This window comes from Chenopodium quinoa, unplaced genomic scaffold (assembly GCF_001683475.1).
Source record: "Chenopodium quinoa cultivar QQ74 unplaced genomic scaffold, ASM168347v1, whole genome shotgun sequence".
Taxonomy (NCBI): Eukaryota; Viridiplantae; Streptophyta; class Magnoliopsida; order Caryophyllales; family Amaranthaceae; genus Chenopodium; species Chenopodium quinoa.
This window is the reverse complement of record NW_018744311.1, coordinates 2,123,785-2,184,331: the sequence shown is the minus strand read 5'-3', so window position 1 is coordinate 2,184,331 and position 60,547 is coordinate 2,123,785. Positions and strand designations below refer to the sequence as shown.

Sequence of the window (60,547 nt, the reverse complement as noted above, 5' to 3'; positions counted from 1 at the left end):
GTGGAGGTGTTGCATGTGCTCGCCGTGGTGGTCTTCGTGGTGAGCTTGAAGGAAAAGGAGACGCGGTAGCTTTGGGAGAATGAAGAAAGGGAAGGAGGAGATGAGAAAGGGCGAAGGAGGAGATGAGAAGAGGAGAGAGAAAGAGTAGGAAAGAACCGGTGCCCTTTTAGTTTTTGGCACCGGTTTGGTCTGAACCGGTGCCTTTTATATTTGTGTAAAATGGCGCCCAAATTTGGGCCGGTTTAGGGCACCGATTTGGCCTGAACCGGTGCCTTTATGGGGGTGCCTTATTGTATTTTTCTACTAGTGTATATAGTTTTATAAAACATTTATATTAAAATCATCAGTAGAATTAATTCTTTAAATGTGATCAACATTATTTCTTTCACATTCTCACTAACTTAAATACAAATTATATAACGTTAATTGGTTAAAGACTCTAAATATTCCATAACTTGCATATTTAAGCATCAAAATGAGGTGATTTAATTTCTTAAAAAACACCTCAAGAAATATAATCTATAAGAAATAACTCGTGCATTGAACATGCCAAAAAACTTGATGAAAATCAGTAGCCAAACAAAGGAGTACCCAACATTAGAATACATAACCCGTAAGGCAAAACGATTAAAAAATATAAAAAAAATTAGTAACAATCCTATGAGATGAAAAAACTGGGAAAATTGAGTTTCACATCCCATCCTCTATCCACCAAGTTGCCATTGCCTTGGCAGAACTTGGTATACAAATTTAAAAAAAAAAAAAAAAAAAAAAATTAAAACGGAATAAAGCTTCACACATAGTCAACCAGCGGATATGGATCTCAATTGAAAACTTCCAGTTTCTGCTTCTATGTGAACAAGGTGTAGGGTCAAATATACGCTGCATTATCGGTGTAATTGAACCCTGCCTCAAAATGCAATCAAATTAACCTGCTATACTTGTACATTAATTTCTGAAAAGGGTCTATACATAATACATTAGCAATCTTAGCACAAAGAACAGGATTCTGTAAGTTATATCAGTAGGGGGGCGGGGGCAGTATTTCATATCCACTGAACTTGCTTCATCAGCTTCACTAATGCAAACAGCCCACAATTCCTTTTGAAATGTTGAATTATGCATTGAAACAATAATGGTACAACACTAAATTTCTACTCAGCAGAGGATTGTCTCAATTTCCCGTTGTCTTAGAATAGCAAAGGAAAAATAAAGAAAAGGCCGCTCAGACAGATTAAAGCTGAAAAACCCAAGGTTCCATAGACCCAACAGCGAGCACAAGAATCTGGAGGAGCAAAGTATGAAAGAAATGAAATCTGGCAATACCAGCCTTTATCGATGATGGGTAATGGCATGGAAAGAGATAATTGAAAGGCAGTCAAAATCTGAAGCTGGGATCGCAATCCATGGCCCATGAGAACTTTGCCAGCAAAGACTTATTAAAGATCTGTAAGAAACCAGTGAAACAGAGAAGATACAGAGAAGTAAAGGTCAGATACATAATATTTGAATTAAAGGGATTAGATGTTAAAAACATTACACAACCACGACAGAACGAGGATATTAGACTAATATTACCCCTAATCTTAGGATAAACTCAACTACCCATTTCCTGTAGTCCACATCCACACAACCTAGTGTATTCATTAATTTTCCAAATTGCTAGTCACCTGAGGGTGGTTTTTCAGAGCAATGACTCAATCTTAAAGATGACTATTTGAATAAAAATTCCATTCAAGAATGGACTTAAATTAATTAAAAATGACAGTACAAGTGGCTGTGGATATATGATTTAGAGTAAGAAGTGGATTATATATCATAGTTTTTTGAATAACAACATTACTGAGGGGACTTTTGTTACTTTCCAAAATATCATTTAGGATCCAAGGTGTTCAGGTTAATTAACATTATAAAATTAATTTATTAAGCTATAGCACTAAGATGGGAAAGTTTTGCAAGAGAAACAACTTTACTTTCTCAATGGGGACTTCATTTCTTTTGCACCATGCAACTGTGATCCGAGGATCAAGATAGTTTATCTTTGATGTGCCCAGAGCGATTTCTTTGAGATCTTCTTTACTTTTCATATCGCGCTCATATTTGTCAATTTTTGTCTTCACTGAGAGAATCTTTTTCTCAATCCTACAAAAACATCATCATAGATCAGCCAAAAATGCTCAAAAGTAACTTAGAAAAGATTTTACAATAAGCAATCAGCACAAGGCGTCAAGACAATTACGCTTCGGGGGTCAAATTTCTCTTTTGCTTTCCATTACTGTCCTTCAATGGAGGTTTTCCTTTCTTTGCCCGAGTCAAATCCATCTCCAGTTCAGTCAACTCAGCCTAGTGTCAGTTTTGAAACCATGTAATTAAGTAATATGCACTCACCAATATAACGGGCAAAAGAGAAACATCAGTTATACTCCAAAAACTCATGAAATTGGAATACACAAAAGGACTGCTCCTCTTCTTAGTAGGTGTCTGTGAGGCATCATATACCCATATCAAAAGCTTCACAAATTGCGTAAACAGAGAATCATACCTTTGCTTCATCTATTTTTGCTTGAAGTCTATCCATCTGTGTAGAATGAGACTTTGATACTGCACGTTGATGATTACAAATGATTGCAACCTGCAAGAGAAATAACACTCTGCATGAAACCTAGTACATGGACCTCATAGCAAAGTTTTCAAGAAACGCTGAAGACTCAACTTACCTCCTTGTTTGCATGCTGATAACTGGCTATTTTTTCTGGCACCTCTCCACTTCCAACCCCTTTAGCAAGCTAATATACACAAACAAAAATTCATCAAATGATATAAATTAACTCATTGCAAACTAACATTAATTTTATTCTGTTTCGAAAGGGGGATCGGGATCTACTTCATGTACATCTCCATTTAAAGTATTGCATCGGAGTTTGAAAAGGCCATAAAAAGCCTTGAAATCAAAAATGCAACACTGATCATACAACTACATGAGCACAAGGAATCACCATTAAGTTGTTGTTTTGACTCCTATTTCATTGTTCAAAGATGATTAAAAAAAACTGTTGAGAAATCACATGCAGGTTCAAAATTTTCCTCTTTTTCATACTGGATATGGATTATGTAACAGCGTGAACATAGCCACTCTTTCTAAGCTATAGACTAAAGAGACAGTCACGGAATCCATACCATGTCATCCAAAGTGACAGATGCATTAAACGTACGGAATACTTTAGCAGTGAGACCAGGCATTAGTTCTTTCAGATGAGCATTCAACTTGCTAGTGTCCAACTTGTCAAAGAGATCATCACCGTCACGCTTCCCTGATAAAAAGAGTTAATATTGTAAAACAAGACTTGCCAAAAAAAAACACCAACATAGTCGCACATGAACTACTGTTTGATACCTTGTCTGAAAATCTTAACTGCTTCATACACATCCTTGTCAGCAGCAAATTGTTTGTAGTACTTGATCGAATCTTTACCAAGAAAATCAAACTGGACAGCATAAATAATATTAAGGTCGTGATAAATCAAAGCTGCAAAATTTTAGAAATCCACAAACATTGCCTGAACCTCACCCCAACCCTCTTATCATTGTTGAATAAAGCCAGAAAGGAGTGAAAATCAACTTACCTCCAATATACACCCTTCTTTTGGTATTACGTTTTCCACTTTCAATGTACAACAACCAACTGTATCTGCTTCATCATCATCCTGGAACATGGCAAGAGGTATCACAGTATAAAAACGTGTTAATAAACAAGTAACCTGATTCCCAAAGTGTCATCCACACTTCCCTCGTCTTCAGGTATAAACCAGAGACCACAAAGCTAATCAAAAACTCTAAAATACAGTAAAGATTGGTTAATATCAATGTGTTTGGATAGAAGGATGTAGAAGGAAGGGAAGGAGGGAGAGGGAAGAGAGAGCAAGGGGGCAATTTTCCATTATCTGGTAACAATTCAGTGGGTTGAGGAAACATTGGGAAAACAAGCAATGGAAACGAACAGGAATCTTGAACTTATATACTGCTTATGTGACTGCAGTGACTATCAAACAGATTTCAAAATGAAAAGGACAATAGGATGCACATTTGTTTTTCTTACAATCCCTTGGGAGTAATGGAGTCCTAATTTTCTGCTAATGAATCTATTTTTACTAAGTTATGAGTACATTCACCAGCAGCCCATGTCTGGAAACTCTAGACACTCCACATCAACCTGCTAGTTCACAATTAAACTCATGAAAATGCTGTTTTCATAGCTCAAAATATTGAAGATAAAAAATTGTTTCTTTCAAATCATATCATGGGGCTTTTATGTGGACCTAAATGTTCCTATTATGAAGAGATTCTGTTTATTGAAGGTAAAAAAAAGGTTGCCCATTAAATTTTCCTACTTTCCTTTTCAATCCATACAAAAATAGTTTGCCTGTTTCTATATTTGGCAAGGGCCCAGTATTATTTTAGTACTTCACTCCTCTACCCGTGGCCAACCAATTTTCTCTCTTCACATATACTTTGAATATAATACTACCCAATTATCTCCTATCACATCTACTTTTTTATTCAAATAATAATAGATAACCAAACACCAAAACACCTCCTATGATTACATGCTTTGATATGTGGGCAAACTAAATCGGAATTTGGAGTAATATCACCATTTATACATGCAAAAACATACCAAAGGTTTCACTAGTATACGACATACTCTATTTAGTCTTATCTGAACATATACTACTATTTGTTGCGGGCAAATAAATAACCACAATAAGCATCTTCAAAATTATCCTTCCAGCGGTTCAAGTTTTAGCCAAACCATCAAGAAACACATTTAAAATTTTCAATTAAACAATAAAGATTCATCCAATGCTTTAAGGCTTCCACCCCACAGCATTAACGTACAGAGGGAAAACCCATGCCAAAACAACTTCAATGAACCAACTTATAGTTAGTAAAACTCTGAAACAGGCACTTAGCTTCATCTACGGAACATATTAAGTATAATTAGTAAGTAAACCCTACCTTTTCATTACCCGCCCTCAAAGCAAGTCTATCAATGAGATAGGTAGCAACTGCTATCTGTTTCCTGGTCATATCGTTGCTCCTAAAATTCTTTTTATATGTTGTTCGAATACCTTCAATGTAGTCCTGCACTTGATAAAAGCAAACATTAAAACAAACCATCAACAGATCAATACCAACAGTAAACATCAGGGTGAAAGTCGAGCAACCTTCAACTTCCTTGCTTTCTCATATTTTTCCTTGTCACTTTGCCCCTTCAACGTACTGCTAGCTGCCAAGAACACATACTTGAACTCTTTTGGGTTTATGGGATCATTCCAATAAGCTAACCATGTAACTGTGTTGTCATGCCGTACTTCTTTCCAACTGCCAACAAAGATGTAACATCTTGAATGCATTTTTACAGAGAAAGACAAGAATTCTTCAAACAATGTGTGAACAGAAGGAAGTACTATCTTATTTTGTGAAAGATAAATAAATGAATGAACCACCACCTCTGACCAGGGATGGGACATTCTGGAATCGGAGCGTCTTTTCCTATATTTATTGTAATGTCACTTGGATGAATACGTTTTTTGAGTTTCCCCATCTGTGCCATGACAAATAAAAATAATGCTTAAAGATGTTGCCAAGTAAGCTCATTAAGCCTAAGACACAAGATGAAAATATGAAAACCTTGGGATGCTCTCCACGGCCCCTAAACAACCCAGGAGGCTCAACTCTAAAGTTTCCCACCTGTAACAAAATTTCAACAATGGTTCAGATTTAAATTAACAGACTACAATACACGAATGTGATTAGTATCATTGCTTCACACAAAAAGAAATAGGGAAACTGACTGGTTTGCCCATTATTTTATCTAAATAAGAGTTAATCACCCTCAGAAGGTTGTCAATCTTTCTATCAAAATAAAATAACACTTCTCAACGAGTAGAGAGAGCACACATGCTAGTGCAGCAACAGTATGCGTCTTACACAAAAAAGAAGCATTATTACATAGAAACTATGTTTAAATCATCAACAGCTTGGTAATGATAGTACGGTAGTACCGATGTATTTACTATAATGATATTGATTGGCCTTATAATCAGTAACACCAAAACAGCAACATATTTGGCATTTGAAATATATTAGGAACTTGACACTCAATGGGGCCCTCCTTCTTCCTACCCAAAAGTACCTCACATGTGCCATACTAGTGAGAAGCCCATTTTATAGAAAATTTTTTGTAACAAAAAAATACTAAATACCAAGAGAAAGGATAACAAAACACATACAGATAAGAATGAAGGCAGTATCACAATATGCTATTACATAATCATTCAATTAGTGAATGTAACCATGTTTGCAAGGCCTGCTCTAATTAAATTAATAACCAAGTAATCAAAAACCAAAAAAAAATGTCACTATGGAACCAGCAATAAGTAGGATACAGTCCAAAGTCTGAAACTCAACCATTCTGTGACGCACTTGATAATGGAAGAAGCAGGGTGCCACAAGTGGAAGGATTGCCTTAATATGATACACAATGAAATTTTGCTTCAAGTATGAACATTATACACATAAATAGATCAACCTCATATGCAATTACATTCACAAACAAGAGATTATACACATGGTGATCAACCTCATATGAAATCACATTCAACAAACAAGATCAAGTTCCTGCAATCCTTCATAAAAAACAGACCTCAAGTTGCTACAAGTATGAACATCCTCACTATATGATACAATTAACAAGGTAAAAAAAAAATGCACACAGTAACACAGCCACTGTAATTGCAGGTTGAAAGGATAGAAAACCTTTTCTTTGACACCATCAACAATAGCCCACATATACTTCTCTTCTAGTTTCAATTTCTCTTCTTTTAATGCCTTCTTCTCCTGCAATAATGGTGGTTATAGTCAGATTCTTGAGCAAAAGCATCAAACAAATCACATAATTCATTTCACCAAAATCATCAAGGATCAAAAGACAAATCATAAAAAGATACAGAGCAACAAATATGGACAACAGGGTCACCTATGGTATAACCCAGTGGCAGAATGAATGACAACGATACACATATCAATGTGACACCCCAAAAAAAAATAGTTGTCTTAACCCCTTTAACCAGATATTTGTACTCCCTACATCCCAAAACAAACCTGCAAATAGCTTTACACAGGGAAATTCTAACAGCTAAATGCCCACAACAGATTTTGACAACAAACTCCAGCAGCAACAGCAGTTCCCAAGTAAAAGCAAGAAAAAAATCATTTTTTTATCATGTACAGCAAACAGCTATACTTATCAGCAGGTACAATTGCACTAAAAAGTTAAGCAATAATCATCATAGAACTCATGATACACAAATGTAAACAAGCAAATTCATCCCTACAAGATTCTATCTAATCACCATCTTAGGTTATAAAAATATTTTATCAAATTAAATCAATATTCTAACTGACACACTTACATCAGTGGTCATTTGTTTCTTTTTCTCCTTCTCACTTAAATGCCATTCATGTATCGGCCTAAAATCACACTTGCTAAGGTCCTGAATCACATGGTTCTTCCCAAGAAGTTTTTTCCAATCAGTAAAGAAGTTTTCATTAAATTTTTCCTTCTGTACATAATCTGTCTCAAGCATCACAGCGTACATAGTAGCAACCTGTGAACAGAAATAAATAAAACGAGGCATACAAGTAAGTAAACCAGCATAAAAGGGAAAAAAAAGGAGGGGGGGGGATGAGAAGCTAATAAATGTTTAGAGAGACAGTAAAAAATCAAGAAACTACAAGCACGTGAGTAAACTACCTCCTCCTGCTCAGGTGTGAGGTCAACTGGTTTACCATTGTACAGCATCTTAACCCCATGAGGCTGGTATGGAGGAGGAAATATAACACCACTGTGAACCAGGGTGGTCCATTTCTGCCCATCACCTGAATTAGGTAGCTCTTTTGAAGACTTCGAGTAACTTGATTTCTTCATAATTTTCTTTGATTTCTTATTGACTTTCTTCAACTTGGAAGAATTAACTTTAGTGACCTTTTTAGCTGGCACGGATTTACTACCTGATGCAGATTTATTCAACCGTTGACCTATTGGAATGTGGTCATCATCATCCTTGACCCTTGCTTTTAGAGGTATTTGCTTAGCTTTACCTGAGGTAGATGCATCTGAAAGCTTTGCCTTTTTTATAGAAGATTGACCAGCAGAGGAATCTGCTGAAGGCCTTTTAATTGAACTAACAGGTCCTTTCTTAATTTGAGTTTCCCTATTAATAGATCCATTTTGTTGTAGCTTAGAAGACAATGGTTTGTCTTCATCAGAATCATCATGCTTGATAGCAGATGTCCCATTGTTGCCTTTCATCTGTAACTTAGCTGACAAAGGTTTTTCATCCTCTGAATCATCTGATGGTTTCATACTCCCGGCCTTTAACTTTTGAGTCTGTGATGTTCCAGCAGTAGCCCTTCCCTTATCTATCCTAGCAAAAAGAGGCTTATCATCCTCAGAATCACTACTACAAGACTTGCCTTCAGCCATGTTGGAAATTCCTTTCTTTGAACCAACAGAGCATCTTGTACTAAGTGGCTTGTCATCATCAGAATCATCAGAGTCATCAGCTAATGGCTTAGCAAGCTTTTCCTCTTTAACTACAGCTGGAGCACGCTTCTCTTCTTTAACTGCAACTGGAGAACGCTTCTCAACTTTAACTGGAATATCCTTCTTTGGCTGGTGATTTGCTGAAGAAGCTCCATTTGTGGAAGGTAATTTGCTATTTGTTGTCCTAGATGGTGGGGGAGATGGAGAAGGTCTATTCGATGAAGGCTGTGGAGATGGAGAAGGTCGAGTTGAAGGAGGAGACGGAGAAGGTCGGTTTGAAGGAGGAGATGGAGAAGGTCTATTCGATGAAGGTTGTGGAGATGGAGAAGGTCGAGTTGATGAAGGTGGAGAGGGAGAAGGTCTAGTTGATAAAGGCGGTGACTTTAGGTTTCTCGAGGATGGAGGTGGAGATTTTTGAGTTCCAAGAGTCGGCTTTGAAGAAGACGGCTTCGAAGATGAAACCGTCTTCCCCTTCAAAGCACTAGAACCTCGATCATTCAAGGTTCTAGCATCAGAACCCAACTTCCCCGACGGCTTATCATTTCTCACTGACAATGAAGAATTCTTTAATTCCGAGCTTATTGGGGTTGTTTTTCTTCTAGTAAAAACTAATGGGGTATCCTCATCATCACTATCCTCACAGGCCGCAGCCGGATTGGCGGGCGCATGGTTAAAAGATCCATTTTCATAGTTCCGTCCTAACATTAAAGGGTTCTAATCAAAAACCTGCAACACATTAGCAACCAAACTTGATTCAATTATCAAATTAGGCTAAAAAACACATGTATACTCACCTCATTTACAAACAATAAAACAAAAATCAACGTAAATTGCACACAGCCAAGCCGTGTAGTTCAATCCTAACATTAAAGGGCTGTGCAATACATTAGCAACCGAATTCGATTCAATTATCTCACAAAATAACATAATTTTAGGAACATACAATTCAATAACGAAATTAGGGTCAGAATTAGTTGAGATTTTGGAACCCTACACTTAAAATAAAACAAAATTAGAGCAAAGATGAACCCTAGATTGTGAAATTGAAATGATGAATACTACAAGAAAGAACAACAAGTTACCTCAGAAGCTGCTTTAATGGAGGAAAGAGGTATTGGAAGGAGAAGGTGAAGTGCGATGTTGAGTGCGCTTCAATGGAGGAGGAGAGAGAAGGAAGAACTAGGCAGGGCTATATTCATCCGTTTGTTTTTTTTTTTTTTTTTTTTTTTTTTTTTTTTTTTTGGTTTCGTTGTTGACAGAGAAATTTAATGGGTTGGAGCCCCATTAATAAAAGCCCCAGTTATAATGGGTAAGATCCGTCCAAAAATATATGGGCCGGGTCTTATTACTCTTATACGATCGTGAGATCGTCCAATTATGGATAGTTTAATGGGACGAGTCGAGCTTTATAAGTACTACCTCCGTTAATTACGTATGTGTAACAAAAGGGTATTAGTTGTGAAACGTAAAATATTTCTTTGTTGCACATAATAATTAACGGAGGTAGTATTTTAATGAAAAAATAAAACAATTGATATGTAGTACAAGTATTAATTAACTAGATAAATGATCGTGCATCGATAATAATTTTTTCTTAAATAATTAATTTGTGATACATAGTATAATATAAAAATAAAACCACTCATGTAGAATAAACCAATGTAATGTGTGCTAAAAAAAATGTAACCATATATGAAAATTAAAATGATAAGGTCAAAATTATTTTAAAAAAAATTGAGAAAAATTGTTGGTAATTATATTACATTACTCCGTACATAATGTTGTTCTGTTTTAATATTGAGGAAGCCCCGGTTAATAGGGAGTAATTGAATAGATTACCCTTTAATTTCCACACACCAAAGGAAGTATGTAAAATTTCTAAGAGAAATTTTTATTTTAAGTAAAAAGGAGACATAAAAAGGGGCAATATTAAGACTCAAGTTATTCCATTCCCGTCGTTCAATCAAACCTAAAATCGACTTGTTTTTTTTTTCCGATCTATTATTAAGTATAATGGATGCTTTCAAAGTCCTAAGGTTTTTTGGGTTTTTTTTTTTTTGGATGAAATAGGAGAAATGACGACTTTTAAAGGCTTATATCCCTTATTTCTATTAGTCTTCTCTGTAATTTTTTTTCCTCCATAGTTGAATAGGCCAGCAGCCGTTTCTCGGCCCAACAATCCAATCTCAGACTCAGGCTCATCTCTGATAAGGTCTACACCAGTACACCACACTTAACCAGAGGGAGCCTCAATTGGAGAAGATGATTTGATTTTCAGCCTATTTCTTAGTTTCTTACTGATTAATGGTTAAAAAGCAGCAGCCTAAACATAGAGTATTTAAACAAGACAAAAAAATGTGGAAACCAGCATAAAAACTACTTGTATTTATAATTACACTTCACACAACCTCACCCTCACATTATATTTCCAAGTCCTAACACCAAAAAAAATAAACCCCTTAACTAACATTAATATGAACATACATTGAAATGCATCTGGATTGCAAGCAAAAGAATATACATTAGAAATTTTCAAAATCTGACTATGGGGAAAAACACAACAGGATTTTGTTATTGAACTCCCAAATCAAACTGTACCAACAGCATTCGGTTCAGTCTAATAATACACTGGAATTTACAATTCTGTAAACTAATCGAAAGAAGAAATTAGCTTTGCACCTTTCAGGCCCTAAAAATTAATGCCTAATTAAATGCAAAATTTTCTTTAAATTATCACAAGGTAGATTTCTTGCAGCACTAGCAGGCTGGTGCTGAACCCAAGCATCGGCCACTGAATGTACAATCTACCAGGAGACCTATTGATGATGTAGAGCTGGTCTTTTCTCAACAAGTTCATAATGGATAACAAAATTCTCCTGCAGAAGAATACCATAATGAGATTGAGTCTAGTAAATTTCATAAAAGCGTGAGTATATAGAAATTTACATACCTTAATAGACGTATCCCATGTATTGGGATCAAAGGCAACATAAGAACCTCTTTCATATGCATTGGTCTTAACAAGAGGCTCCATGTTGGGAACTCTCATAAACCAAAGTCGGAGGTCTTTGTGGTAGAACCAACCTCTGTTATAGCTGCCAGAAAAGAAAGAAAAACACTCAGATTTATGACGCCAAGAGGTAGTGGATATTTCCACAAGTTGAGCAAATGGTGACGCCCTAACACTGGTTTCTGAAATGATTTAAGTGAAGATGGACATTTAAGCACATTGAGGGGTAAGGACAAGCCAAGTGGATCAAGACATAAAACAAATTATAAAATAAATAAATAAACCTACTATACATGGGTTCAATCCCTGTTCTTTGCAGAGTGAAATGGCTCCTGACAAAAATCCCTACTAGCCAAGAAAAACATAGAACCAATCTACCACAGAAGACAGGTAGTTGGTTCCATTGTGTCATAAAGATGTCAACCAGGAACCGTTGTCAAATGATTTATGGCTATTTTTTTAGCACATCTTTGAATGTCAAAGTACAAATCATCCTATACTACCATCGCAATTTGGTTACATGGAAGCTCATGCAGAAGCACCCAGTGACATCAGAAAATCATTTAAATCCCACTCTCACTCCTCTCAAGTAACCAAGTGGATTCCATATATAAATAATTTTGTTTTTGTTATAAACCCTCATACTATGCTAGGCATCTCTATTGATTACAGAGTGACCCTCTTCATATGTTAATAGAAAATACATATAGATAGATCATATCATTTACAGAGTGGCCCTCTTCATATTTTATAGAAAATACATATAGAAAGATCATATCATTTACAGAGTGGCCCTCTTCATATTTTAATAGAAAATACATAAAGATAGATCATATAATTCAAATATTGAAGTGTTGTGAAACTACATACTAATATAACAAATCAAACTTAGCGTATAAAAAAATTAGCGTTTATGCTTTGTGTCATAGTTCACGAGTCTCATAGCCATAACACTAAAAAAATCACTTAAAAGAGAATGTATAATATTGGCTCATGCACAGCACTGGAATATATATATATATATATATATATATATATATATATATATATATATATATATATATATATATATATATATATATAATGAAGGGATTTTCTATTTTACTTCAAAATGTCATTAATAGGATTACAACCATTAGGCACAGGAGAAACTCATGGCCTCATGGGTAGAGAAGAAGAGAAAGAGAGCCAGATCAAAAATGAAATAATGAACTAAATCACATGTATAAAGAACAATTAAGATAAGGACATACAGTTCATTGGCTGCATATATCTGAGCTTCATCTCTTGGCATGCTGCAAATGGAAAACAATTTTATCAATAACAACACAAAAATTGAGATAGATGATAGAATTAGGACCTCCTTGAAGATTTACCTGTAAAAGATGTAGAACAGTGTTGGCAGCTGAAATTTTGCAAAATAAGCTTGCTGCAGCAAAACAACTATTAGAAGAGCATAAATAAGAAAACCTAACAACAAAAAGGAACAAGAGGTTTCAAGCAGCTCACACTTAGTGGGGGAGGTTGTTTTTCATGATAACATTCAGGTATCATGAACTCGGGTTCACCCTTGGCTGGTTCATCAGACCACGGGGAGGCAAAAGTTTTGTGAAGATTTTCTGATGAATTCAAATTCAATCCTAATGTCGTTAGATCAATTCCAAGGGCAAGAGATGTCAGATCAGGATCGCTCATTCTTATCACACTCAATAAGCCAAGTAATCCATATGGATCTGGAGCAGGTTGCGGAGATTGTATCGGCTTTATGCCCTGATCTCTAAAAGTCTGATTGAGAGATGGCAACTGTTGAAGGCGAAATTGTGTCTGGTTATGTTGTTGATACTGCTGCATAAACTGCTGCTCGTAAGAATTCATATTAGAAATTCCACCCGGAGTGTTCATGGACCTTAGGCTGATGCCAGGGGGCATGCTACTCTGTACCATAACAAAATTGCGATATTAGAAGATATCAAAAAGGATAATCTTTCTTTTATAATGACTACCTATCCCCACTTCCCCCCTTCCCCTACATTGCTTTATAACAAAGTTACACTCAGCAAGGGAACATTTACAGCAAGTTTAGTCAAATAACTTTTATACTAATTGGTCCAGAATGTGTATTTAGCATCTCTTAAATCAATATTAAATATCTGTTGAAACCTAAAGTATTTATTCAATATGGAAAATTGGTCTTATTAATCTGAAGCTCATATTTCTGGCAATGTTAGCTATGGGGAAGGGAAGAAAGTTAATCTAGATATAGTAAGCATATCTCTACCACCCTTGACATTTCTTCACCTTAACTGCTACATTGCCTATGCAAAAATTTACAAAGGCAACATGGAGACTAAAATTTAGGTCCTCTCCATTAATCTAATCAGCAGAAACAGAACTGCCCACAGAGCACATAACCCAATTACTAGTGATAAGCTGCCTCATATACAATGCTGGCACAACTTTTTAACTGGTAAAAGAGCTTGATTCACCACAAACTCAAAAGATCCATTCGGCAAGGGAACATTTACAGCAAGTTTAGTCAAATAACTTTTATACTAATTGGTCCAGAATGTGTATTTAGCATCTCTTAAATCAATATTAAATATCTATTGAAACCTAAAGTATTTATTCAATATGGAAAATTGATCATATTAATCTGAAGCTCATATTTCTGGCAATGTTAGCTATGGGGAAGGGAAGAAAGTTAATATAGATATAGTAAGCATATCACTACCACCCTTGACATTTCTTCACCTTAACTGCTACATTGCCTATGCAAAAATTTACAAAGGCAACATGGAGACTAAAATTTAGGTCCTCTCCATATATCTAATCAGCAGAAACAGAACTGCCCACAGAGTACATAACCCAATTACTAGTGATAAGCTGCCTCATATACAATGCTGGCACAACTTTTTAACTGGTAAAAGAGCTTGATTCACCACAAACTCAAAAGATCCATTCGGCCTCGTATTAAACCCGTAAGTTTTCTGAAATATAAAGGGAATTTCAGATGCAAAAATTTTCTTACAACAGAAACAAGGGAAAACTACTGACCGAAAGTGAATGTTGCTGTTGCTGCTGCTGCTGTGAACGGTGTGATGAGTACATTCCTCCTAAGTTGAAGCCGGGTGACCTTCCCATCTAGACATAAATCTTTGAAATAAGAGAACACATACATCTCCCAAGAAACCCAGCTGAAGTAATAAAGACAACACCTAAAATGCAAATTAATATCTCGATAATGAACAAGTGCTCACAGAGAAGTGTTGAGATTGCATCGGTACACCATTTTCATGAATCTGTTCCTTTTGCTGGAATTCCATCCCATAATCAGCATTTCCACCTGCAAAGGAATCAGATTTCATTACAATTGAAAAAATATCCCTTAAAACTACAAAAATCTTACAACCAACATTCCAAGCTGCACAAGAATCAAATTTCCATTCAATTAAAGAAAATTCTTTTATACTACAAAAACGAGTGATAAATGAGAAAATAAGTATTAAAAAAAGTAATATACCAAGTAAAAACAGTCATCAGTCTCTGATATGTAGCTAAATGCTACCCAACAGCCTCCAAAAAAAAATAAGGGCCCTAAGCAGAGAAAAGTCAGAAAACTAATGTTCTATGTTCTGTACTGGCAAGTGGCAGCCAATGAACCCCCATACATGCCAGAAAATTCAAACAGTGTTGTAGAGTAAATGCATCTACAGTCATTATTGAAACTAGCTTATGATATACTTCCTCTGTTTCTTTTTAGTTGACACGTTTCTTTAATCACGTTTGTCAATGCACAACTTCAACTATTCACATCTTTAATAACCAATAAGCAAAAATTATGAAAATTTGATATTTTGAAAATATATATCATGACGAATCTTACAAGATCCCACATGACTATATTTTTCATTATGTATAAATCACAAAACACGGTCAAAAGGGAGTGTGTGAATAATGTTAAGTCAAAACGTGTCAACTAAAAAAACGGATTTAAAACTGGGACAAAGGGATTAATTTTCAAGAGATTTAACCTCAGCATAAAAATCAACATCCCTTCACAACCACAGTCAATATTAGGATAAACCATATCCGCCAAAGCAGTTAATTAGCCCGAGGAGACAATTTGGGGTTGAAATCAAGGAGCAGGGAAAACCTTTGAAACCTGGTAATGCAGGAAAATCCTCATTTTGGATGCTAAATTCCTGGTTTTGCTGAACAATGGGACTAACTCCGAGGCCTTGTTTTCGCATAGAACCTGGCATAATTACCAATTATCTCAAACTGCAGGAATAAATGCCAAAGAATCTTTTTAATTACAAACAAAAAAAGTCATAACTATACCTATTTGTCCTTGTGGACCTCCAGCAGAGTTAGGGCGACTACCTAACTGAGGAAAGTCATTTAAAGTAAAAGGGGCATCATTGGAGTTCTCATCACCTAACATTCCCATGGAGCTTAAATTATTCACTGCTTGGACATGGTTCTGCGAAAGAGGGCCCCCAGCAGAAGGATAAGAGTTTCCAAACATAGAAAGCATCTGCGGAGAAGCTGAAACCAAATAGTCATCAGCATAGCAAAAGTTGGACCATAGCTTCCTCAAAATAAAAGGTCCATATGCAACACTTGAGGCATTAATCATGTCACATTAACAAACCCTTTTCCCGGCATAGAGCTATAGAAGGTAGTACATTCTTAGCAAGAGCTAAGTACAGTTAGAAATTGTATTTAGTTAAAAACAGCACTGGGTAAAAATGATTGGAAGGAAAAAAAGAAATGTCTCAGACTTAGAAAGTAGAACTGAACCAGTTAAAATACCTATAGGAAAGTAAAATTTTCTATGTAAATAGCTTCAACCAGTCAATCAGGAAAACAGAGAAACTAACAAATATACCATAGATTGTACTAATTTACAAGTGTCAGGTTAAAAAATAATACAAGTAATAATCTTGAGAGTTGGTTGCAACAAGGATATATCGATCAAATTAAAGGGAAAGAATTGAGAGAGTAGTATGGTGGGTTGGTAATTACTCTTCCTCTACACAGTATTACATGTGAATATCTCTCCTACATATATTCTTATTCCCTAAGAATATTCTGTATTCTTCCTAGGCAGATTTCTGTAATGACCCCAGTACAAGGAGCAACACTAGGGGACAAAACTAATTAAAGAAGCACAAGGGATTGTGGCAACATAGGACTGAATTCTGATCTCTTGATTAATTTTCGTAGAGGACAAACAATATTAATTTTCATAGTTTTGCTTGGTTATAAAAGGGAGGTAGCATAGCAGTAGAAAGGCATGTAATTTGTAATGTGGAATGAGAGAGAATGGTAACCTCAAGTTACAAAGAGAGAGTGATAACCTAGGGTTATCAAGAGAGTAATAGCCTAAAGCTATTATCCTATCACTTTTGTATCCAAGTTTCTGCCATTATCAATCAATGACTCAAGCTTTTATTTTTTATATCCAAATTTCTATTCTATAACATTTCTTAGTCTTGAGCTTAGATTTTGCTACAGGCCTCTGTATAAAAGCTAGGAATGCAGCCTTGCTTCCATTTTGTAAAAGTGTAAATAAAGAAAATATATAAAAGAAACCTCAAGCCTGGAAGATTCTTTCCAGAAGTAAATCAAATTTTACATCAATTTAACTTCTTTAAAAAGCTCTATTGATTTGAGTGGCGAAAGTCAAAACATTGGTAACCTATTCCAGATCTTGATAAAGAGAGAGATTAAGGAATGAGGGCAAAGTCCTTGAAAACTTGACAGAATACACACACACTTTGTATATAGTAATGAAAAATTGCCTCAATTTTTTTTCTTTTTCTATTATCATTTTTTGCCTATATTTGACCTTTGAGCTTGCTGACGCATAATCTTGCTCATAAATATTTACTATATCTTTCAGGAAAATATGATGAAAAAAACACATTGAGACCAACCAAACAACATATCTTTGTTATATATTAAACTAAACTAATGGTCATATTTCGAGTATGATTAGTGCAAAAATCAAAACATTACAACAACCGCCTAACCGGTCATAGAAAATAAGCGGTAAGAGATGAGATGGGTGTATATCTCGAAAAAACATGCAAAAGAAGCACAACTAAATTGCTTTAAAAACGCTAAGAGGCATCAGGATGCTCCGTTGAGGAGATGACAAAAGATCATTTTTGGGGAATGAAGAGGAAAAAAACCAAGAAGAAATGAAGGAAGGTTGTTAGGAAAGTAAGATGAGCCTTACCATTAAAAGCAATTTGGGCTCTTAGGCAGCCTCTGTTTGGAACAATTAGAGAGTGGGAAGAGGACAGCTGATTGCTGTGTGAGACATTGAGGGAGATCATAGTAGCACTAGAAAGGGAGGTCTTGTCACCAAAACAATACCTAGCTCTTCATAATTCCTACACTACCACTTTACTTACTTCATTTGCAACCACTGTCCCAAAACTCCCAATCCAGCTCTCCTTTTCTTTCTCAGCTTATCTAACAAGAGAACAGCATTTTAAGGCTGAGTTACCAAGCCCCAGAGTATGGCCCATCCAAAATTACACAATGTCTGGGATTATCCTGCCTCAAGACACTCCCAAATAAGAGTTCAATACTTAGTCCCAAGACCTAACATATAAGCGAATCTATCAAGAGCAATAAGATCTACATCAACTCTCATGAAACTATGCTTACATAGATTAAAGCACGTAAATCAACTCAAAGATTTGCTACCAAGTAAACACATTTCAATAATTCTCACCAACACTAAAAAGGAACAAAATAATACCAACAGACAGTGGCAACTACATGGAAACCAGGACACTCTTCAGCAACCATCTAAGTCAAGACGCCACTACCTAGATAAACAAAAAAAGGGGGGGCTAAAGGTCATTTTGCCTCTCATCCTCTGCCCATGAGACACAGTCCAAGCACCGATGGTAAAGAGAAATGAGACAAAGAAAGACAACCTCTGATTAGCCTCCTTCATCTATTCCCAAAATCCTACTTATCACTACATTTTCTATAATTGGATAATGGTAATATTCATATACGTTCAGGTGTCTAACTAGTCAGACCCTTAAATAAAATTTAAAAGAGGTCATATGAGACTCTATTGTAATTTAAAATAAGGGTTTTCCGTCATAAAATCTGGTTTCTTTCATCAAACAAATAAAATAAATTAAGGGTTTTCCGTCACAATAATCAACTATCAAATATGAATTTTCAATTTTCTTAAGCTTATTGACAATGATATGCTAGAAATACACGCAAGGGGGGGGGGGGTGAGGGGTGAATATATTCAATACATACTTTAAAAATGGACTTAAGTTAAAGTGTGGCCAGTGATAAGCTGTATTAATACAACAGCAGTAGTCACCTCCCTTAGACAAATAGAAGCCCTAACTAAATGATCCTACTTTGTTCTCATGAATTGACAGCTTGATTTGTAGATATAGTTTTTTCATTGTATATTTAACAATGGATTTTGATCAAATCAATTAAAAAATTAATATCCATAAATAGTAACAGATGATTAAGCAGGTTTGTTGCAATTTCTATCTCCCTTCACAAACTCCAACTGATTTGTGGTCCATATACAAGATGTGTCCTAATGCAAAATGAAGGATTGGAGATGGATTTATGCTTGAGATCATCTCATTGCATGCCAAGATGGGTTTGACCACAGGCTTTCTCTATCCAAGAATCTCCAAGTCGATAATTATAAGGGTTGTTAAATTCCAATTTGAAAACAACACCAAGCCTACTCATCCTCCAAACTCCAATCATCATTATCCAAAAAATTATTTTCTGAGAACGGTCTCAAATTAAACATTATCCACAAAAACTCTTTAATCCTAATGTACTAGAATGCAGCAATAATTCTGTTACCCAAGTCTTTTTCATAATATGTTAAAACATATAACCAGACTTTGATTGAACCGTCTTTTTTGGAACTAAGGTCAGTGAATTTAGCATGTACTAAAAAAAATTTGTTTCAAATTCAGAATTACTCTTAAAAATCCATCAACAATCCTTTCTTCCTCACGATGTTGTGTAAGGATAATTTGGATTTGAACCTTGAAACTCAACTGCCCAAGGTTTCAACACAGAAATAATACTAAAAATGATAAAAGATGATGAGTTAGATGTGATACCCTGTTGGAGTACACCTCCAGTTAATCTATTTGGTCCTTGCACACCTAAGCTCCCAGATCCACTGTTTGCAGACAAATTCAAGCGAGAAGCAAGGCCAGGCACTGATAGCCCTCCACCTGAACCTATACTTCTCCCAATGTTTCCACTGCCTACCATACTTCCCACTGAGCCAGTAACCCGGGGACCGGCATTTCCCAACACAGGGGAGACTCCTAGGCCTGGAACAGCATTACGATTACCAATTGCAGCAGAGGTGGGGAGGATCCCAGGAATAGAGCCACCAACTCCATTTGTATTACTGCTATATCCAGGGCTTCCAACAACATTCATACCTCCTCTATTTGTGACTCCTGAATATCCACCATGTGAGCTCCCATGAGACATCTACAAATGAAAAGGAATTTTTACCGCAATAGGAAATAAAATATGAGGCACAAATTAAATGGCCATTATGCATTAAACTTGCAAACAAGCATAACCTGTTAACAACAACAAACCTGAGACAGAGCAACTGGGATGTTATTTGATGCAAATCTACCCCCTGGAACATTCCCTGTTGGTTGTTGAACCCCGCCAGAAGCGACACTATTCATGGATGAATTTCGGGATGAAAGTGTACCCGACATATTCGGAACATTAAAGCCACCGTGCATACTGTCAGACTTCTAAGTAGTTCCTGTATAAGGATGTCATTGCTACCGGCTTAGCAGTTCAATACATAAAATGTAATACGAGTATATTTAAGTCATTCTACTTACCAGTGTGTTTATCAACAAGGACCTAAAACCAGACGAAAGCGAAAAGATGCTGGAACACCAAAATCTATAGATTACTGCATTCAAAATATCATCGTAAATTATTATAGCAAATATGCATATGAAACAAACAATCAAAATCATAGTCATTGACTATGTAACCATGAAATTGATAGTGAATACATTTTACAAGCAATGGTGAATTGGTGATTATAATAAAGATATCAAATTTACATGCCCATTGAACAATCATTAAACCCTAACTGATTTCTCCTTCATAAATCCAACAAAATCAAAATTTCAAAATCTCCCCACTAACCTATCTATCATCTAGAACACGATACAGGAAAACCCTAATTTAAAAATTACTTCGCTGCATCAACAACGCAAAAATTGAAAACCCTAATCCACCATAAGTCAGCTTAATTTGAATAAATTGGTTCACAATTTCTCATCAATCAACCTCCGAAATCAACCAAAACCCAATTAATTACCAAATCGCAAACATTAAAAAATCAAACCCACAAATTAATTGAACGAAAAAAACAACAAACTGGAAAATCAAATTGAGATTTTAGAGCTTAACATGAACATTTAACTAACCTTGCGAGAACCAACGAGATCGAGAAGAGATAAAGAGAAGGTAGTAGACAGAGGTTTAGTGTGTGATTTTTGCAGTGATCGTAACAATTTCTGGGAATTGACTTTTTGACCACTTTAAAAATGAAAAAACATACGAAGAGAGTACATCATAATAGTTGCACTTTCTTTTCCCTTTTTGATAAACCTATACTTGGAATTAAATACGAGTACTTAGGCATGTTCTCTTTCACGAAATTTTTAGTTCACTTCAATTTTAGATTTTCTTTTCTCATAAAATATTCACTTTTATTCAGTTCGTCTCCAATCAGCTCAACTCAACTTAGTTCAGTAAATTAGAACCGGCTCTAACTGCTGGTACTTAGTAATTTCGTACTCCATATAACACAGAGTAAAGTGTTGCAATTAAAATTAACGATGCAATTAAAATTAACGATGGGAGTATTAACTTACATTAGATTAGCTGCTAATTAAATTTGTTGCAGTAAGGTACACTTTGAAACTAGAATAAGATTTTGTTTTGATGATGAGCCGATGTGACATGAGTTGAGCATTTTTCAATGGGTTAAATGAGATTTGATAGTTAGGTGGGGCATTTGAGGAGGAGGGAGGAAGGTAGAGATGGCAAAACCCGACTCAACTCGGTCAAAATCATATATCATATCGCAGATTTTGACTTGTATGAACTCAGTAATTGAGTATTTGAGTGAGCATGACTCAAATTAAAATAAACAAGACTCGACTTCATTTGGCTTGACCCGTATACTCCAATTGACACCTCTAAGGAAGGGGTAAGTGGATTCTAAAAATCGAAGCATATTCGAGAAATATTATTATTATTCAAGCTAGATTTGTTGAATTAAGAAAAAATTGAGGTTGGTTTGGATCCAAGCCATAGAACGGAATTAGCTAGTGCAGGTCTACATGTGGCTTTTATTTAAACATAATTTCATACGGAGTAATTTTATATGACCATTTTTCAGCTAATTAACGTGAGAGAGATTTTAAGTATTATTAATACTACCTCCGTTAACAGTTATTTGCAATATTTGCCATTTTCGATTGCTATCTATTATGTGCAACATTTTTCTTTTCTTTCCACTTTTAGTAACTTTTTGCCAATTAAATGACCATATTACCCTTACTTAAACAACTTAGACATCTAATTAAATCACTAACTTGATTTAACTCTTTACCTAATGAATCTGATTATTGTAATCATTTTCACCAAAAATCATTTTCATCAAAATCATTCATCTGTCTCACCATTCATCTCCATCAGAATAAATTCATCTCCATCACCCTTCTTCAATTTCATCAAAATCATTCATCTCCCTCATCATTCAACTTCATCAAAATCACCCATCTTCTCTTGCAATTTGGGTTCGTGTGGTCGTGGGTTCAAATTCGTGGAATTGCGTTCGCCTAGTTCGTGGGTCTGAATTCGTGGGGGTGGTTTTTAGGGGTTTCAGTTCTAATTCGTGGGGGTGGTTTGAGTTTCGTGGGGACGGGTTTCAGATCTGGTTTGTAGGGGTGGCGTGAGTTTCGTGGGGGTGGTTTTAGATCTGGTTTCATGTTGGTGGCTCAATTGGGAGTAAATTCAATTCGTGGTGGTTTCGAATTAATTGAATTTCGTGGTGGTTTCTTGGGTCGTGGTGGTTTTGTCTGCTTGGTGGTGGTTATGGGTGTGTTCGTGGAGGTTTTCTGGGTTTTTATGTGTTCGTGGTGGTTTGCTGGGTTTGTGGATGGTTTGTTGGGTTTGTGGTTGGGTTTTGGTGATTCTGGCTGGTTCGTGGTTGAGTTTCGGCGGTTTGGGTTCTGAGTGTCGGCGGTTCTGGTGGTTGTCGGTGATGGTCTGGTGGTTGTCGGTGATGGTTCTGGGTTTATGTGGTTATTATGGGTTTTTGTTTATTTTTTTTAGGTAGGATTAATAGTAATCAAGTGCCCTTAGTTTTTAATTATCATCCATTAAAAGTTTTGCCTAGGAGTCCGTGCTACCCCTTTATTGCAAATAACTGTTAAAGGAGATAGTATTATTTTTTTAAAACAATAGTACATGTATAATCATAACAAATTAGTTGAATTGTTGTTATTTTATTGTCTTAGCTTATTATGTCGAAGCATATGTGACTCTAGCAATAGGATGAGTTGCGTGTTTATTTAACGTGAGAGAGATTTGCCGACTTGGTAATGCATGTTCTTTGTCAAACACAAATATGTTCCTTCTCAAACACTTATATGTTCCTTTTCAAACATCTATATGTTCTTTCCGTTTTTTTTTTTTTTTTTAAATAACTAGGTGCATGGTGCACTATGGTACACAAACCAAGCATTATGTTTAATTACCCGCTAATATTCAATCCATTAGAAATAAAAAAATACCAAGATACAAATATAAGTATCGAGTAAAGATAGAGTTTTTTTTTTCCTTTTCAATTTGTCATGTTAGTGGTCATTTATATATTATTTCCATGCAACTGATGCAAGTAACAACAATAGCTTTTTATATTTTTCACAAATTGTCTTTCTTTGGATTCTACATCACCAATAACAACATATATGGTACAAATACTGTTAATGATCATTGTCTTTTCTAAGCCTTTTAAATGACAAATGGAATGATCCCCGAAAATCATCACATAAGAACAATATATGTATTGTTCATGATATCCCTGGAGAAATCTGTTTGCTTTATCAACTCCCTTTGCTTTTGTTTTTTGAATTATATGTGAGAAATGCATCATTTATTGTTTGTTAATATACGTAAGGATTACATAACAATCTTTGCCGGTAAGTTAACCTTGATGAAAATCGTGAACCAACAACAATATGCTCTTATCATGTAATAAAGCCGTAACTCAATTCACAGTTACTTAATTCACAATAAAGGATGCAACTAAATTTATTTTGTTGCCTGATCACACCGAAGACATCATGGTAAAGCTAACAATAATAAATTAGAAGTCAAATTCATTTTTTATCTACCTTATTGATATCACATGAGCAAGCATTTAAAACTTATTTAAGTGTTTTGTGACAGCAAACGTATGTAATAAACCGACAATGTCACAGAGACATAGAAAACTATAGCACGCAAGACACAACACAACCTGTCAAACACCAACAATGTGTTAGAAAACTAACTAACATCACCCTTAAGGAACAAGTGAGTTGGAATTTTTAGATTTAGCAAAAAATAGCTGTTAGATTGAGAACTCAAATCAGTCACAAACAACGTTGGAAAAATAACTGATTCTGAAACTCACACGACACAGATCCGTAAAAATCGCAACCCCACCATTTAATTCAAACTAGTAAGAAATAAATTCTAAGATACTTTAGAAGGTAAAGGACTTCCTAAGTGAAAATTTCCAAAAGAGGACTAATTTGAGGCTATGAAAGATGGTTAAGTTAAGCCAAACCTACCACAATAAGCAACATCAAATCTCAACCAATAGCCTTGACCAGATTTACCAAATCCACAAACAGACAAAACACAAAAAAGACGCGCACACAAGGGTAATTTCGTCAATTCCATACTCTCCCAATTAAAATTACATTAATACCCCCTCAGTAACAAAATTAATTTATCCTTTTCCTGTCCAAAAAAACAATTTAATTTATTTTTAATAAAATATTCATTGTCTTTATTTGCCTAACTTCTTTTTTAATCCCAGGCGATGAGGTTGAGACTTCGAGAAAAGCAGACATCAAAAAAAAAAAAAAAAAGGAAAAAAAAAGTGGAGTAAAAACAAACACTCATAAGAGAAGAAGAAGAGGAGAGAGAAAATTGATAGCGAAGAGAGAGAAAGCTTGAGATTGTTTGGCTATGGTGGTAGAAGCGCGTTAATATTTTCTACTGAGTCAACTCGTTTGTTTATCGATTCAATCGCCGATTTTCCGACCACCGGAGATTACTTTCCGGCGAAGTTTTAATCGGTGATTTTAGGGTTGAATTTCAATTTCGTCTTCTTCAAGAGAAAGTTAAAGGGGATGATGAACGGAAACGGATATGGTGGAGTTGAAGAAGAGTACATTAAGATACATCATAAGCATGAACCTGCTGATAATCAATGTAGCTCTGTTTTAATCAAGCACATTAAAGCTCCTGTTCACTTGGTAATTATTTTTTAATTTTTGTTTTGATGATTTTTCTTTGTTGTTTTTGATTGTTTGTTTTGGTTTTTCTTTGATTATATTTGGTTTGATGGATCCAGATTATATCATGATTTTGATTCTTGATTTTGGGGGTGTTTGAATTTGATGTTTTGGGTGTGTTTATTTAGTTTGATCCATTTGTTGTTGTAGAATTTAGTAAATATGGGGTTTATTTAATTGGTAATACGTATTTTGTAGTTTGATTAATGAAGCATTAATTTTCTTGGGAATTGAGCATATAATCTTGGGATCAATTTTTGGTAAAAAAAAAAAAAAAAAAAGAATATTAAAATCTGGGATATTATTTGTTCATAGTTGTGGAATAAATCATATCGCAGATTAAAAGGAAATGTGGTTGAATTTCATAAATAACTGGCTGTGTTATAAAGAAGTTTCTACTTTTGGACTGATTAGTTAGCAATTGTTTCAACTATTTTTGATACCTTTGAAATGGGAGGAAAGAGTAGAAATTATTGCCCTTCTGATTATGGATAATGGTTATGAAGTTGGGATTATGTAGTTAGAATTTGAAGTCATATCGAAGATTGATCATGTTGCTCATATGGATGCGATTAGTGTTTGTCGAATTCTGTTAGAAGTTGTGTATGATTATCTGTGTGTGTTCTTCTATTAATGTAGTGTTTGCATGTCAGGTTTGGTCTTTAGTGAGGAGATTTGATCAACCCCAGAAGTATAAGCCATTTATCAGCAGATGCGTGGTGCAGGGAAATCTTGAGATTGGAAGTGTAAGGGAGGTCGATGTTAAATCAGGGCTGCCAGCGACTACGAGCACTGAGAGGTTGGAGGTTCTGGATGACAATGAGCATGTTCTTAGTATCAGGATTGTTGGCGGAGATCATAGGCTAAAGGTATGACACTTCCACTTTATGATCCCTTGCATTATTATGTGTATTTGTAGCTCTGTGCGTATTTGGGGAAATGGTGTATCGGTTTGGGTTTCAGAAACACCTTTAATCATTTAATTCTTTGTTAATTATTCTGAAATATTCAAAGTCGATCCTGTTCTATATGATGATGAATGAATGTCTTGGAGTGATTTAGTTTCAGTGCAGGACTACATTTTTTTTTCCCGTGTGTGTGTGTGTGGGGGGGGGGGGGGGGGGGTGGTGGTTCTATACTCTGAGTTGGTTATATCGCATATTTGATTAACTGATGGTATCCAACATCTTGTTATGGTCTATGGCATATGTTCATTTTAACTATCGGTGGAGAAAAAGGGAAGAGGATGCTGAATACAGATATTGATTGTTGTTATCATGGTAGGTCATGACATTTTTACCTGCAAGTCCTTTGCATTTTTTTTTTTTATTTAGTATTGTTGGTCGTTTTGTTCACCTGCAAGATCTCTGCATTTGTTATTATTGAAGGTAATTTTGTTTCCTTAATGGCCTTTGTACTATGTTTTAATTGTAGGTCATTTTGTTCGCTTGCAGAGCCTCTGCATTTGTTATTATTTTTGGTCAATTTGTTTCCTGCAAGTCCTTTGTATTATGTTATTATTGTTGGTAATTTTGTTACCTGCAAGGCCTTTGAATTCAATTCAGAGGGATGTTTGGTTGTTGGAGAACATTTAACATAATTAGGTCCTCATCCATAACCTTCCCTTGTGTTATCTCTTCTAGTATTCTACCCAGGGGTTGTATCAAGGTTCTTTTTTCATGTTATTGTATCTTCGATGTATGATTATTTTTTTGGTTGGCGATATATGCTCATAAAATTGTTCTTAAAATGAAATAGTTTGGAGTTTATTTTATTTTGGACGCCTGCCTTTTTGGCATATACAGTGTAGGACAAAAAACTAAGACTGCCTGGTGAGTAGCATTGGAATTAGGGTTTACTAGGTATTTACTGTGTAGTCATATGTTAGGAATCTTTGGTTGAATACTTGGTGGCAACTTCCCCAATTCATAAGATTATTGCAGAAAAGAAAAGAGTTTATTGGGAATCTTTATCCTACCTTCTTCTGTTGCCTTTACTTTTATGTATCCTTTTGTATGTAGTGAGTTTTACCTTGTCTAAGTCACGTTTCTCTTGTTCAGAACTACTCTTCTGTGGTGTCTCTACATCCGGAGATCATTGAGGGAAGGCCTGGGACAATGGTGATCGAGTCATTTGTGGTTGATGTACCTGAAGGCAACACCAAGGATGAAACATGCTTTTTTGTTGAAGCTTTGATCAAGTGCAATCTTAAGTCTCTTGCTGATGTCTCTGAACGTTTGGCTGTACAAGACAGAACTGAGCCTATTGATAGGATGTGATTAGAAGCCTGATGTGATGGGAGGATATATTTTCTCTCCATGAATGAAGCTACCAAGGTGTTCGGATTGCAGAGGCCTTGGGGTTGACTGGTTCTTCCATCTGCTAGATATGACTGCTGTCTGTAGTTCCTGTTTACGAACTTCCGCCTTTAGGCAGTCCAAGAATCACAACTTTTAGAAGTGTGTTATAAACGTTCATGGAAGAGGAAAAGAATTGGAAACCTGTGTCGTTCTCAAGTCTTTACAGTCTCATTCTGTGCGTCCATGCTTTATAGTTGTATATAAACATGTGATTAAACGGGTGATTGTAGATCTTTTGTCATCGTATTATAGCTTCTGTGGAGAGAATTATAGAGGTGTTCTGATAGGTAGTCAATTAATGACATTAGGGTATAGGGAGGCTTGTAAGTAGTGTTTCTCAGTTCACCATAAATTTATCGTCATTTGTGAATTACTGTCATTGTTGTCATAAACTTATGGTCATTTTTTTTTTCTCTTTTAATCTTTTGTTAGCTAGTGATCTGAGGATAACTCTCCTAAGAACATCTTGTAGTTAGTCTCACCATGCTTTCGGTACCTTAGCGTTAGCGGTGGCCGCCTTCGATTAGCTAAGTTCTCACCCATCACCTTCACCCCTCACCCCTTCTTCCCTTAAAGAAAGTGTACAGGTTATTGAAATTCATTGTCAAAGTTGTAGAATTTCCGAGAAGCTTCTAGATGGAACTGTTCTAGCACATCGTGAGGTGGGTGTCCCTTTTAACAGAGTATAAAGTGTTACGGGCCCCCATATTTAGTTCTACTAGTCTTTTCCTACTTGTGATTGCAGTTTTTTTCTTCTTATTTTAATATTCTTCCATTATTATTTGGTATTATTATTACTCGGTTTATTATCACTAAAGCCATGTACTATTTAGTAAGGTAAGAAGAATAGCTCTATTGAGTCGAAACCTTATATGGGTCAGCTTGGTTTAAGTTAGCGCCTTAGCCGTCTAAATAAAAGCGACGGTTGATATTTATTTATTTAATTAATTATTTTTATAGGTGAATGATGCAGAGGAGCAGGTTGTTATGTTCAGATAATGGAGAGGCATCCACTTTTAATTATTATTATAAGTTTAAGTACTCTGTTCCTAGACAAATCTACCTATCTATATCTATCTTAGGCTTAGGCAATTATTTACAATTTTACCCATTCAACTACATTTGGAAATTGGAATAGCTCAATTGTTTAATTGAATTTCCAAAGGATCTTTTTTGGGGGAAAGATTTAAAGAAATCATTTATTTCATTTTCTTAATTACATCAAAAATGATGATTTAGAATTGTTTACGCAATGTTTTTCCTTTAGCGTACGATTATTGGTAGAAAATTAAATGTTATACGTATAAGAGGGTAGGGATGTAATTCGTACTAGTGGATATGTCAAATGACTTTCTTATCCTAATAGTTTGGTCCCCAAGCCTTTTTTAAAATAGTAATTGACGTAATTTCAGCATTATTTTTGAGATATTTTTGTGTACTTTAATAACAAAGGGGAATTTTAAATCGCTATTCGTTGAAACACTTGAAAGAGAAGTGATTTGACAAAATTATAATCATTTGTCCTACGTTAACAAAGCAATCCGCTGCTTGGTTAGCTTCTCTAAACTCGTATTTGTTGAAGAATGTACAATATTTAATGTTCTCTGTACTCGCTTCTATCCATTACGGTGGAATGAAAAAAAAAAACTGAAATAATAATACTCGTATTAATAATACATCAGTTCATATAACAAAATAGACTCTTTCTTATTCAATTTATAAAAGTATCAAATTTGAAATACGAAGAATGTGTCGTATATAATTGGGAATGTCTGGATGTATGAGAATATTTGCTGACCCGGCTATATGGACAATTTCTGCTAATCAATCTACCAAGATATAGAAAAAAATAATAAGTTACACAGAATTTCCCCTAGATACTAAGTTTTTTTTTGCAAGCCCCACGATTTTCGCTGAGAGCCTAGAAGTTCTCTGTAAAAGTAGTCTGCAAAGATGATCGGCGTGGCAAATCCATTGGACAATACAACAAAGACAACCATTAGCAAAGGAATCGTTGTAGCTGCCTTAGTGTATCAAGGTTGTATGTTAGTGTACAATATACAATGATGGCCCGAGCAGTCAGCCCTCCGATCTGCTTGTTCCTCAACAGGCAGCAGCTCCACAGTATAATTCTTCAATAACACAGAATAGGGGAATTTGATTTTTAGACCAAGACAAGCTCTCCTTCTTGTTGTTCTTGCTGCTCCACCAGCTGGCTTTCCTCTCGATATGGAAGAAGAATACGTTTTATGTCTTCGGAACTAAGTGTCTCGTACTCCAATAGAGCATTAGCTAGAGCATGCAATGCCTTCTCATGCTGGAAAAATGTCAGCACAGTTAAGAATAAATCTAGTCTAGATTAAAAGGAGAAAGAAGCTAAGTTACTTGGACACGAGTACTTGTGCAGGTGAAGGTATGGGTCACACACTTGAAGTGGAGAGTCCAAGTAGAATAATCTTGAGCACTTGTGCCAGACCCAGTAAAGGTATGGGTCACATACTCAAAGCATAATACATTATTTTTTTGGTTTAAGATTTATATAATTATACTACGTATTTAAATTAATGCCCTAGCCGATTTTGAAAAATCATATAGAGACATTTAAGAATTTCATCTTCTTCATTTGTGCTTTCCCTTGGCATATACATCATTGTCTCAATGGTTGGGTGAATTGATCAACACTATAGTTATGATGTTGGAATTTGCATTTACCATCATCATTGTTTAAAAAGGGTGAATAACATTGACCGATGGAGACATTTAGACTATTTATTTGATCTTCTACATTGGTAAAAAAAATTATTGTATCGAGAATCTACTTCATTTTATTCCCGAAACTCTTGGAAGTTCATTCATACCATGTCTCAACTTCGCTAGCCCGAAAATCAACTAAATTCTACTTAAAAAAAAAATGTTATAATTGGTTAATCGTACAACTAAAATTCTAATCAATTGTATCTTGCAAAATTGTGGTGTGGCGTCCCAATATAAGTTGAATCAAAAGTAAAAAGAAAATTAGTATAATAGCAATCCAACCTCAATTGCAACATCTTTAGCCGACTTCTTTGCTACATCAAGCTTTTTCTCAACTTCATGAGTAGACTTCTTCTTAGGCGACTTATTCTTAACATCATCCACACACTCTTTCTTGATCTGCTTCTTCCCAACATCATCAAACACCTTTCTAATATCATCAATAGACTTCCTTTAGGGCGGATTCTTCCCAACATCGTCAACGGTAGGTTTTTTCTTAGGTGGCATGTTTACGTGGGAATTGTACCATATTATTAAGGAGTCATACGCTATTTATATGTAATTTAGGTCATGTAATATTTGTTATACATAAAAAGTACATGACTCCCTAATAATATAATACAATTCCCACATAAACATGCCACCAGGAAGAAGCCTACCGATGATGATGTTGGAAAGAAACCGCCCTTGGAAAAGTGTTAGATGATGTTGGGAAGAAGCCGCTAAAAAAAGTCTTTATGGATGATGTTAGGAAGAAGTCGCCCAAGAAAAAGTCTACTGAGAAAGTTGAGAAGAAGCCTAATGTAGCAAAGAAGTCTACTAAAGATGTTGCAATAGAAATTGTATGCTATTATTCTAAATTTCTTTTTACTTTAGATTTAAACTATATTGGGATGCCGCAACACAATTTTACATGATACAATTAATTAGAATTGGAATCTTAATGATACGATTAAGATTATAACATTTTTTTCAATGTTGACCATAATTGATTTTCGGGCTAACGAAGTTGAAGATAGAATGGATGAACTTAAAGAGTTCTAGGAATGGAATGGAGAAAATTCTCGATACAATAAATTTTTAACAAATGTAGAAGATCAAGGAAATAGTTAAAATGTCTCTACCGATCAATGTAATTTACACATTTTAAACAATAATCATCGAAAATGGAACATCATGACTATAATGTTGATCAATTTCACCCGACCATTGAGACAATGATGAATGTGCCAAATAGTAGGAAAGCACAACCGAAGAAGATGAAATTCATAAGTTTCTCCGGATGATTTTTCAAAACCGGTTAGGGTATATATATATATATATATATCTTAAACACAAAAATAACGTATTGTCTTTTTATTAATGAAATCTCAAGCACTGTCACTAGTAGGGAGATAGCTAATTGATAAGGATTTTTTTTTAACTAACCTTCTTTAGCAAGGACTTCACGCGATCATATGCGTCTCTAAGGAGTTTGACAACCTATTGCACAATAACCAGTAGAGTATTGGTCATCACGCCAACAACTTAACTACATAGTAGTATTTGGAATTCTTAAACTGACCTCTGCATCAATACGGGACTGCATATCAGAACCTGGCCTTTCTTTGATATGAACAGGACCAATTGCATCACTCATCCCACAGCTTGTTACCTTGCAAATCAAACAATGGGCTAGCATTTATTATATGCGATGAATACTCTGTATTAACTAATTTGTTGGGTATAAAATTAAATTAAAGACCAGTACTTCCTTTCTAACAAGATGGCTAAACAAAAGTTTTACCAAGCCATACCATATATTGAGCAAGCTCTGTGGCCGTGTTAAGGTCACTACTGGCTCCAGTTGTAATGTAATCTTGACCAAATATAAGCTCCTCTGCTACCCTACCTCCCATACAAACATCAAGTCGGGCCAATAGTTGCCTTTTGCTAACTGAGGTCTCGTCATTTGAAGGCAGTTGTGTGACCATCCCTAAAGCAGATCCACGTGGTATAATTGTAGCTTTATGGATGGGATGAGCGCCCTCCGTGTTCAAAGCTACAATTGCATGGCCACTCTCGTGGTACGCAGTAAGCTGCAGACAGGGCAAGTAGATAATAGCTTGTTTATTCATTTCTTTTGTGCTACATATGCATCCATTAGAATTACTGTAATCCTATGTTCTTTATTCTGCTATTCATCTTTGTGAACTGAAAATTTTTGTTCCCTTGTAGATAATTTAGTGATTCAAGTACAATTGGAGCAGTGAGGCCCCAATTTTTTTTTTTTTTTTTTTGTGTGTGTGTGTGTGTGTGGGGGGGGGGGGGTCCTTCTGCCCTTGTTTAGTTGTTTTGCATGTGTATTTTGTAGTCTACTGTAATTAATTGACACTATGCACAGAACTTTGCTAAAAGCATCACTCTATTCCCCCTATACAAAAGGTGCAACTACTCGCAAAATTGTAAGTGTAAGATGATTTTGTAGATGACCATACCCAGTGAGGCGGTAGAAGGATCTATCTTCTAAAAAAAAATATGCCAATTACATCCCTATTAACTTAACTAATTAACTCCTATAAGTGTCTTCAAGATATACTATCTTTCTAGTCTGACCATTTTGGTACAAGTTTCTCATAAGCTATGTACTCACCTTTTTGGAATCCTCAGTTATGAACATAGTTTTTCGCTCTGTACCCATTAATATTCTGTCCTTTGCAAACTCCAACTGAGAAGATGTCAATTTTTCAGCACCTTCCACTGCAGCCTTGATGGCGGCTATGTTGACCAAATTAGCCAGATCTGGAGAAGAGTTACCACAAGGTAATGTAGAAAAGTCACAGGAAACATTTGTCTTATTGACTCAGACATCCAAAACTTGGAAATGTGTGGAATTATTTAGTGTGATGGAAAACAGACATAAAGTTACCTGCCCCATTGAATCCTGGGGTACCCCGAGCAATTGCTTTGACATCGACATCATCTGCAACTGGTTTATCCTGTAAATAAAGCTCTAGAATATCTTGGCGACCCTGTACATCTGGACTGGGAACAACAATCTAAAAATAATGGCATGTTAGTGAACTGTATTGGTTCTGATTTATGAGGAACATTTATTCTTAAACCTTGTTTAATATTTTAGCAAACATTTCAATCACAAGACGGAAAACTACTATTTGATCTTTTAAATAAGGGCTTATGTTTTCACGAAATGAGATTTATTTTCTGATAAGATGGGCCATGACTTCTGTCAGAACAAGTATCCAGACTTTTTTCAGTTTTTTGACAGTTGGCTGTGAATTTAGCCATTCGGATACCCCAAGTTGTCTAGCTTGGGACAACATTGATAAGTATTCTTTACAATTCAGACCATATGGACTAATATTGGGGGTACCTGAATCTAGTACAAGTGTGCTGTCCAAGGTTAGCTAAGTTGGATATTTTAGAGCATCAATACCCAGCTCAAACCTACAATGGACTCAAGATTTAAATAAAACAAAAATGAGAATAAACCAAAGTCCAGGTCTAAATGCCAGAAATCAAGGAACTCCAGATGATCTATTTGGTTTAAGGAATGCCACCTGCTTGCTCTAAAGAACAGCCAACACCTTTCTAGAATCTAGACTAATTCCTCTTAGATGACCTTAAGGTAAATTTCAGTTGTTTTAACAAGATGATGGAGCTTACATGTCTATCAAATCTGCCGGGTCTGGTCAAAGCTGGATCCAGAATATCAGGCAAGTTTGTTGCAGCCATCAATATAATGCCCTGCATCAAATATCAAATTAAGAATTACTGCATATTGCATAATTTATATTGCACTATTAATGTGAACTGTTAGTATGTACCTCATTCTGTTCAAAGCCATCCATTTCAACAAGCAGTTGATGCAAGGTCTTTTTGGTATGTCCTTCCCATTGTTTTCTAGTTGATCCAATGGCATCAATTTCATCAATGAAAATTATGCAAGGAGCCTGTAGAAACAGTAATGTATTTAAGTTTACTTTGACAATATGTGAATCCCAGGATGAATCTTGAGAATAAGCATCAAATGCCCAAAATCCTCATTAGCTGAACTCCCCCCAAAAGAAATTCTTTCATGTTTGGCTAGAGTGAAATTCTAAATTCAAAGGGAAGCCTCCGTCAACCTAAGACATTGGGTTTGAAGATATAATACTAATGAGGCTACTGATAGTGATCAATCAACATAAACCAACTTTGAGGGCTATAATAATGATCCTAAACAAGCAAGATATCTACCTTAATATACCCTCAGTACAAGGATCATAATATTCACTCAGTAAAACGAAAAAAACAAAAAATTGTGGCCTCATAGCAATAAAGGTTAAGAATTTATGAAGGACAGCTACTAAAACGCAAAAGATCAACAGACAGAAAAGCATAGTGATAGTGTAAATCATTAAAGTTAAACCTTTTTCTTAGCTGCTTGGAATAAAGACCTCACTCGTCGAGCACCAACACCAACAAACCTGCAGTAACAAATTATTATTTAACTTGAGAACATGGATGATTATTTCCCAGAATCAACCCACCATCCATCCAGTGTGTAGCAAAAGGCACACACAAAATGAAAGAAGACAATTTCAGGAGAGCACACTAAGACTTAAGGAAAAAAAAAATCCAATTTAAAACTTGCTTTTATGAGCAGTTACATCGCAGTACAAGTTTGTGACTCCAGAACAAAACATAGTATACAATAGGAATATTTACACAGATCATTTGACTTGTAAAAAATTTACTAATTTACTTCCAAGATGTGTTAGTGTTATCAAAGCATATCAAACGCAGTTTCCACAAAAGCAACCACCAATAATAAAACACTTACATCTCCTCAAATTCAGAACCTGCTCTGTAGAAAAATGGTACTCCAGCTTCCCCAGCAATAGCCTTCAAAGTTCCAGATGCATTAACAAGTTGTCAGCCTTAGACATAAAGAGAAGTAATATACAATAAGCCAAAGCACTCAGGTGTTATTTCACAGGCACAGGAAAGGCTCTAATCATAAGAGAGGCCAATGTGAAGCTTCGTGCCTTTGTCTACAATAGACCTTAGTAAAAAAAACTAAAAAGCTAATTCTTTGAAATAGCCTAACAACCAGTACTCAACATTTAAGCATCAATCTTAAACGAACTTAGCGGGAGCAAGTGACCTAGCATTTTGACATTGATCTTACTAATTTCTATTTCCATACTTGATGAACGAATTTCAGGCATTGCAACTTATAAAATTTTAAAAGTTCCAAAAAAAAAAAACTTGTAATTAGGGTCAAGCTATGTTGCTCAAACTTAGTTACTCATACCCGACATGGTTAAGTATCCAAATGTTCAACTCGCCTATTTATGAGAAATTTGTCCACGATTTTGGCCCAATATGAAGGGTCAAAGTGTTCTACTCATGTCCGAGTGTAAAGGATCCAACACAGGTACTTCTTGTAAAATGAAAAGTCCAAGTAACATAGACTAGGTTCATCCGTTCATGATGAACTAGAATATGGTCATGACCATATATGGAGGATCAGCATATTGAGTAGATGATCTAACTCTGATTTAAAAATTTACATTTAAAGTTATTAAATAAAATTCAAAGAAGAGCATCACAGAAAAACAGCACATGCTATGAACAGTAAACAAATTAGTCAATAATAAAGGGATAAGTGTGAGTTTATGACAACCTTTGGATATCTACCCTAAGAAGTATTTCCTCCGTTCCATTATATTGCATCACATAGAGTTTCAGAGTTCCCAAATCCCAATGCACAACTTTACACATTAATTATCTATAATTAACTGTAGGTAAATAGTATTAAAAGTTGGTATTTTGAAAGTATATATCCAAACAAGTCTAAAAGATCCCACATGACTCTTTTTCCTTGCGCATTAATCATAATAGTGTAAGTAGTGTAAAAGTTCAACTGTTCAAATGTTGCAATATTTATGGGACGTGAGAAGAAGTTAGCAACTTAGCATGTAATACACAAAACATGATAAAAAAGAATAGCATTACGTATTCACTGTCCCAAGACTCCAAGTTTGCTATATTCGATTTTTCTCTTATTCTTACAAGGTCATCAGACTCTGGCATGGATTTGTATTAACACTATTTTCAATCTAACAATTACCACTTCCTGCCATAGAAAGTTACCAGTTTTGCTGAATTTATATGGGTTGGCATTCCACGTCAGAATCTAACAATTCACCAGCAAATGCATATAGTTATGAGATCAGCATCAACATCACCCCTTGGAAGATAAATCACCTTCTAATCAGAATAATCAAATTACCAGCTCCTCTAAGAGAACATGTGTCTAAGACTAGCTTCATTTACTGACACTGAACAACAACATAGAACTTACGGAATATATTTTGGAGCCCCTATCTGTTATTTATTCAGAAAATCTAATATGCATCACTATTTTGATTTTGTAAGCATCCTCATGAGCATAAAAGATCTGTAGCTATTGATTTAAAATTCAGTCTATTCAAGATATCACATTAAGTAACAGTTAACCTCAACTTCTACATAAATGCCCACATGAGCATAAACCTTCAGCTGGTTATACGGTTCGGCAATTTGAATCACACACAACAGCACCCATCCAAAGCACCACAACTAAACTACTCAGGCAACACATAACATTTTAAGATATGTGATTTCCTTTTCAAGAAGCTCCAAAAGGTTGAGAAAGAAGTACCTTAGCAAGCAGTGTTTTCCCAGTACCAGGAGCTCCAGTCAAAAGAATTCCCTGACATCAGAGATACAGATTGTTGTTTAAGTGTTTACATAGAAATTCTAGTATTTTGACCCATTATAAATAGACGTTTATGTACAGGCTACAACTAAAGCGTAAAACACCAACAGTAGTAACAACAAAATATAAAAGATCATACATTTAAACTTTAAACTATCAGAGAGTTGTTATTTGTTAAAGATCACAGTGGAATTTTATTTATTTATTTATTTTTTTACATTTATTTTTAACTAAAAGTAAAAACACAGCAGATCAATCAATGCTTGTTGTCTAAACACTTACTCGAAATCTCACTTATATCCTGCGTTCAATACAAAAGTACATAATCTTTTCATGAAGACCTTCCCTAGCTAAGCAACCAATTCCTTTTTCTATGCCAAGATACTGCTCAAATTTCTTGTTCAATGTTGCCACACTTTGCTTAAAACAAAACAGAGGCATGTGTAGCAATGAATAGTCATTGATGTAGTCCAACACTATAGTTGACTAGAGTACAAATGGTCATGATCTAAATAATTTTTTTTTAAAAAAAAAAATATGTCTGGGAGAGGAGGACCAGGGCAGGTTTTGACAAAGGGACAACATAGACAAAGCATACTATCAAAGGACAGCAGGATATAGAAGATATTTAACGTCACAGACATTATAATGTCGAGGGTAGGCTCTCTAAATGGAAGTCAAATGCAAAATAGGTGGCTGGAAAGAGTGCTACAGTAATTAAAGATGGAGCATGTACACATCAGCAAGGCACAATGGACAGGCAAACAGAGGACTAGTTGTAGCTCAGAGAAAAGTTGCTACAGAGAACAGCAATAGCAATGAAAGTCGGATCTAGAAGCTTAATTAATTTACAGACATACACATTATTACCACCAACTACTCCAGGGATAGCAATAAGTACCATTTCCTAAAAAAAAATATTGGAACGACAAGGCAGTGAAAACAGGAGAAAGAGAAGAGTTTGAAAGGTAGTTTAGAACCAGTAGCAGAAAACAAAGATGGGCATCAGATTTGTATAGAGAAAAGAAAAAAAAAAAAAAAAAAAAAAACAGTAACAGAGAGCATGAGCAAGAGGAGAGGTAAGAAACTAAGAACAGTACCCAACGTTTAAGTGTATACTCAGCTACTGAAAAATCATAAGCTGTAAAGTTCTCTAATTCATCACGTATAACCAAGATTTTAAAAGGGGTTCTCCAAGTAAATGGTAAACATTTTGATGGCATTAAGTGGAGAAGCAACATATTCAATACACACAAAACTGAAGCTCTAACAGACCTTTGGCAACTTCCCTCCAAGGCGAGTAAATTTAGCAGGATTTTTGAGGTATTCCACCACCTCCTCAAGCTCTTGTTTTGCATCATCACAGCCCTTAACGTCCTTAAAAGTTTTGACATTCTGATAAAAAAAAACCAGCTAATCAGCACCCAAAAATGACAAGTTCTAAATTGTAAATATCCATTTTACTTCATAAATCTGCATGATAATTTTTTTAAAAAAGGGTAATATATGCTAAACAGAAAAAAACTTCTGCATCAGATTCTTGAAGAGCTTGCATCAAGTAACCATCATATACGAAGCACAATTGATCAAATATCCAAAAAATCACTTTTATATAGCTGGATTAGATCTCTTCTGGAACATATTACTGTGAAGACTGATCATATTACTGTGTTAATGAGCCAAACAGTAGGATGATATGTTATGGAAAGGCTAATACCTTTTCTGGAACAACTTCTTTACTCAATTCCTTGGTAGAGTACGAAGAACTTGATCCAACACCAGAGGTTCCTATACCACCTAAGCTAGTTATGTACTTCTGAAGTGCAGTAGCTCCCATTATCCTGAGCATACCAATATGGAAATAATTCAAGACAGGAATCTATTGCATGAACACTTAGTGTCAAAGCTGAAGAGGAGCTGACAATAGATGGACAGATCAATTTGATTGCACACAAGGCAGAATTTTACACAATAACTAGCGACCATAAATACATATAACAGACTCACGAAAGAACTTGTACCAAACTAAACCAACAGCAATAGTGAAGAGGAGAGTAGAGAATAGCTCTTGTGCAAGACGAGACGATTTGTTGGACACCTTAGGATCAACCTGAATAAACACAATCCATAGAGAGTTATGACTAGTGACAGAAACATTGTATGGAGTATATTTAACTTAAGTGTATCATGGTCCTGAAACAGGATGTGCATCCTGGTCCAGGGTGATAATATAGTCAAAATTTATATAGTTCGTAGTAAAAATAAATAAATAAAATCACACTCCCTTTTTCGTCTTCTTTTCTATTTTTTATTTTTACTTCAGGAGTAAAAATGATGAGGCTTTGTTGTTGTTGTTGTTGTTGTTGTTGAGTAAAAATTGAGCATATAATTAAAATACTATGAGCATATTAAAAATGCTTGTAATCGTTGGAATATTTGTTCATAATTTTTAAACTATATGTTCATCCAAAACCAGGATATGCATCATAGTCTCAGGTTTGTGACATATATAACAACTGAAATATTTAATAGAATCAATGTGCGACAATGTAGCCGACACCACTTTATGGGATTAAGGCTTTGATTGATTGATTGAATGTGCGACAATAACTTCTAACTTTCAGTACAGTTTCACAAAATTTCCATAGCTGAGTGCCCTCAAACAACACAAATTCATACATAAAGAGGACTATTTATCTAACAGGCCACCTTACCATCAACACATGTAATGGCTGCTTCTCAGATATTCCAGGGTTAAAGGAAAGCTCCTCTGTATTTCCAGAAGCACGTTGTTTCAACTCTTGTAGCTACAAGAAGGATCATGATTGATGAGAAACAGATACTGGTGATGACAAGTTAACACTAAACTGGATACGATTGAGTGGATAATCAAAAGTAATTACACAAACCTTGCAGTTCATAAAAAGTAAGCTAGAATGTATATTTAAGTGACATGAATTAAACTTATTTTGCGCAAATTGATGTAAAAGCAATGCAATTATTTGTAATTTTTACATTTAAGTCCTACAATCCTTAGTACTTACAAGAGTTGCAACTTTAATGTATGAGAAAAACATAAATGGCATACTTAACAAGTTTTAACAAGGTGTCACTGGTTAAAACAAAAGATAAGAAACCACAAGTGACATGAAGACAGCAGTAGAAGAGGAGGTCCACCATGTAACAGTTCGGTGAGTATAAATATCGTAATTGTACTGATTTAAGGTAAGTAGATGTCACGCTTAATGCCACTTTTTAGTAAGTACAACTAATGCATCTGTTATCATACATATTTTGATGTCAGGAATATATAAATGGCAATATGAGTCACACTTCAACAAAGTCCATAGAGCAGAGCTCCTGGTCAAAACTTTATAAAAAAAAAAGGAAAAGTCGAAGTAAGATTTGCACAAGACTAAAAGAGAAGGTCTATTGCATCTAAGGCTTGACAAGGTTAACCTGTTTTTCAGGTAAATTGATGCGAGGACAAACAAATATTGGCATCAATTACTTTATACTAAATCACTAAATATTTGTTGTCAGAATACTTTGTACAGCATATTAAGCTCTACAAGATCCATATATTAACTGGACAAAGCCAGATGGAAGAAACTCAGAAGTGGCACATAGACAGAGAAAAGAGCAGTAGCATAACATTAAGATTTGCATTTTACAAACAGAAATTTAACAAAAGCATGTAGTACTTTAAAAGAATAGGAAGTTACCAATGTAGGGAGACTGGACGGCTTCCCAGATTGCTCATCAGGAAGGTACTCAGCAATGGCATTTGTAGCTACCAAAGCTCGAAGATATTCTATGACACCTCGACTATCCACAGCAAGATCTCTTTGTTCAAATCGCTTGATGACAGATTCAGGGCTGAAAAGACAATTCAAAAAACACATCACATTTTTTTTCTTCTTATTTTAGAATAGGAGATAGGATAACCTAGCAGCTACAAATAAAAACAAATTACAAAATGGGACGAAGATGCAAGACAGAGTCGGTACAATGCTGCAGAGCTTCCTTGTAAGCAGTTTAGTTTGCTTTTCACCATTCAGTATAATTTTCCTGAATCCCATAGGTGGGAAAAAGATGAAATCTTAAATGCTGTATGAACTTCTAAAACCTTTAAGAAACAAAATTTCAGCCTTTAAGCCCATTTGTAGCAAATAGAGCTATTATTTTCAGGCATTTCAGAATAAGTAGCTCAAATGATCCCAAACGTGAGGTTTTTCGGACACACTAAAACATGAAGAAGCAACGGTAAATTTCAAGTACTCTATATAATCTATAAACCTTTGCTACTAAAAAGATCCAACCTTATATACGTTACAGCTTCTGCTCATTCAAGATACAGAAGTCTAAACACTTAAGCACTGTCAACAAATTAAAAAAGTAGCAAGTAAAAAACTGTTCAATTGGCTACTAGTCACAATTCAAAGCAAATGCAAACCAAATTAGTCGCCAGAACCTAATCACATACCCAAAAACATTAACCAAAATATCATTTCAACCTGCATATATTGAACAAATTCCAAATAACACAATCACCACATTCACCCACATTGCCACAGTATTCAAGCAAAAAAAAAAAAAAAGACACATAAAAAATCAAAGTATTCAGATAATTACTATTCCCATGACAAATTCCAACCTATGCTTGTTGAGCTCAGCAAGCAAAGAACTCTGCAAGGCGGCATCATTCGGATTGGCATCGGCCTCGGCGATCAAACGCTGTAGCCGTTTCTCCTGCTGCCACGGCCACCAACTCAACCACCCAGATAACCAAATGTTCTCCAACTTTTTTTTAAAATTGACCCAAACTCCCACCAAAAACACCACTATTGCCAATTTACCCTCTTCCCCCTTTTTCTCCCCCACAAAACCCTCATTCTCCTCTTCACTTTCTCTCTCCCCAATTCTTGAAGCAGTTTCCTCATTACCACTATCACTACTACTGCTAATACTAGGGTTTTCAAGCTCCTGGTCCCCATTTTTACCATCAAATTCAAGGAAAGAATCAGAATTCGAGGAGCTGGGTTTTTCAATTGAGTCAGAATTTGAGCTAATGTGGGGGTTTTGAGGGTGTAATGCGCAACAACTAATGGAAAATTTACGAGAACGAGAGATGCAATAGTTTAGGGCAAAAGAATGAGAAAATAGAGGGCGTAAACGAAGAATTGGGGATAAACTGATTAAAGGGACATAATTTGGGGGTTTGAACAAAAGAGAAGCCTGCAATGTCGTCATAATTGTTCTTCTGCTTCTGGGTTTTTCTGGGTTTATTGGGTTTTCAAAGATATTGAATTGAAAGATGTCTCCTTCTCCCTCCTTCAAGGAGGTGTAACAATGGAGGAGAGAGAAAGAGGAAGAAGAAGAAGGGTAGAGAGTAAAAACCTTATCTTTGGAGGGATTGGATTGGGTTGATTGAAATTGGCGCCTGGTGAGTCGAGTGAGTGGTGAAAGTGTACAACTCGGTCGAGTCAACAACTGTTGTTAGTTCAAGGAAAGATTAGGGAAGTTGGGAAGTAGGGACAAAGAATCGTTTGGTTTCTTCTTGTGGAAATTTTGTATCCTCTTCTTCTTCACACGTTAATTGTTGTTGTCGTGGGACTATTAAATTGAGGTTTTGGTTTGGATTATTATATGATGACGATAAGTTGTAAAATATCGCAATAGGAAAGGTAAATCATAAAAATTCAAATCTACAATATACAAATGAACCTAAAATATATAAATGAACTTGTTTGCAATGTTTATAATATACAAATGAACTTATTTACTTACAATGTTTGCAAATAAACCTAATATTTACCATGTTTGGTTGTAGGGAGAAGACATGTTTTTATGGCTTTTTCAATTTGACCCTAATGAAACCTTAGAAACAATCCTTTGTCGTAGAGTAGAAAACAAGATAACTATTAATAATTACGAGATTCTAAAAATAATTTTATACTCCTTCCGTTTCATAATACTTTGGCGTAATGGCGTTTAAAATGAATATATTTCATTTAAAATTTGATTTTTTTTTTTTTTGAATTAATTGATTGTGGATTGATGACATGACTTTAAGTAAAGAAATTTTTACTTTAAATTATGCAATTATGACTTGTGCTTTCCTAACAAAAAATCAAAAAAAGTTAAATAAGGTAAACTAATTATAAATTATGTTTTACTTTTATGTGATTGATTCCATATGATCTAACATTATGAAATGGAGGGAGTATATATTTTTTTTTATATATTATCTTAGATAGAGTTGTATTATAGAAAATAACTGAAGATAATATCGTATAGGGGTGTTTTTTTTTTTTTTTTTCGCTTGATGGTTTGTATCAAATACGGTCAATTAAATAAGATAATCGTAATTAAGATTAGATGGGTCTTGATAAGCCCTCTGTCCCTCTAGCGTATACTTTCTTTCGCCCAATTTTAGGGCTAACGGGATTTTATCTTAGGGAGAAAATTACATATATAATGACTAGGGAGAAAATTACATATGTAATTATTAGGGAGAAAATTACATTTGTAAAAATCATTAAAATCGACTTATCCCTGACTAACAAAATTGAGATTACCAAACCATTGGACATCAAAATAAAAACAAAATTTGATACACACAGGTCACCAAAGTAGAATTATTGAAACCTCAATGCAGGAATGTGGTATTACTCGTATGTCAAAACCTAAAACGGATACGAGCATTTACCAAGATAAAAAGATCGCAAAAGGCATATGAAGTAAAACAGAGCTTTTTTGATATCAGCATAAAGAATTTTTATACCAGAATAAGAGTAAGAGTTCCAAAGAAGCTCAACCTTTAAGAATTTAGGAAATAGTTCAAACAATAAAAAGTTATTTGTAATCTAAGCGAAATTATAGCAAGCCCTCAACAAATCAAGAATTGAGATTGGCAGGCTGGATTTTTTTCTCACATTCCCCGAACCCAAAAACCTCAGTAGAGCCCAGTCAGTCTTCGAGCCACATCATGTCATTGACTGTATGGAGGCATAGCAGGTGGCTGCGGCAAGCCATTTGGGTTCTGCATATGCATTGCTCCAGGTCCCATTTCAAGCGGCATTGACCCTGGTGGCATGGAACCTGGCGGGATGGTGCCAGGAGGACCAGGAGGTGCAGCACCAGGTCCAGGTGGCATGTTGTATGGGTAATTTTGCATTGGCATCTGCATGTGCATATGTTGAGGTGGTGCCCAGCCTCCTGATGAAGGAGGTGGTCCTGGATATTGCCCACCATTATAAGGAGCAGCAGTAGCTCCCGACATTGGCCCTCCTGTTGGCTGTTGTCCGAGAATTGAGGGTTGAATCATGGCCCCATGTATAGGAATTGTATAGTCTCGGCTTCTGTCATTGTTTACCTGGAGTTTCAGATATCACAATCAACAATGTTTAGTTGTTTACATACTTCGTATCAAGGAAGAAAAGTTCTTGCAAAATTAAAAATATTTATCACTGTAACAGAAGTTAAAATTACATCAAAAACTGACTGTGACTTTTGAGTAAAGCAATTCCAAAATAATATACGAATGACACATGGCAAGACAAGCACATCCCATGAAACCTTCTTGATGAGGAAAAAACATAAGAACTCCCAAATACATCATAAAACATATATAAATCTGCAATAGGTTCACTCATTTCTCTTCACTCTACAGTTTCCTAGGGTGTTTATTGAGAAAAGGTTTGAATAAGAAGCAAAGAACAAGCAGGAATTAGAAGTAGATGCATAGTTTGTAGCCTAAATGAATTTAATATCTTTGAGATCACTTGTTAACATAAAAGCAAATCATAATTTTTTTATATGAACTTCATAGGTAGGGTCCTTTTCCACATAATTCCTATTGTGTTATCTGAAACTCCAGGTAAATATAAGTGTCGTACAAAGTATTATAATTAATATTGTATTTCATGTAATTATTTTATAAATAGAATAAAAGTATGTAATTTTGCTTTAAAAGATATATAGATGTGGGTATGAGGTGGGGATGGGGCGGGTACGAAGTGGGGCGGGGCGGATACAACTTAAAATCCACCCCCGCCCCATCACCCATGGCGGGTATGGTTTTTATCCCCATCCCCGCCCCACCACCCGCCAAACCGAGACCCATCCCCGCCCCATTGGGGCGGGGATGGGGCGGGTCTCCTACTTGACCCGCCCCACTGACATCCCTAACCACAATAAAGATACGCACATCGATGAATCAAAAAAGTCTTATAACCAACTTATGGATCAACTAACAATGGAATTAAAGAGGTAATCGGTGTTAGCTGTATCAGAAAATATTGCTAAATGCACAATTCAAAAGAGAAAGTAGTACTCACTATGAGTCACTTACCTTGATACTTAAATCAGTATGCCGTGAATATGATAGGTGGAGTTTGCAAAACCCTCCATCATATATGCAATGTCCCTCAAGTGCTTCTTTAGCAACTACAGCTGTCTGAACATCTGTGGAAATCACAAAGTTCAGTCTTTCATAGCACAGATCCTTCTAAGTAGCCCAAAATTCACAAAGACTAAATCATCAGCAGCAGTTAAAAGACAAGTTGTCTGGTTTTGCCAATATGCCTTCCTCCCCTCCCCCCCCCCCCCCCAAAAAAAAAAAAAAAAAGGAAAAAAAAGGAGAGAGAGAGAGAGGCAGACAACAAGACTAGTGGTCTACTACTCTACTATGCACCTGAGATTCCGAGAACAGCAATAAACACTCGCCAGATATCAAACTTCATGCATGCTATATTCCAGTTTCATTTTTAAGTTTTTAACCATAATGAGTGACGATGGATATCTAACACACTTTTGAGTGTACTATCTAGGACTAGGAGACCAAAATTTCTAAAACGTCAACCCATAGCAATATAGGAACATAGGTATCTCCAATATGATACCAATAAATTGCCAAGATATCGCATTTATAAGTATAATTTCATCTAGCTAGTCTCAATAGAATCGTCTTTAGCTAATGAAACCACAAAAGCATGTTCCTAGATTCACACAGGAATTTCGAAGAGAGAAAAAGTAGCGAAATTCTTTCAAAGAAGAGAAAAGGCTCCATAGGAGGGAGGGGGAGAGAGAGAGAAAGAGAGAGAGTACTCCCTGCCACTCAGCGTAACTAGCAGCTACTTTTGACAAAATGCACACTGCTGCAGCATAGGGAAGCCTCGGGCAAAGGGATGACACCAAGAACCCCAGAGATGTTAAACAAATTATATGGCTCATGTTAGAGATGGAGAAGTTGAGAAGGTAAAGAGGAGAAAGAGAACTGAAGGAGAGACGAGAAGGAAGTTCAACTCCTTACCACATGCAAATTATATGGATGATATAAAAATCCATGATGTTTCCTGTTGTCCAGCATAATTTGATATATCAAGGATTATTTCAAGAAAATTTATCAGCCATAAATGCATGCCCTTTTACATTGCTATGGACATAGGCATCAGCAATATCATTACCTTCTTAAAAACCAGTGCTTTATTTTTTGAACATTTTTTTCATAGTTGAAAACCATACGCAGAAATTCAGCCCATAAGTTTGGCACTCACCAGGGTACTGAATCAAAGCTTGCAGCCCTCCATTTTTGTCAAACATAGCAATCTTTTGCACAAGTCCAAAGGCAGAAAAGACCTAGAAGAAGAAAAGAAATAAGTAAATGACACAATCAGCAATACCCTAATGGTCTGTTTGGTAGATGGCCATAAATGATGGTAATGGGGGAATAAATTTGTATGTAAATTTGTAAGGAAAATCGAAAACCATTCCCATGGTAACACTAACTCACCCCAAACCATTTTTCTTTAGAAATTTTCTTTCCCACCTAATACCTCCTCCCAAGTGGTAAAGGATGGTAATGAAAAATATGAAGAAAACACTAGCTTGAGGATAAAATTGCATTACCATGGGGATTACAAAATTAATTTCCTTCTTAATTTACACTTACACTTCATTCCCATTACCACCATGTATTATCGGCTATCAAACAGGCCATAAAAATAAAAAACCAGAATTAATGACAATACCGTGTGTAGGACATCTAATGTGACAGCATACTGCATATTCTCAATTGATGCCAATAGTACATTACTCTCAGGTTCCAGCTTTTTCCCATCCACTCCCACACTAAGCTGAAATATGAATAATGTAGGCCGTCAAAACATAAGAGTAGAGAAGGAAGAAAACGTAAATACAACAGCAAAAAATTTGCCACCGACATGAAGTACAGATTTCCAGCCAACCACCTAGTAATGCATGAAACTAGCTAGATTCTAGAAACATCTGGTTGTAGTACCATGCGTAAGCAAAAGCACATAAATGTCTATTTTGTGGACATAAACATATAAATACAGTATCTACACAAGCACGGAAATGGTTATTTAAAGAGTGCTTGCTCTAATTGTCAGCATGTGAATCAAATGATAATTACTTTGAACATTACTCAATCTCTTTCAACTTAAAGGTCTTAAAACATGGCAATTAAGAATGCTAATGTGATTAGCATATCTATTCAATGCATTCCACATCTGTAAGCATACTACACAGGAGGCATTTGGTTCACAATATTTTGGTATAAGGTATGTTTACATTAAAAAATTGTAAATTTAAAACTCAACTCTCAAACCCCAAGGGTGAAGGGTATGGAGTTCAAAAAGTAAAAAAATCATTCCAGAATATTTACCAAACACGTGGTATTTAATATAAAGTTCCAAATCAATACAACTATGATTTCATTCCTAATTTCAAACCCATACTAACTTCAAAACCAAACGCCCCTAAAGTTGTTTTAGGGCAGGTATGGAAAATCACATTTATAGTGAACTTCACCAAACTGAAAGAGAGCAAGTAATGTTCAAGACAACTTAATTAGTAACATCGAAGTTTATTCCGGGACAGGAGCAAAAGTTATATGACCCAGGACACTTTTAGATCAGTGTAAAATGTCCATGAAAGGAAAAACAAAAACCCAATCACCAGGAAAGGGAGGGGGGGATAAAAGTTCAAGATTGTATGCCTTACCTGACCAGCTGCATCTATAGCAGATGGGGCAACCGGAAGGTATGGATTAGTGTAATCCCTAAAAATAACACAGATCGATAATAAATAGTAGTTCACAAAAGAGATACTGTAATTGAAACATTAAGAGTCATAAAGTCAAATGTCTGTCAGAACTTTATAAAACAAAAACAGCAAGGAGAAATTTACCTGCTGCGGTGACTCTGGAATTTGACACTCAAATCAGTATGTGCGGAATAAGTTATCCTGAGAGTGCAGGGCCCAACATGCTCTGGAAGTAGATACCTAGGTCAACAGCAAAAAAAATCAGCCACAATACTAAAAATATACATTTCACATGACCAAATTCATTCACAACTTTGTAAAACATATAGCCAGGTAATCTGACAAGGGTAAGCACGGAGATGGAAACCCTAGACCGTAAAATACTAACACTGCATGAATTGGACAGCATACACCCAACAGCTAATATGCTATCATGTCTATGGATTATGGACTGACCCTAAGTATGGACACCTTGCATCTCAACACAATTATTAAGATAAGAATTTATTGATAAGATTTTTACCATTGTTTTTTAATGTGAGTGTGTGTGTGTGTGTTTTTTTTTTTTTTTTTTTTTGGGGGGGGGGGGGAGGTTTAGCATATAATCCACAGTTCCACACGCAGGAATCTAAGACTATCAATGAAATATGGTGCGAGAAGGATTCTCACAACTTCAACTGATTCCAGCGCATACAGGATTGACATGCATAGTGTAAGATCCACTAAATGTGGACAACGCCTGAAGCCACACAATAAATCCAAAATCACCTTGGGATGCTTCTTGAATCAAGAGCATTCTTTGCAGAAGACGCAGTTTCTGTGTCAGAAAACTGAATCAACGCCTGCAAGGAGAAAGAGAACAGAGTGAGGCTTCATTTTCAGTAAGACATGCAGAATAGCACAATTATTTCTTAAATTTTACACCATCAGCAGCAGAGTGAAAAAGGATGATAAACCACAGGAGAGGAGCGTAGAGTCAAAGAAATAGAAAGAGAGAACAAAAATTAGAAGTTTTGCCTGAAATCCAGCTGTCTTTTCAAAAGTTGTAATCTTGTGCACAAATCCAAATGCTGAAAATACCTGCATCAGCAAGATCTCATTCAGAAACAAACATGTCTAGAGAATAGGATTAAAAACTGCATCAAGACAATTATAAGTTTACAACATCAGCCTACTCTTTGTGTATTGAAAAGGAACAGATATACTCAATCTGCATTATAGGAACAAAACATACTTAAATGCAATACAAAAGGTTTCATCATCACTAAATCTACAAAGCTTAATGATGTACAAATACAAATAGACTTGCATCTAATTTGATATCAATGAAAGTTAAATTTTCACTGTTCTTCAGCATGTGGCTCATAATAGACTAAATTGTCCACACTTCAAATAGAATGCATACATAATCAAGATCCAACCAAGGAGGAAGCCTCTTTGGAAGAGTTCCTCTAATTGTTGTTAAATCCATAACATTGGCAATCAAGGAAAAAAATTCAACTCACATCAGCACTATTGGATTAAAAATAAACCCACCAATCTTGATATTGGGGTGAAAAGTTAGCTCGAGGTCATTACATATACAATCCTATGCTTAAAGGCTTAGAATCATATGAAGTGCGCAACTAAATAAATCATCTTCAAACAAATGTAATTACAACAAGTAACAGCCAAACATTACCAAGTCATGACAGAGATTGAGTTCCCATACCAGGTTCCAGGATATTAGATCAGACTATTGAGTCAGAAGATGCCAATCAAAATGTCTACATAGGCATCCTTCAAACAATGCTTTAACACCGAAATATTCAGGAAGAAGGAGAGAGAAAAAACATTGCACAAAGAAACTATAAAAGCACAGCATGTAGCAGGTTGTATACAAAGCAAAATGATACTGAAAGTTAAAAATTAGATTCTATTTAAGGGAATTTAACATGATTCACTATCATCAATAAGGATATTACTGTAATTTAAAATAAATAAAAATATAACAGGACATGCACACGAGGAGAGAGGATGCACAACAGTATAGCATAATGAGCACTCATAACTCTTTAAGAACTGTAGGGGTAGATGAAAGAGGGAGAAAAGTAGGGAAGAAAGAGGCAGTGTTAGGAAAAGGAGAAAGGAGACAAACACACATGCGCTCTTTCTCCCGACGCATTAAGCTGCCATCGAAGATATATCCTTGACAAGGGCCTGCTGATTCATTTACACTCATGTCAAATAAATGGCTTATTAAGTATGACCAACTATAGCCTAGTCCGGAAAACTAACCCCAAGGATCTCTGCAGTCAGCTATATCTCATGTCATAACATGAAGGAGCATATGTGTGACTTACCAAGTGTAATACTTCAATACTGACTTGCCGAGCTTCATTTCCCTCAATGGTAACCAATAACACATTTCCTGCAGTGTCAGCAGTGGTCTTATTGTTCACAATTTCTTGTCGATTGGAATACTGCAAGTACACAGTTTTTCCCCGTATTTGAGCAGGTTCTGATGATGAAGCATAGTAGGATATCATGGCAATGGCCTGATTAAGGTCCGCCTGGAAAAGACATAAACATATATATCAGTCATGACATCCAGAATCCAAACCTAACAGTCATACCAAACTCCATCAATTCCAGTCCATGGACTACAACTCCATGCTCCACTTAATCTGACATGACAGAAAGTATAGCTCTGCTATAATCTGACTCCAAATATAATAGAACTTCTTTCCAGCTTCCTCAAGCAAGTCCTCATGAGACTTGATCAATAAGGCTCAACAACAAGTGCAAAAGACTAAGCATAGGATTTGTCATGTCTGCACAATATATAATCATACTAAGATCTTTTGTTCACCTAGAATAAGATAGCAGGCTTCCTTTTCCACATTATCCTTCACTCCAACCAATCTACCATACTCTGACAGTCTGACCACATAGGCACTATATCGCAGGAATGCAGTTAAAAAAGATAGATTTTCTTTATCGGGAAATTAAATTATAATAACAGCACAGATAATCAGATAAAGGAGTACCAGCAAAAGAGGACAAGCATTCATTTAAAACCAAAAAACAAAATGAAAGATTGACCCAGTTCCTATGAATGTCCTCAATCAAGAAATCCTTGAAAACCTCAAGATAAATTCACTTATAAAATAAAAATAAAATCACAGAAGGTAAGCATCAGCTATTTACTAAATCTCACCTCAATAACAAAGTTTCAATGCCAATCAGCCATTGTACAAATTGTACATACAATTTGTTATCAGTGCTATTTATTACCGAGTAAATTTCTATAAAATGCCACTTTTCTTCTTTTAGTTTTGGGTTGGGGGGGAGGGGGTCAGGAGAGGTTGGTGTTAATAGTAAGACAGCAATATTACTGGCACTTACAAATTCGATGAACGCTTGATTTTTGTTGGCCCCAACATTGCACTTTGTGTTGACAACTTTACCAAAAGGCTTCCCCAATTCAATCAGCTCCTCTTCAGTGCATTCCCAAGGCAAGTTTCTCAAATGAAGAACCTTCGATGGTGGTTGGGTGTAACGGAACTGTGGCTGACTTGACACAGATGCCATTACACAAGTAGCCCCACACAGATGAAGCAATAAACTCCTGCAGCACAAGATTGACAACAGCTGAAAATTTCTAAACGAAATCAATTAACCACTCAGATTAGCTATGTGCCTATGTGTTGCATTTCCAGTTTGACAAACAATTACTGCCATTTTATTTGGGAGTATGGGGGGTTGCAGCATTCAGAAAATATCATTATATCCAGCATTTTCTTTAAGAACTACACTACAGAAATTTCTAAACCACACATTTTGATATTTTTATTTAAGTAACACTATCTTTCAGCAGACAATGACCAAAAGTTGACCTTCAATTGGACATCAAACAACTCTAAATTGAGCAAGAACATTTATCAAATATTCATTATTTCGTCTTGTTAGACAAAGTGGTGATATATTGAAAGGCAAACTAGCTCCATTATACAACTTAAGGCCATTAAGGGTAGTGTTATTTAGCAAAAGTCATAATAATTAGACAAAACAAAAAAAACAAAAAAAAAAAATGATACTCAACATTTGGACTTTGATTTGAGACTTGGACACTTCATTTTTTGCCTAAGTTAGGCAAAAATTTCATAAATAGGCCATGCCAGTCACTTGGACACATACCAGAGAATTACATTTCTAGCCAAGTCTAAGTAGCATAGGCCCTGCTCCACTGGAAAGAGAGGGGGATTCTAATTATTTGTTTGACACTTGTACACCTAATTTCTCATAGTGGCCATGCCTATCACTTGGACACATACCGCTGATACCGATGTATTACACTTCTAGCCAATTCTGAGTAACATAGGCCCAGCTCTACTAGAAAGAAAGGAGGATTCAGGTTATTTTTTTTATCATAGGGACGATATAGTTTTTTTTTTAACAGATACGAGGCAGATGGTAAATATGGACTTTTATGACATCATTCTCAAGCTTGATTCATTAAAGTTGAAAGAAATCTCGATATTAGATTTAAAAGAGGTTATAAAGGATGTATATTGCAATATATTATTCTATTTTGAGAAGGGTATAATCTCAAAGTGACATAAATTAAACCCTCTAAGTGACATTTTTTCCTTAAATACGCCGTCATAATTTTCACTGAGTAGCGATTTATTCAAAACCATACAAATATCCTATCAATCTATCATAAATTCATAATATAAAATAAATCATAGTATTGCATAGCCTAGCAATGACGAAGATAATTCAACAATCCAATTTGCTAATGCAATCATGTGGAGTGTATGATCAAATATTAGGCGTGCTAAACCTTCAAGCCGAGCCCGAATACTCGAATAGTCATAAGATCGAGCAACTATAATAGACAGGCTAGACTCGAAGCTCGAATCGCCTCATATATTTTAGGGTCAGCTCGTGGGCTAGATTAGGGTCAAAAATTGCAACACATTAGCAACCAAATCAGATTAAGATCGGAAGATCAAATAACATTCTTCTCGCATTCTCGCTTAATCCTAGCAATCTAACTTAAACTACACATAGCCAAATTCTAGCAGCAAATTCGCTCGTTATAATATTTCATAACTTCAGAAATTATAAACAATAATTCAATTGCCTTAGATAAACCCTAAATTGATAAATACTTACAATTAATTTACGATAGACGATAGTAAGAAATTAAACCCTAGATTGTGAAATTGGTATTCGATTATTAAAGAAATAGGAATAAAACATCATACCTCAGAAGCTGCTTTAATGGAGGTGAGTAAGCTCAGCGGCTACTTTGATGGAGAATTCAGAGTACGCTTCAATGGAGGAGAGAGAGAGAGAGACGCAGCGTAAAAGTGAGAAGCTCCAAATATTAATAGAAATAAAATAAAAATGAAAATATGGGAGGATGAAGAGTAATGAAACGCATCATATAATGTCAACCGTTAGATCTAAGTAGATCAGCGGTCATCATTGCATTTTGAGGATAAATACTCGTCAAGTGTAAAAACACATTCTAACAAAATTACTCAATACCTTTTCTAGAAAAAAAATTACTATCTCCGTTTTTATTTTATTGCACCATTAGGATTTTTACACTATTCACTTATTCTTCTTTGACCATCATTTGTAATTTATCAACATAGTCATGTGAGATCTAGTTAGATTCGTCTCGAAATCTACTTTTCAATTATCAAATTTTTATAATTTTTACAAAAGTATAATTGAAGATATTAGTAGCTAAAGTAATGCATTGACAATCGTAAAATCTCTCATGGTGCAATAAAAAAAGAACAGAGAAAGTATTAAAAAAAAAAAAACAAACAAACAAAACAAAAGAAAAAAAAAACAATAGAAAGATAGGAATATTAATTACAGTAATAGATAAAGAAAATAACACCATACTTCGTAATCCCTAAAATACTCGTAATAATGTCTAAATTCTTGGAAAAGAAATTGCTATCTACACAATTATGCATTATCCCACTCCATATATTTATCAATTATGGTGTATATTTTTAATAAATAATGGGGTGTTACCGCTTACCACTAGCCAAGGATTATTGTAAATACATCTTATGTAAAAGCGTCACACCGTTACTTGAATAGTTGAAGGTATAATATGCTACGTAAATTCGCAAAATATCTATTGCAATTCTATAATGCGTTAAGTAAAGTGTCTTGTGAATATTTTAAATTTTCTTGAAAGGGTAATGTGTTATTTCAATTTATCATGTTAACATAATGGAATGGCTCATTTAGTGGTAAGATGAGAATATTATTAACTAATCCAAACTCATGGCAAATGAATTAGTGGTAAGATAGCTAGGATACTATTAACAAATCTGAACACATGTGTATGAGCTTTTTTCCTCATAGTCCTTGGATCTCGAAAGAATTTAATTTGAATTAATTTATCTCGTTTTAAATTAATAATTTTGAATGAAATGTGTTTCCCTAGTAGTTTTGTTGCTAGCTTGACAATGCATAAGTCATAAGGATTGTTTTACAAGGAACTTTGTTTGGTTATTTTATAATATGGAGTATCTTAAATTGAATGAAATTTATTTTTTGAGCTCTTTAATCAATTTTAAAATTTAGTTTTAAGGCAATTAATGCTCGCCCCAGTTTATCTTTGTTATTAACATATTTTGTCAATCTAGTGCATAGTCGTAACAGCTAGCTCATACTTGTGAATTGTGATTCGTCAATGCTTAATCACGAACAACCATATCCCATGCATATCATAACTTCATTTGTTAACGCTAATAATGGTGTCTAAGCTGCTTCCTCCATTGAAGCTATCTTCGATAACACCATTTTCATCATGTTCAAGCTTCACCTATTAAACTGTCCACTGCCATTGTTGACACCACCATCTACAGCGGTTTTGTCGCTAAATAAAATAAAAATCCTAGGAATAAAACTAAGGTCAAATTAAGGGCTTAGTCAATCCCAAAGGGTATAGATGACCTTTTCACCTTGAAATTAATAACTCGATGAGCTTTGTCAAGGAGCTCTTGGACATAATTCTTGTTAACGTTGGGGGATGACAGAGATGCTCAACACTAATTTCAACGTTGTTGCTGGTAATACACCCTCCATCACCACAGTTAATACAATCTCGCAAGAGAGAATGAGTGATTCGGGGCTTGCCCAATTGAGAGAGACAGGGGTGGTGCAACCGGTGCGGCGCTCAAAGGGCCTTCAAATATAAGAGGCCCCAAAATTACATATATAATATTATTGTATAATATAGATATGTAGAATTGAGTTGGTAGATTAGTGGTAAAGGCAAAGTAATATGTAGCGAAATTAAGATCTAATCATCAAATTATCTAAAATCTAATCAAATACTTCGTACTTCTTTGCTTCTATTAAAAATTCAATGTCTTTCTCTTGTGGACTCTTGGTAGATTTTGAAGTATAATTGAGTCTATTTTTTTTTCTTCCATATGATTGCTTTTTTTTTTTTTTTTTTTTTCTTCTAATTTTTCTATCCTTATAAATATAATAAATATACTACCTCCGATCCAAATTACTGGCAACTTTGGGGTATTATTTGTGAGATATAAAATATTTCAAAGTTGCGAGTAATTTGGACCGAAGTTAGTACAATTATTCAAAGATCTAAAGTCTAAACCCTATCCAAACTAAGGTGGGTACGAATTAGACACTATTCAATCTTCAACTTGACAGAGCTTAAGCTTAAATCCCAATGTGCAAGCTTTTACTTTAAATTGATCTTGAACAATTCAGAGTTTAAACAAAAGAAGCATGAACCCAGTAAAGTACAGTATATATAAGTACTTCGTATTAGATTAATCCAACCATGTCTGGTTTACTCCAAAATTATGGCCGTTAATATATTGGCTGCATTTCATTTTGATTACCACTACCAAAAATAAAAGTTCGAAAAACTCATGATCTTATTTAAAATCCATAATCATGACATTCATGAGAAAGATTTACTAGCCATTACTCCGTAGTATGACTATGATTTTCTTAAAACTATCATTAATAATCAGAGAATTAGAAAACTTTGATTGTGAGAGTGATATATGCAACTTTCACTAGAAATTCACCAACGCCTCAACATCTAAATGCCATAATACCTACCTACGAGTAACTTGCTATTTACCTATGTACAATCCATGATAACAAAAAATTCAGTCAAGTACCTTTACACAAACTATGATAACCCCCCAAAAAAATGAAATCAGAATGTTAAAACTCTATAGGAAAACCAATTACAAAACTACTACAGCTCGCCTTGATTCACCGGGAGGATCTTTCTTTGAAGCTGCTCGATCCGAATTTCTTTTGCCAAAAGCACCGCACCTCCGACGAACAACAGCAGATTCCCACCGGCTGCAACCCCGGCCCAAACATATGTATTAGGACCCTGCATAAAGATTAGACAGACCTCATCAATAACATACATATTGTAAACCAGCAACTAAGGGCTAGTTTTTCCACTTCATCTGTTGTCAGTTTCGTAAATTATCATGGTTTTAATAAGTTTAAGTGTTTAACCAATTTGTGACTAATTATATGACATAGTATAACATACGAAGTACAGTATAATTTTGAAAAACAAAAAACCAAAAAGGAAAAGCACAACGATACCAAACGAACTCCAAACAATGGAATGACACGATTCGGAAACTCGAAAACAAAATTACTACTGGATACCTTGAAATTGATTGTGCCCAGACAGGAAAGAATTGTGCCAAAAAGTTGACACACACAATAAACCCACTCGTAAACGCGCTGTTCCTTCGGAGTCTTGGGATTGATTTTGATAAACCATAAACACACCACTATATACAAGGCATAACCACACATAATAACCATATGCCCATCTTTCGAGAACGACGTAAATTGAGCAAGAAACCCCAGAAATATCATACCACAACTCAACATATGAAATGCCGCAATAATTTTCATACAATTCATCCTGCTCAAACAGTGGGAACAATGTCAATTAGAACAAATTCGTCTATGAAATTCTAATCAAATTCACTTTCTAAACAAACAATTGAGTTAAACCCTAATTCATTAATGATCAAAAACCTTAAAGATTAAGTTTAATTGAAAACAAAAACAAGCATCCTAAAACTTTCCGATAAAATTGACAAACTAGGGTTCTACAACGACATTGGTGATGCAATTGGGCGTAAATTAAACAGTATATCAGTAATTTCTAACTAAAGTATAATCAAAACCCTAGAAATTATAGAGAGAAGATGTACCTCGAAATTGGTGAGCGAACACAGAAAAAGCTTCTCCGGTGAAACTTGTTAAATCTCACGGGTCAATTTTTTGATTTCAGTAAAATTCTTTATCTGAATTTAAGTGTAATTTTATACTTCCACAGTTCCACGTAAGGGGCTAATAGGATTCCTGCTGGCAGTCGGAAAATTTGGTATGGACCTATACTTATGAAGAGGCCTGGTGGGTCACTATCAGGTTTTCATGGAAAATCTCATTGGAATAATAACAATAAAAAAAAAAATATGCATAAAATCAACAATCTAATCTTATATATATATAAAGGGGAGTTTTTAGAGAGCCACGTAGGGTTTAATTTTTTAGTGCGCCACGTAGGATTATAAATTTTAGTGGTATCCAATTAAATAAGAGATTAATAATTTCTTTTAGAATTAATTAATTCAAATGCCACATAACAAAAATTGGCGAATGATATTTCTAAGTTTAAATTAATTAAATATAAAATATTATCTTTTAATGTTAGAAATTTTATCTAAATATGTAACAAATTAGTACATAAATACAAAAAAATATATATTTTTTAAAAAATTCAAACAAACCGTGCATCGCACGGGCTTCATCTAGTAACAATATATTTGTCAATAATAACAATATAAACTGAAATCATAAAAAGAATTTGGTATGGACTATACTAGATATGGGCCTATACTTAGGGCCTGTTCTCATTGATTAAACTCAGTTGAACTGAACTGAACTGAACTGAGCTGAACTGAACTGAATTGAGCTGAACTAAACTGAACTGAGCTGAACTGAACTGAACTGAATATTTTATAAGAGAAGGAAATTAGGAGCTGAACTGAATTGAGCTGAGTTAAGCTGAACTGAACTAAACTGAGCTGAACTAAACTGAATTAAACTGAATTTCAACGTAAGAGAACAGACTCTTACTCACGAATAGTCGAATGTTTATTGGCCTCTAAAAACACACCACACGACACAACAATAGGATCAAAACTTGTATGAGTGTCAAAATCCCTACCTTTTCTTAAAAATATGAGAAAACTCTTATGATTAGCAATGAGACGATAATACCCCTAACAATATTTATTTACGTACCTACCTTTTTAAAAGTATTAGAAACTCTATGAATAGTAATGCGACAATATAAAAATGTTTATTTGCGTATTTACCCCTTTTGAAAGTATGGCCACGCATTTATGGACAATGTTGAAATAATTATGTCCATAAAATGTTTATTTACATATATTGCCCTCATTAATGTTAATTGTGTTTTTTTAACTCTTCAGAATATTGTGGGAACATTTATACTCAAAAAAAGTTATTTGTTTATATATTTTCTCTCATTAACACTACTAGCAACTAATAAAGTTATAATATAACGTCAAATCGAAATAACTTATTGGACATGATTAGTTATGATGTGCGCGTATCCGCACTAAGTATTGAGAGGAAAAAAAAATACAAAGTTGACCCAACATAAAAACAGCCTAATTACAGTTCGTATTTATAAATTGTCAAATTATGCAAGTATCTTACCTTTTAGTCTTTTACATAATCTTTAATTAATAAGTTTTGTGGACAAAAAAAAAATGAAGACGAGATCACGGGACTACGCATTTTTTAAAAAGTGCAATGTCAAATTATAGCATCTTTTTATCATGAGTAAAAAAAAAAAAAAAAAAAAAGTTTAAAGTACCTAAGCATAATTTACACCGATATACATGTGTTTTATCACAACTTTTTAAATTTGTAAATATTTAGGGTGATGAGCTTGTGTTCGAGAACAAACTCTACATGTGGTTTACACGACTCTAAGCTTTGTCCACAATGCAGTGAAATATGGACATGGAGAACAAACTCTCCATGTGGTTTACACGGCGCTAAGCCTTCGCAACGAGCAAGGAATTTACAGTTGCGAAGGCTCGTGTTTTTACCTCTGCATGCCTCTGGCTGAACTTGTGTCTCTGATGATGTTATCAAAATAAAATTAAGTTGACGCTCATATTGCTGCAGCAGTGCAGCATTTCATTTTGGTTTTGGGGTGGGGGGATGGAATTTCTTAAATCCAAATGTGCAAGCTTTAAATTGATATTGAACAAAAGAAGCATGAACCAAGTGTATAAGAAAGTAATTTGCAATTACCATGAATAACAAAGTATTTTGCAATTAGACGAGAAAATTTTCACAATGAGAGTGATAAGTGTAATTATAGCACTTAGATGCTTGTCTTAGTAGTAATTCTAGTATTTATCAACAAAAATTCATCTACGCCTCAACATCGATCTCAAACCTGCCATACTAATATACTATTGTGATATGCATAAATGCATAATACCTACGAGTTACTTGCAGTACCTTTATACAAGCCATGTTATACAAGAACATGATATCAGAATGTTAAAACTCTATAGGGAAAACCACCAAAACCTTTACTTCTTCAGCCCGCCTTGGTTCACCGGGAGTAAGCTCTCTCCTTCCAACTTCTCGATCACGATTTCTTTTACCAGAAGCGCCACACCTCCCACGAGCATCAGTAGACACCCAGCAATACCGACCCACACGAACCAAGCAGGACCCTGTATACAGATTAGACAGACTTTATTAATAACAAACATTGTAATCTTGTTTCTTACATTTGTAAACCAGCAACAAAGCAATCGAATGTCACAATTCGAAAAACCCGAAAACAAAATTACTACCAAGTATATATACCTCGAAGATGTAGATTGAGAAGTCACCCAGAGAGGCAAGAATTAAGCCAAAAACCTGACTCACACTACAAACCAGCTCGAAAACAAACAGTTCCTTGTAAAATGGAGCTTTGACAGTGAGCATTTGCACATACCAAAAGCTCATCAACGATATCACGCCAAAACCAAACATACACCAAACCGCCCCATATTTTGAGTACGACGTAAATTGAGCAATAAACCCCATTAATATCATAACAGAGCTCAGTATGTAAGATAATGCAGCAATTTTCACACGATTCATCCTGCTCAAACAGTGGGAACGATGTCAATTAGAGCAAATTCGAGTCTACTAATTTCAAATCAAACGACTATATAAACAAAC

The 60,547-nt window shown here is 35.2% G+C and overlaps 7 protein-coding genes and 1 long non-coding RNA gene across 12 annotated transcripts in view; 1 reads left to right on the top strand and 7 right to left on the bottom strand.

The window, feature by feature from the left end:
• Nucleotides 1-520: 520 nt before the first annotated feature.
• On the bottom strand, nt 521-10,023 carry LOC110696076 (DNA topoisomerase 1 alpha-like). Its single transcript, XM_021873346.1, has 16 exons — nt 9,691-10,023; nt 7,817-9,334; nt 7,476-7,670; nt 6,820-6,900; nt 5,692-5,751; nt 5,511-5,605; nt 5,226-5,382; nt 5,017-5,142; nt 3,624-3,704; nt 3,395-3,485; nt 3,178-3,311; nt 2,718-2,786; nt 2,543-2,632; nt 2,240-2,343; nt 1,974-2,142; nt 521-1,447 (listed from the first exon to the last, which is right to left on the bottom strand). The coding sequence occupies exons 2-16, from the start codon at nt 9,311-9,313 to the stop codon at nt 1,379-1,381; spliced, it is 3,018 nt and encodes a 1,005-aa protein (XP_021729038.1). The 5' UTR covers nt 9,314-9,334; nt 9,691-10,023; the 3' UTR covers nt 521-1,378.
• Nucleotides 10,024-11,251: 1,228 nt separating this feature from the next.
• On the bottom strand, nt 11,252-21,306 carry LOC110696077 (probable NOT transcription complex subunit VIP2). 3 transcript variants are annotated; one of them, XM_021873347.1, is made up of 13 exons: nt 21,125-21,306; nt 20,525-20,598; nt 20,264-20,442; nt 19,766-20,150; nt 15,960-16,166; nt 15,772-15,873; nt 14,876-14,961; nt 14,673-14,759; nt 13,128-13,553; nt 12,995-13,047; nt 12,872-12,913; nt 11,559-11,703; nt 11,252-11,484 (listed from the first exon to the last, which is right to left on the bottom strand). In XM_021873347.1, exons 3-13 carry the CDS (start codon nt 20,417-20,419, stop codon nt 11,425-11,427), a joined length of 1,749 nt encoding a protein of 582 aa, XP_021729039.1. In that variant the 5' UTR covers nt 20,420-20,442; nt 20,525-20,598; nt 21,125-21,306; the 3' UTR covers nt 11,252-11,424. The 3 variants fall into 3 exon arrangements, with proteins under 3 accessions (XP_021729039.1, XP_021729040.1, XP_021729041.1); XM_021873348.1 differs by having other exon boundaries at nt 15,781-15,873; XM_021873349.1 differs by lacking the exons at nt 15,772-15,873; nt 15,960-16,166.
• Nucleotides 21,307-24,782: 3,476 nt separating this feature from the next.
• On the top strand, nt 24,783-28,098 carry LOC110696075 (abscisic acid receptor PYL8-like). The gene is made up of 3 exons (XM_021873345.1): nt 24,783-25,240; nt 25,933-26,148; nt 27,340-28,098. The coding sequence occupies exons 1-3, from the start codon at nt 25,115-25,117 to the stop codon at nt 27,556-27,558; spliced, it is 561 nt and encodes a 186-aa protein (XP_021729037.1). The 5' UTR covers nt 24,783-25,114; the 3' UTR covers nt 27,559-28,098.
• A 1,227-nt stretch (nt 28,099-29,325) lies between these two features.
• Nucleotides 29,326-42,715, bottom strand: LOC110696074 (ATP-dependent zinc metalloprotease FTSH 11, chloroplastic/mitochondrial-like). The gene is made up of 17 exons (XM_021873344.1): nt 41,799-42,715; nt 40,867-41,020; nt 39,856-39,948; nt 39,163-39,251; nt 38,859-38,982; nt 38,417-38,536; nt 37,085-37,135; nt 35,219-35,280; nt 34,805-34,862; nt 34,221-34,346; nt 34,060-34,140; nt 33,302-33,431; nt 33,026-33,174; nt 32,190-32,471; nt 31,958-32,047; nt 31,822-31,875; nt 29,326-29,956 (listed from the first exon to the last, which is right to left on the bottom strand). Exons 1-17 carry the CDS (start codon nt 42,392-42,394, stop codon nt 29,804-29,806), a joined length of 2,412 nt encoding a protein of 803 aa, XP_021729036.1. The 5' UTR covers nt 42,395-42,715; the 3' UTR covers nt 29,326-29,803.
• A 1,165-nt stretch (nt 42,716-43,880) lies between these two features.
• LOC110696069 (polypyrimidine tract-binding protein homolog 2-like) lies at nt 43,881-53,622 on the bottom strand. 3 transcript variants are annotated; one of them, XM_021873338.1, is made up of 11 exons: nt 53,467-53,622; nt 51,599-51,821; nt 50,554-50,763; nt 49,229-49,291; nt 48,980-49,053; nt 48,356-48,451; nt 48,170-48,227; nt 47,176-47,280; nt 46,702-46,783; nt 45,498-45,610; nt 43,881-44,519 (listed from the first exon to the last, which is right to left on the bottom strand). In XM_021873338.1, the coding sequence occupies exons 2-11, from the start codon at nt 51,782-51,784 to the stop codon at nt 44,136-44,138; spliced, it is 1,371 nt and encodes a 456-aa protein (XP_021729030.1). In that variant the 5' UTR covers nt 51,785-51,821; nt 53,467-53,622; the 3' UTR covers nt 43,881-44,135. The 3 variants fall into 3 exon arrangements, with proteins under 3 accessions (XP_021729030.1, XP_021729031.1, XP_021729032.1); XM_021873339.1 differs by lacking the exons at nt 51,599-51,821; nt 53,467-53,622 and adding an exon at nt 50,353-50,413 and having other exon boundaries at nt 50,554-50,647; XM_021873340.1 differs by lacking the exons at nt 51,599-51,821; nt 53,467-53,622 and adding an exon at nt 50,353-50,410 and having other exon boundaries at nt 50,554-50,640.
• LOC110696073 lies at nt 46,260-46,701 on the bottom strand. Its single transcript, XR_002506247.1, has 3 exons — nt 46,612-46,701; nt 46,458-46,500; nt 46,260-46,302 (listed from the first exon to the last, which is right to left on the bottom strand). It is a non-coding gene; the product is annotated as an uncharacterized LOC110696073 (long non-coding RNA).
• Nucleotides 53,623-56,239: 2,617 nt separating the features above from the next.
• On the bottom strand, nt 56,240-57,652 carry LOC110696072. Its single transcript, XM_021873343.1, has 3 exons — nt 57,472-57,652; nt 56,912-57,176; nt 56,240-56,621 (listed from the first exon to the last, which is right to left on the bottom strand). The coding sequence occupies exons 2-3, from the start codon at nt 57,173-57,175 to the stop codon at nt 56,478-56,480; spliced, it is 408 nt and encodes a 135-aa protein (XP_021729035.1). The 5' UTR covers nt 57,176; nt 57,472-57,652; the 3' UTR covers nt 56,240-56,477.
• A 1,970-nt stretch (nt 57,653-59,622) lies between these two features.
• LOC110696071 overlaps nt 59,623-60,547 on the bottom strand; it is a 5,103-nt gene continuing 4,178 nt past the window's right edge. Inside the window, exons 2-3 of the mRNA XM_021873342.1 lie at nt 60,185-60,467; nt 59,623-60,048 (exon numbers count right to left, since the gene is read on the bottom strand). Coding sequence (XP_021729034.1) covers nt 59,902-60,048; nt 60,185-60,466 — 429 coding nt within the window. The 5' untranslated portion in view covers nt 60,467 and the 3' untranslated portion in view covers nt 59,623-59,901. The remainder of the gene's footprint in view (nt 60,049-60,184; nt 60,468-60,547) is intronic.

What these genes read in the sequence shown, in the direction of transcription:
- LOC110696077 (XM_021873347.1), bottom strand. Translation starts at nt 20,419, where the DNA reads ATGCACGGTGGCTTTAATGTTCCGAATATGTCGGGTACACTTTCATCC. An exon ending in TGCAATCTCAACACTTCTCT is followed by an intron (nt 14,760 to 14,875) that starts GTGAGCACTTGT and finishes ATTTATGTCTAG; the next exon opens with ATGGGAAGGTCACCCGGCTT. An exon ending in CTGTTCTACATCTTTTACAG is followed by an intron (nt 12,914 to 12,994) that starts GTAAATCTTCAA and finishes TTCCATTTGCAG; the next exon opens with CATGCCAAGAGATGAAGCTC.
- LOC110696072 (XM_021873343.1), bottom strand. Translation starts at nt 57,175, where the DNA reads ATGAATTGTATGAAAATTATTGCGGCATTTCATATGTTGAGTTGTGGT. An exon ending in TGGGCACAATCAATTTCAAG is followed by an intron (nt 56,622 to 56,911) that starts GTATCCAGTAGT and finishes ATCTTTATGCAG; the next exon opens with GGTCCTAATACATATGTTTG.
- LOC110696069 (XM_021873338.1), bottom strand. Translation starts at nt 51,784, where the DNA reads ATGGCATCTGTGTCAAGTCAGCCACAGTTCCGTTACACCCAACCACCA. An exon ending in TTCCAGAGTCACCGCAGCAG is followed by an intron (nt 48,228 to 48,355) that starts GTAAATTTCTCC and finishes TGTTATTTTTAG; the next exon opens with GGATTACACTAATCCATACC. An exon ending in CTATAGATGCAGCTGGTCAG is followed by an intron (nt 47,281 to 48,169) that starts GTAAGGCATACA and finishes TTCATATTTCAG; the next exon opens with CTTAGTGTGGGAGTGGATGG.
- LOC110696074 (XM_021873344.1), bottom strand. Translation starts at nt 42,394, where the DNA reads ATGACGACATTGCAGGCTTCTCTTTTGTTCAAACCCCCAAATTATGTC. An exon ending in AAGAAGTTGTTCCAGAAAAG is followed by an intron (nt 38,537 to 38,858) that starts GTATTAGCCTTT and finishes TTTTTTTATCAG; the next exon opens with AATGTCAAAACTTTTAAGGA. An exon ending in CAGAGCTTGCTCAATATATG is followed by an intron (nt 32,048 to 32,189) that starts GTATGGCTTGGT and finishes TTGATTTGCAAG; the next exon opens with GTAACAAGCTGTGGGATGAG.
- LOC110696076 (XM_021873346.1), bottom strand. Translation starts at nt 9,313, where the DNA reads ATGTTAGGACGGAACTATGAAAATGGATCTTTTAACCATGCGCCCGCC. An exon ending in TTGATGGTGTCAAAGAAAAG is followed by an intron (nt 5,752 to 6,819) that starts GTTTTCTATCCT and finishes ATTTTGTTACAG; the next exon opens with GTGGGAAACTTTAGAGTTGA. An exon ending in AAGAAGGGTGTATATTGGAG is followed by an intron (nt 3,486 to 3,623) that starts GTAAGTTGATTT and finishes TATGCTGTCCAG; the next exon opens with TTTGATTTTCTTGGTAAAGA.
- LOC110696075 (XM_021873345.1), top strand. Translation starts at nt 25,115, where the DNA reads ATGATGAACGGAAACGGATATGGTGGAGTTGAAGAAGAGTACATTAAG. An exon ending in TTAAAGCTCCTGTTCACTTG is followed by an intron (nt 25,241 to 25,932) that starts GTAATTATTTTT and finishes TTTGCATGTCAG; the next exon opens with GTTTGGTCTTTAGTGAGGAG. An exon ending in GCGGAGATCATAGGCTAAAG is followed by an intron (nt 26,149 to 27,339) that starts GTATGACACTTC and finishes TCTCTTGTTCAG; the next exon opens with AACTACTCTTCTGTGGTGTC.